This window comes from Diceros bicornis, unplaced genomic scaffold (genome assembly GCF_020826845.1).
Source record: "Diceros bicornis minor isolate mBicDic1 unplaced genomic scaffold, mDicBic1.mat.cur scaffold_108_ctg1, whole genome shotgun sequence".
Classification (NCBI taxonomy): Eukaryota; Metazoa; Chordata; class Mammalia; order Perissodactyla; family Rhinocerotidae; genus Diceros; species Diceros bicornis.
Window position 1 is genome coordinate 838,543 of NW_026691022.1, and position 72,089 is coordinate 910,631.

At 44.5% G+C, this 72,089-nt stretch overlaps 1 protein-coding gene and 1 long non-coding RNA gene across 2 annotated transcripts in view; both read right to left on the reverse strand.

The window, feature by feature from the left end:
• Positions 1-14,686: 14,686 nt before the first annotated feature.
• Positions 14,687-24,738, reverse strand: LOC131402470 (uncharacterized). Its single transcript, XR_009218691.1, has 3 exons — positions 24,721-24,738; positions 22,429-22,593; positions 14,687-14,958 (listed from the first exon to the last, which is right to left on the reverse strand). It is a non-coding gene; the product is annotated as an uncharacterized LOC131402470 (long non-coding RNA).
• A 40,184-nt stretch (positions 24,739-64,922) lies between these two features.
• Positions 64,923-72,089, reverse strand: part of LOC131402461 (insulin receptor-like) — a 12,274-nt gene continuing 5,107 nt past the window's right edge. Inside the window, 4 exon segments of the mRNA XM_058537203.1 lie at positions 64,923-65,053; positions 66,005-66,219; positions 68,976-69,120; positions 70,185-70,333. Coding sequence (XP_058393186.1) covers positions 64,923-65,053; positions 66,005-66,219; positions 68,976-69,120; positions 70,185-70,333 — 640 coding nt within the window.

Sequence of the window (72,089 nt, forward strand, 5' to 3'; positions counted from 1 at the left end):
CAAGAAATGTATTCCTTTCCCTTAAGTTGTCAAATTTATGCTAACAAGTTCTTCACAATATCCCATTATTAACCTTTTATTTTCTGTAGTAATGCCTCCTCTTCTGTTACTGATATTAGTAGTTTGCAATTTCTCTTTTGTCTTGGCCAGTTTTACTAGGAGTTTATTAATTTTTCATACTTTTTGATTTTCCTATTATTTATACATTTTCTATTCTATTGAGTTATTCTCTTTATTTTATAATTTGCTTTCTTTTAAATATTCTGAATTTAATTTGTTCTTTTTTTTCCTAGCTTCTTAAGTTGAAGCAAAAATCAATGATATTACAACTTTCTTTTTCCCTAATATAATTATTTAAACCTATAAATTTCCCTCTATGTACTGCATTTGGTACATCCCACAAATTTCAATATCCTATGTTTTCATTACATTTTAATTAAAAATATATTCTAATATCTATTTTATTTTCTTCCTTGCCCATTTTTATTCTGAATAATTTTGTTTAATTTCTAAATATTTGAGAAATTTTGAGATATCTTATTTTTATTATTTCCTAATTTAATTCTGTTGTAGACAATTTTTTTTCTTAATTGTTTCAGTCTTTCAAATTTACTGAGATTTATTTTATGGTTAAAAATATAATTTATCCTTGTAAATTTTCATGTGCACCTGGAAGAAATATATTTTCTGCATTCGAGTCTAGTGTTCTAGAAATATAAGTAGTTTAAGTTGGTTCATGCTGTTGTTCCAACCTTTTATATATTTTCTAATATTTGAATTTATTTAAAATAGTGTTCATTTCCTGATATAAATTGGACTTAAGTCTCATACTATGTAATTTTCTTTATTTTTTCAGTAAATTATTGTTATGTATGATAAAAAAATAGAAGCATACTATAAGTTGAACAGATGCCTTCTCTATATTATTTATCATTTATTACCACAATAGTAATATTTAAAGGACTTCACTTCTGCAAATGTCATATTTCTTATCTGCCTCATCATTTTCACATTTTCTACTTGATCAGTGCATAAACACGCTTTACTGTCCCCCATTTTAAAGAAAGCAAACAAACAAACAAAAAAACTTCCCAACCCTTGTCCCCTCCAACAAGAACCCGAATTTTCTTCTCTCCTTCTCAGCACTCTTCCTTCAAGGAAAGGACTAAACTTGCCATGTCCCATTCTCATCTTCCATTCTCCTTTCAATTCATTCCAATTTACTTTCTTTCCAATAACCCACTAAAGAGCCATTATGAAGGCCATGTATTTTTTTTTTCATCTTTTTAATACAACTTTTAATAATCTGATTGATTGTGAAATGCAGTGTTCAATTCTACAAATAGTAGAAGAAATAGCAAGATACATGAGACTGTTATACATAAAAAGTTTTCTTACAAAACATATGCAAACAGCTTTGAAAAAAAGACTGAAGGCATCATCCTTGATAATTTTCTTCTATATTAAAAAAATCTCATAACTAATGTTATTTTTAATTTTTCTTTTAAAAAATTAGATTTAGGTACAATTTGCTGATGTCTTTTCTATATACTTCTTTTACATGAACTTTTACTAGTATTTGATAATTTTGACCACTTGAAACATCTCTTCCTCTATGTTTTCAATATGCCACACTCTCCTAGTTTTTAACCTTCTCTTCTTAACTTCTAAATTTTTAGAATATAAAGTCTTGTCCTAGTTCCTTTTCGTTTTTACTAATTGATCCCAACTATTTCCATGGCTCTATATATCATCTCTATGCTTATAATTTTGGATTTGTATCTCCAGCCTGGCCTTTTCTCCTGAGCTTTAAAATGGAGTATCCAACTGCCTATTCCAAGAGTCCGTGTGTATCATAAGGGACAGCTCAACTTTAGCTAGGCCCAAACCAAAAATGTGATTCAACCTTTCTTAACACCTCATTCTTAAATCTACTCACTGTTCTTTCAAGCTTTCCTCACCTCAGTTACTTGGGACAAAAATTTGGAGCTCAATTTATTCCTTTTTTTCCTCATTTTCCTGCCGTCTGGTAGCCATACTGTCTTTCAAAATTACCAGTCTGATCATGTTACTCTCTGCTGAAAATTTTTTAGTGATTTCCCATTTCATGTGAGGTATAAACCATGTGTACCCTGGTCTCTAATGCTCTATGTGATGTGCTCTCCTTCTGCTCAGATTTCACCCCCTCCTCTCTTCCTCTTTATTCTCCAGGCTCCAGATGCACAGCCGTTCTTTATGTCCCCCAAATACTCTAAATGCAATCTCATCTCAGCACATTTGCAGGAGTTAATCTCTCTTCTTGGGATGATCTGCCTTCAGATCTTCTTAGAGCTGCCTCTTCATTGTTCGATTGTTTACACCAAAGTTACCTTCTCAGAGTCCCAGACTCACCCCATACCCCACCCTGGCTCTCTTCCACATCCCCTTTATTTATTTCCTTCATGGTACCTGAGTACCTGGCTTTACTGTCCATCTTCTTCCACTACAGTAAGTTGTTTCCTACTGATCACTCAGTTTAGATATGTCTCTGACACTTAGAAAATTCTCAGATGATATTTTATCAATAGAACTTCCGCCTTCACAAAATGGAGAGAAATGAGCATGGCTTTTAGGGTTAGATAGTCTACCCGGAGCTTGACCTTAACTTACTGTGACCTGAGTGAGTGACAGAACCTCTAAGGCTAAGATTCTTCGTCTAATATAAGAATAATAGCATCTACTCAATATGGTCATTCTGAGGTTTAATGAAATAAAATGTGTGTTTCACTAGCAGGTAGTAATTATCCAAAAAAGTTAGCCAGAGAAACTATTTTTGTTGTTCTTAGTAGTATTTACAACACTAGGTTCAATATGGACTTTACTCTTTGTTTTATAAATTCATTTGACTAACACATAAGAGAGTATCTACTAATTTATCAAACATTATTTGGGGACCAAGATGTATGAAGATAAAGGATCTCACAGTCTTCTAAGTAAGACATGGGTAATATGAGTCATATATAAATATTCTACTAATACACACTCTATGATACACATTTGTGCATATATTATATATCTAGCCATATATAGACTATTTAATAGATTACACATACAAAATGTAACTGCAATACTAAATGGCAAGTCCTGTATAAGCACAATAGTAGCACAAGGCGAAAGTGATGTATTTCACTTAATGTCTTCCAGTAGCATAACAAGTGTACTTTTGTCATTGTTTTAGTCATCTCCCTTTTTTTAAGGAATGTATTTAGAATCTGAGCTCGTCAAAAAGATTCTGTAGAAGTGACATCAGCGTCATGGCGGAGCGAGCTTTCCCGTAAACTCTTCCCCTGATAAGATACAACAAAAGGAACAGTCACAGACCAACAACGGAATGCTAGACAGTGAAAAGCAGGATCGGGAAGATCCACACTGCCGCACATCTGAGAGTGGAACGTGCTGGGCCCCTGGAGGAAGTGGGGAGAGGTAAGGAGAACTTTTCTCCCTCCCCATCAGACCAGCGATCCTGGTCTGCTCGGCTCCCAGAGAGGGGGGAGGGGCGGCCCTCTGCAGGGAAACCATAGCTCTTTGGGCTCTCTCAGCCAGTGGCAAACTCCCACACAGAGGACTCAGAATTGCTACAGGGTACCATCAATATCTGAGCACCCCAGAGAGCGGATAACGAGGGGCGAAAGAGAAGCCCCCAACGCCAGGGGCCCAGCGGGCAAAAGAGAGAGCACCCCCCTTCCCGCAAACCGGACCCTGCAGCTCAGCCGACCAAACCAGACCAAGTGACCTGTGGATCGAGGATGGCAGTGAACAGCCGGGGCAGAGGACAGGGGCCTCAGATTAAACAGCCCTTTACCCCCACACAGTGGCGGCGGGTGGAAATTACAACCAGAGATTTCCAGGATGAGGAAAAACAAAGCCAACGCAGGAACCGCAATGCAAAGATACATGAAATCCCCAGACCAGAAGGAAAATGACAAGCACCCAGAAACCAATCCTGAAGACAGAGAAATCCATAACCTAAATGACAGAGATTTCAAAATAGCTATCATAAAAACACTCAACAAAATACGAGACAACACAGACAAACAATTCAATGAGATTAGGAGTTTCTTCACAAAAGAGATTGAAATCATAAACAAAAACCAATCAGTGCTGATGGAGATGAAGAACACAATGGAGGAGATAAAGGAGAATCTGGAGTCTTTAAAGAACAGAGCTGACAATATGGAGGAAAGAATTAGCATTTTAGAGGATAGCAATACAGATATGCTCCAGATAGAAGAGGAGAGAGAACTAAGACTAAAAAGAAATGAAGAAAGTCTCCGAGAAATATCTGACTCTATTAGGAAATGTAACATAAGAATTATAGGTATTCCTGAGGGAGAAGAGAGGGAAAGAGGAAGAGAGAGCCTATTCAAGGAAATAATAGCTGAGAATTTCCCAAATCTGGGGAAGGAGCAGGAAATACCAGTAAGCAAAGCCAACAGGTCACCTAAACATGTCAACAGGCAAAGGCCCACACTATAACACCTAGTGGTAAGGCTAGCCAGAGTCAATGACAAAGAAACAATATTAAGGGCAGCTAGAGAAAAACAAAAAATAACGTACAAAGGAACTCCCATCAGGGTCTCAGCGGATTTCTCAACAGAAATTTTACAGGCTAGGAGAGACGGGAATGATATAGTCAAAATACTGAAAGACAAAAACTTTCAGCCAAGAATACTCTATCCAGCAAAAATATCCTTCAAATATGATGAAGAAGTAGTAACTCTCCCAGATAAACATAAACAAAAGCTAAGGTAGTTCATGGCCATGAGACCCCCACTACAAGAAATACTCAAGAAGGCCCTCCGGCCTGAAAAAAAGAAGAGAAAGGGAATACAAAGCTTGGAGCAAGGAGAAAAATAGGTAGATAAACTCAGAAAAATAGTAGATCTTTACCAGAATAGGTTAGCAACCACTTAAATACCAAAATCAATGATCAAAGGAAGTTATTCAACAAAAATAAATTTAACCTCATCACTGAAAATACATAGCCACAACACAAGATAGAATAAGGTATAACAAGAGCAACTTAGAAGGGGAAGAGGAAAGTGACTGAATTGACTTAGTATAAGGAAATAGGAGGCTATCAGATAATGGACTATCTCATACACAACATTTTTTACACAAACCTCAAGGTAACCACTAAACAATAATCAAAACAAAATCACATATGATAATCAAAGAGAAAACTAGAAGAGACATGAGACAGAACAACCAAACTGAATTGGCAGTCCAAAACAAATGGGACAAGAAACAAAGGAAATGCAAAAGAACCAGAAAATAAGTGACAAAACAGTAACATTAAGCTCTCATATATCAATAATTACCATAATGTAAAGGATTGAACTCTCCAATCAAAAGATACAGAGTGGCAGGATGGATTAAAAAGCAGGACCCAACAATATGCTGCCTCCAGGAAACACATCTCAGCTCTAAAGACAAGCACAGGCTCAGAGTGAAAGAATGGAAGACAATACTCCAAGCTAATGGCAAACAAAAGAAAGCAGGTGTTGCCATACTCATATCAGACAAAGTAGACTTCAAGATAAAACAGGTGAAGAAAGACAAACAGGGAAATATATAATGATAAAAGGGACACCCCACCAAGAAGACATATCACTTTTAAATATATATGCACCCAACATAGGAGCACCAATGTACATAAAGCAACTATTAACAAACCTAAAAGGAGACATTAATAACAACACAATAATAGTAGGGGATCTTAATACCCCACTTACATCAATGGATAGATCATCCAGACAAAAAGTCAATAAAGAAATAGTAGAATTAAATGAAAAACTGGACAAGATGGACCTAGTAGACATACAGAGCACTCCATCCAAGAACAGCTGACTACACATTCTTCTCAAGCGCACATCGAACATTCTCAAGGATAGACCATATGTTGGGAAACAAAGCAAGCCTCAATTAATTTAAGAAGATTGAAATCATAACAAACATCTTTTCAGACCATAATGCTATGAAACTGGAAATGAACCATGAAAAAAAAAACTGGGAAAGTGACAAAAATGTGGAGATTAAACAACATGCTACTGAACAACTAATGGATCATTGATGAAATTAAAGGAGAAATCAAAAACTATCTGGAAACAAACGAAAATGAAAATATGCCATACCAAACCATATGGGATGCAGCAAAAGCAGTCCTGAGAGGGAAACTCATAGCGATACAAGCCCACCTTAACAAACAAGAAAAAGCCCAAATAAGCAACCTTAAATTACACCTAACAGAACTAGAAAAAGAAGCCCAAAGTCAGCAGAATGAGAGAAATAATAAAAATCAGAGCAGAAATAAAGGAAATTGAGACCAAAAAACAGTAGAAAGGATTAATGAAACAAAGAGTTGGTTCTTTGAGAAGATAAACAAAATCGACAAACCCTTAGCCAGGCTTACTGAGAAAAAAGGAGAAAAGGCTCAAGTAAATAAAATTAGAAATGAAAGAGGAGAAATTACAACGGATACCACGGAAATACAGAGGATTATAAGAGAATACTATGAGAAATTATATGCCAACAAATTGGAAAATCTAGAAGAAATGGATAAATTCTTAGACTTATACAATCTCCCAAAACTGAACCAAGAAGAAATGGAGAATCTGAATAGACCAATCACAAGTAAAGAGATTGAAATAGTAATCAAAAACCTCCCAAAAAATAAAAGTCCAGGACCAGATGGCTTCTCCGGTGAAGTTTACCAAACATTCAAGGAAAATTTAATACCCATCCTTCTCAAACTATTCCAAAAAATAGAGGAAGGTGGAACACTTCCTAAATCATTCTATGAGGCCAACATCACCCTGATACCAAAGCCAGACAAAGACAATACAAAGAAAGAAAATTACAGGCCAATATCGCTGATGAACATAGATGCAAAAATCCTCAACAAAATATTGGCAAACCGAATACAGCAATACATTAAAAAGATCATGCACCATGATCAAGTGGGATTTATACCAGGGACGCAGGGATGGTTCAACATCCACAAATCAATCAACGTGATACATCACATCAACAAAACAAAGAATAAAAACCACATGGTCATCTAATAGACGCAGAGAAGGCATTTGACAAGACACAACATCCATTTGTGATAAAAACTCTCAACAAAATGGGAATAGAAGGAAAGTACCTCAACATAATAAAGGCTATTTATGACAAACCCACAGCCAACATCATGGTCAACGGGGAAAGACTGAAAGTCATTCCTCGGAGAACAAGAACGAGGCAGGGCTGCCCACTCTCACCACTCCTGTTCAACATAGTACTGGAGGTTTTGGCCAGAGCAATTAGGCAAGAAAAAGGAATTCAAACAGGTAATGAAGAAGTGAAATTCTTCACTATTTGCAGATGACATGATTTTATATATAGAAAACCCTAAAGAATCCATTGGAAAACTATTAGAAATAATCAACAACTACAGCAAAGTTGCAGGGTACAAAAATCAATCTACAAAAATCAGTTGCATTTCTGTATGCTAATAATGAACCAACAGAAAGAGAGCTCAAAAAGATAATACCATTTACAATTGCATCAAAAAGAATAAAATACTTAGGAATAAATCTTACCAAGGAGATGAATGACCTATACAATGAGAACTACAAGACATTATTGAGGGAAATCCACGATGACATAAAGAAACGGAAAGATATCTCATGCATGTGGATTAGAAGAATAAACATAATTAAAATATCTGTATTACCTAAAGCAATCTACAGATTCAATGCAATCCCAATCAGAATCCCAATGAGATTCTTCACAGAAATAGAAAAAAGAATACTAAAATTTATATGGGGCAACAAAAGACCCCGAATAGCTAAAGAAATCCTAAGAAAAAAGAACAAAGCAGGAGGCATCACAATCCCTGACTTCAAAACATACTACAGAGCAATAGTAATCAAAACAGCATGGTGCTGGTACAAAAACAGACACACAGATCAATGGAACAGAATTGAAAGCCCAGAAATAAAACCACACATATATGGACAGCTAATTTTTGACAAAGGAGCTAAGAACATACAATGGAGAAAGGAAAGTCTCTTCAATAAAAGGTGTTGGGAAAACTGGACAGCCACATGCAAAAGAATGAAAGTGGACCATCTGCTATCGCCATTCAAAAAATTAACTCAAAATGGATCAACGACCTGAAGGTGAGACCCGAAACTATAAAACTCATAGAAGAAAATATAGGCAACACACTATTTGACATTGGTCCTAAAGGAATCTTTTCGGATGACATGCCTACCCAGACTAGGGAAACTAAGGAAAAAATAAACAAGCGGGACTTTATCAGATTAAAGAGCTTCTACAAGATAAACGAAACCAGAATCAAGATGAACAGACAACCCACCAGCTGGGAGAGAATATTTGCAAAACATACATCTGACAAGGGGTTGATCTCCATAATATATAAAGAACTCACACAACTGAACAACAAAAAGGCAAACAACACGATCAAAGAACAGGCAGAGGAAATGAACAGACACTTCTCCAAAGAAGATATACATATGGTCAATAGGCACATGAAAAGATGTTCAACATCATTAATCATCAGGGAAATGCAAATCAAAACAACACTAAGATATCACCTCACGCCCGTTAGAATGGCTATAATCACCAAGACAAAAAACAACAAATGTTGGAGAGGATGTGGAGCAACAGGAACCCTCATACACAGCTGGTCGGAATGCAAACTGGTGCAGCCTCTATGGAAAACGGTATGCATATTCTTCAAAGAATTAAAAATAGAGATGCCCTATGACCCAGCCATCCCATTACTGGGAATCTATTCAACAAACCTGAAATCAACAATTCAAAGAGGCTTATGCACCCCTATGTTCATTGCAGCATTATTCACCATAGCCAAGAAGTGGAAGCAACCTAAGTGTCCCTCGACTGATGACTGGATCAAGAAGATGTGGTATACTACTCAGCCATAAAAAAAGACAAAATCGTCCCATTTGCAACAACATGGATGGGCCTGGAGAGTATTATGTTAAGTGAAGTAAGCCAGAAGGAGAAAGACAAACACCGTATGATCTCACTCATATGTGGAATATAAACCAACACATGGACAGAGAAAACTGTATTGTGGTTACCAGGGGCTATGGGGGTGGGGGGTGGGCACAAGGGGTGAAGGACAAACAAAAATGTACAACTCATTTCACAGTGTTAAAAACCATTAAAAAAAAAGATTCTGGAAAGCATACATGGCAAACCAAAACCTGTATAAGCCCTTCCTTTTGCATCCTCAGAAAGAAACCCGATTATATAAAATTACAAAGATGTGGCTAAATTAGTCAGATGTCTACTGTAGTAATCAATTTATTAATTTTGATGTACATACTAATTTAAAATAACACCTCATGAAAAATAATATATTTATTATTTAGAGATACCTTTTTTTACTCTTCCATTTCACAAAGTAAGTTTATTCAAACTTGTCACAGGTATTCTTCGAAATCAGTAACACTGTAATCATCAGAGCCACTTTCTTCCAGAGCATATTATCTTCTAAGTTGTTGGATCTGAAGCAATTGTTAAAAGCATGTAAGATGCCATCACTGGAAAATTTATGCCAAGTTGCAAGTACTATTTCCATAACATATAAGTAGCTTGTTTTTATTTTCCTTTTTTCTTTGTACTATATTTTCTTGAAATTCATAATATAACTCTTTCTAAATAGTTTTTTAGAGTGTTCTTTAAATGCATATGTACAACTGTATCCAATATTTGAGACCATAATCCCAGGAATAATTACTAAGTCTATGTTAAGATTCTTTGCATTTTTAAAAACTGATTTCATCAGTGACCTCTCTAAGCTTCCAAAATTAGCATCAGTTGACATCATTTCAGGTAAATATGTCTCTCTCAGACACTAGTTTGTCATCAAAATAATTAAGGAACACTGTAATAAAAATGGCTAATATTCATTGGGTGCTCACTAAATGCTAGACACTGTTCCATAGCCTTACATGCACTAACTCATCTAGTTCTCTCAGTGACCACATGGGGTGCTATTTTTCTCTTTATTTTTATGGATGAGAAAACTGAAGAATGGAGAGGTAAAGTAACTCACTAAGCTCGCACTGCTGGTCCAGACTGCAGCCAGATTCGGCAGGAGCAGCCAAGCTCTGAGTCTTACTCTGAACTACCATCCAACACATCCCCCCGGGTCATGAGGGCACAACACGAAATAGTGTAGAAGGATGCAAACCAAATTACCTGATGGATAACTTAGGGAGGAAACACATTCATCCCCTTATCTTCAAGTGTATATTGTAACTGATCTCATTGATGTAAAACTTCTTCCAGGTCTGTCCATAGGCACATCTGTAAACTTTGACCGTCTACCCTGGTGGCTCTACTGTCCCTCGCAGGCCCCCAGTTCTCTAGGTGTCTACCTTCCTTTGCACATCAGGTCCATACTTCTCTCTGAGAAGGGTTTCCTTCTTGACAGTTCTGCAACGGACTGAACGTTTGTGTCCCGCCAAAATTCATATGTTGAATCCTAACTTCCAATGTGCTGGTGTTAGAAAGTGATTAGGCCATGACAGTGGAGCCCTTGTGAATGGGACTAGTGCCCTTCTAGAAAGAGGTCAGAGATACTAGCTTGCTCTCTTTCAGCCACGTGAAGACACAGCAAGAAGATGTTCATCTGCAACATGGAAGTGGGCTCTCACCAGGACCAGACCACGCTGGCACCCTGATGTCCGACTTCCAGCCTGCAGAACTGTGAGAAATAAATGTCTGTTGTTTATAGGCCACCCAGTCTGTGGTATTGTGTCATAGCAGCCCAAACAGACTAGGACGAGTCCCTAGTTCAAATTCTAAATGATGGGAAATAAATGCCCAGTTCTTGTGTCCTTTGCATACTGCTGGTGTTGGAAGCTGGACGGCCTTGAAGGGGCTTCCTTTCTGGTGAGAACCTCAGGGTGATAGTCGAGTCCCCTAGCTAGAAGGGAGACGGGTGGAGCAGTTTCCTTTGGAGGAGGAAGTGGGGGAGCAGGCACCAGCTGTCACACCCAGTACCTTGCCCACTTGCCAGAACCAAGTAAAGCGAGGAAAAGTCCATGTGAAAGTAGTCACACTGCCAAGATGAGGTGTTACAAAAATCTCAAAAGCCAAAAGTGCTTTCAAGGTTTTCTTTGTGCCATTTTAAGGATTGCTCTGAACGACAGATAGCACTCTGCAGGGCATGCTGGTGAATTGCTCTCTTTTTGCTTGTATACATAGTTCTCAAACCACTGTCTGTGGACTACTTTTGGACTGCGTGTGTCCGAATACATAGACAGCTCCTTAAAAATTCAGATCCTGGGAATTTACCATGAGCAATTTTGCTTCAGCAAGTATAGACTTGGGCCTAAGAGTCTAGATTTTTAAAACCTCCTCTGGGGTAATTCTGACAAGCAATCAGGTTTAGAACCACTGATATGGTGCCAGATATAAGTATACATTATTTCTGTTCAGAACAATGAGTCTAATTCCATTCTCTTTTTCTTCTTGTTCTCTCAACTGCACTGCACTCTCTTTATTGGTAGAACTTGCTTCATACAACAGAGAACCTAACACAGTTGCTCAGCCTACTTCTCATGCTCAACTTTAGCTTTGTGGAACAAAAGCCTCGAGAGGGCTGTATTCAAAACACTCGGGAGAAACGCAAAAACCCAGTCTATGCGCTGGCTTCGCAGAAGACAGAGGGCTCGGCGCACCTTAAACCTCACCTTAAACTTTTTTGATCTTTCATCTTGTTTCAACCTCAAACTAACTCACATGAACTCAGGATTGCATCTCACAATCCATGCTTCTAATTCTAAAACTTAACCAAAAGGAATGAAACACTGGGTTTTCAGATAAAAAAAAAAAACAGCTTATGACAGGAAGGTGGCCCAGGAAGGTTAGCAAAACTTTAAAGGAACCACCACAGCATTGCTTAAATAAATAAATAGCATTGGCTTTTATGAAAAGAGAGAAAAAGAAATGTTTAACACTTAACAGCTTTTCTCCACCGCAAGGAGAACTCCTACAAGTGATATATGACAACCCTTCTGGAACTCTTTAAACCTCTCCAGCCTCAGTTTAAACTTGAAATATTTCTTTTCCAGTGTATACACGTTGACTTTTGAACCCTTGGGCCCAGCTGACTAATCTGAGCTTCAGAGAATGAAGCAGAAAAGGGGAACCTGAGACTGCCAGGCCTTCAGTGGGGGAGGATTATGGAGGAACCGAGAGGGTTGTGATGGCTACACAGAGTCAAGGGGAGGGATGTTCCAAAGTTTCCTAAGAAGGGAAACCTTGCACTGAAGTGGGAATTCGATTTTACATGATGGCAATGTCTGTGCTGGTTTCACCAATTCTGGTGTCCCTGAGGGATGAACTGGTGTGACACCACAGGACAGAAGTTGCAGTCACTTTCAGGACTTAAGAAAGTTGAAACCTTTCAGCTTAGTCCCCTGTGAGCCAGTCAGGGGCCAAGTCTAGAAAGGCTCGGAGCCTGTGTCCGTCCAATGTGGTTTCGTTCTGTTCCAGTCAAGCTTCTCCAGACCCCGTCTGGGAAAAGGGGACCTCAGATCTAGTCAGATCTAGTCATCGCAGCTTCCGTAGGTCGCCATGAGGCAGGTAATAGACCAGGCGTCGTCACTGGACCTCACAGTCGCCCTCCTTCTTCCGCCGGCAGACAAGTGACTTGTGAGGTGAGGAGAGCGCATCAGAATGGTCCAGTCAGCTGCCCAGTATGGGAGACTCCAGGGGAAGGAGATGCCAAAGCCACAGAGACCCGATGCCTCCTGTGTCTCCCTCTTCCTTTTGTCCACTTAATTTTCACCCTCAGTCCTTCTTTTCCTTGCCTTTTCCCTCTTTCGGCTCTCTCTCCCTCTCTTTCCCCTGCATGTTCTAGCTTAATTGAGGTATTAACGACATGCAGTAAACTGCATACATTTAAAGCGAATAATGTGATACCTTTTGATTATAACTTATTGAACCATCATCACAATCAAGAAAAGGAATGCCCATCCTCCCCAAATTTCCTCATGCTCATTTTAATTCCTCCTTCCCTGCCGTTTGCAAACACATTCTGATTCCCAGGCAACCAGTGTTCCGGTATATGTCCCTATAGATTTTCCTGTATTTTCCATGAATTTTTATAAATGGGATCATATACTACTCATTTTTTACTGTCTTCTTTCACTCAGCATAATTATTTTGAGATTTATGCTTGTCATTGGACGTACTATGAAGTCATTCCTATCCCCAACCCTTCCCTGGCAGCACTGTGCACACGCCCGAGCGCTTCCCAGGTTGGCGTGAGAGCCAATAGTACTGCTGCATCCCCAAAAGTAGGAATGCGCCTGGTGCAACTCTGGGAGGGGTTGTCGGCAGCCCTGGACCCGCACATGAATGCTTTCCTGGATGGCTGGAAAGCCCACCGTGCCACTGGAGTCCCAATGATCGGCCAATGCTCAGACCCATGAAGAAGCCCCACCCACCAAGCACAGAGGCTGCCATGAGCATGAGAAAAGGCAGCAGCAGATACACGCGCACATGCAGATGCTTTCCCAGATGCACACACACCCATAGTAGTGCTGCGGTCTCACAACTGGGTACTTGCCTCCGTGTGGCGGCAGCTCTGAGCCCAGTGTGAATGCTTTCCCAGCGGGTGAGAACACCCACTGTACCCACACAACTTCCAGCATATGGGGGGATCAGAAACACAGCTCATGCTTCCCCCACAGCAGTAGCAGGTGGAATCTGCGACCTGATACTACCACAAATACGCAGGCAAAAGATTAGTTCATCAAACACCATAAGAAACTACAGTAACAATTCAGAGCAGAAGGAAATGACAAATCTCCAGAAACCAACCTTGAAGTCAGAGAAATTTACAATCTAAATGACAGAGAATTCAAAATAACTGTCATAAAGAAACTCACCAAGTTACAAGGATGTTCAGACAGTTCAATGAACTCAGGAATAAAATTAATGAGGAAAAGGAATACTTCATCAAAGAGACTGAAACTATTAAAAAAAAAACAAGCAGAAGTTCTAGATATAAAGAACATAATTAATGAGCTAAAAAAGAATCTAGAATCCTTAAAAAATAGAGCTGATATCATGGTTGAAAGAATAAGTGATTTAGAGGATAGAAATACAGAAATGCTTCCAGTGGACGAGGAGGAAGGACTCAGATTTTTAGAAAATGAAGGAATTCTTGGAGAAATATATGACTCAATTATAAAAGCAACATAAGAATTATACGGCTGGGTAGACGTATGTAATTATTAAAGACACATCCAAGCTATTTTTCACCAGCACTCGATGAGAGTTTCAGTGAACTGACATCTTCAACAACACTTGCTATAGTCAGTCTTTTTAATTTTAGCCATTCTCAAGTGTGGTGGAATCTCATGATGACTGTCACTTTCATTTACCCAAGGACTCATGTTGTGAAGGAGAAGGTAAGCCACACACAGACTGGGAGAAAACATCTGCAAAACATATCCCTAGAAAAGGACGTGTATTTATAATATATAAAGAGCTCTTACAACCCAATAGTAAGAAGACAAGCAACACGTCATGGCTTACCAGGAGACAGCAGACCAGGCCTGTGATGAGCACCAGGATTCCTGTCAAGCAGATCAGGATGAGGGCCCAGACGGGGTGGTCTGGGGAGACAAGTGCTGGGGTGAGCCACCTCCTGTCATCACCCCAGGGCTCCTGCTGACCCCACTGTGCCTCAACCGTCCTTGACAAGGGTTGGCCAACTTTCCTCATCATCCAAGACCCTGTGCGCATGGTTCTCTTCAATGAGGCACAGCATCAAGATACTCGCCCCCTACCATGGGCTGGGGCTTCCTGCAGGTTTACCAGGCTTCTCAGTCAAGGTGTCATCTCTGTTGGCAGAATATTCTGGAAGTGAATGAAATGGAGAATGCATGTGAGTGTGTTTCACTCTTTTTAATAAAACTTTTTGCACATAGAAAAATAAAGGAAACAGTCTCATAAACATACATCATCTAATTTAACCATGTATATTCCATCCAATTAAAACAATATTTCATCCATGTATAAATTATTAACACTTGCCACCCTTGATTCATCCCATGTTTTCAATGAAATATTAAAGTCAAGTAGACATCATCATGTTTCACCCCATTTTAGTTTCCATCTCTAAAAAGTGAGCACACTTTGCTACAAAATCCAAGACCATTATCACAGAACAAAAGTTTAATAAATTAAACCAAATTCATACCTCTGGGCACAGAGGCCTGAATTTGGGCTGGACTTTCTTATGACGGCCGGGGGGAGAATGGGTCATCACAGTTGGCAAGCCTATGGGATCTCTCTAAATTTGTAAATTCCCACTCAAAAGTGTTCTTCCATGCCTAGAAACACATTCATCCCCTTCTCCCTTATCTATTTGCTTAATATTCATTTTCTAGGATTAACCTACAATGTAATATCCTACAGGAAGTCTTCTCTGATTTGCACCTGCAAGTATGAGTTTGTTCACATCAAATAATTGATAATTTTCAATTCTCTATTCTTGTTATTGCCAGCTACAACATAAACTCCAGGAGGGTAGGACACGCAGCACCCAATGGGCATGGGAGGAGGGGTGCAGGTCCCCCTACTTGTACCTCTAGCCAGACAACCTCTTAGAGGTGTGCTGTCTGATATGGAGCAGCAACAAGTCTCTTTTTGAATTAAAATTAATTTTAGTTAAGAGGAGTGACGTCAGCATCATGGCGGAGTGAGCTTTCCCGTGAATTCTTCCCCCACAAGATACAACAAAAGTAATAGCCACAGACCAACAACGGAATCCCAGACAGTGAAAACCTAGAGTGGAGGGATCCACACTGCCGCACATCTGAGAGCGGAACGTGCTGGGCCCCCGGAGGAAGTGGGGAGAGGTAAGGAGAACTCCGCTCCCTCCCCATCAGATCAGCGATCCCGGTCTGCGCGGCTCCCAGAGAGGGGGGAGGGGCGGCCCTCGGCAGGAAACTGTAGCTCTTCGGGCTCTCTCAGCCAGTGGGAAACTCCCGCACAGAGGGCTCAGAGGAGCCACAGGGCTACCATCAACATCTGAGCACCCCAGAGAGCGGATAAAGAGGGGCAAATGAGAAGCCTCCCACGTCAGGGACCCAGAGGGCAAAAGAGAGAGCTCCCCACTCCCCGCAACCCGGAGTCTGCAGCTCGACCAGACCTAGCGATCCGAGGCAGACCTGAACAAACTGGACTGGACCCGTGGATCGCAGTGGGGAAAAAAACAAAACAAAACAAAACTGCGGATCGCAGCAGAAAAACTGGGGCAGAGCGCAGGGGGCTTAGACTACACAGCCCTTTACCACCAGACAGTGGTGGCAGGTGGAAATTGCAACCAGAGACTTCCAGGATGAGGAAAATCAAAACCAACACAGGAACCACAATGCAAAAATATGTGAAATCACCAGACCAGAAACAAAATGACAAGCACCCAGAAATCAACCCCGAAGACACAGAAATCCATAAACTAAATGACAGAGATTTCAAAATAGCTATCATAAAAACACTCAACGAAATACGAGACAACACAGACAAACAATTAAATGAGATTAGGAGTTTCTTCACAAAAGAGATTGAAATCATAAAGAAAAACCAATCAGTGCTGATGGAGATGAAGAACACAATGGAGGAGATAAAGGAGAATCTGGAGTCTTTAAAGAACAGAGCTGACAATATGGAGGAAAGAATTAGGACTTTAGAGGATAGGAATACAGATATACTCCAGATGGAAGAAGAGAGAGAACTAAGACTAAAAAGAAATGAAGAAAGACTCCGAGAAATATCTGACTCTATTAGAAAATGTAACATAAGAATTATAGGTATTCCTGAGGGAGAGGAGAGGGAAAGAGGAACAGAGAGCCTATTCAAGGAAATAATAGCTGAAAATTTCCCAAATCTGGGGAAGGAGCAGGAAACCCCAGTAAGCGAAGCCAACAGGACGCCTATATATATTAACAGACAAAGGCCTTCACCACGACACCTAGTGGTAAAGGCTAGCCAGGGTCAACGACAAAGAAACAATATTAAGGGCAGCTAGACAAAAACAAAAAATAACGTACAAAGGAACTCCCAGCAGGCTCTCAGCGGATTTCTCAACAGAAACTTTTCAGGCTAGAAGAGACTGGAATGATATATTCAAAATACTAAAAGACAAAAACTTTCAGCCAAGAATACTCTATCCAGCAAAAATATCCTTCAAATATGATGGAGAAATAGTAACTCTCCCAGATAAACAAAAGCTAAGGGAGTTCATGGCCACGAGACCCCCCACTACAAGAAATACTCAAGAAGGCCCTCAGGCCTGAAAACAAGAAGAGAAAGGGAACACAAAGCTTGGAGTAAGGAGAAAAGTAGGTAGACAAAATCAGAGAAATAGTAGATCTTTACCGGAATAGGTTAGCAACCACTTAAATACTAAACTCAAAGATCAAAGGAAGAAATTCACCAAAAATAAATTTAACCTCATCACTGTAAACACACAGCCACAACACAAGATAGAATAAGGTATAACAAGAGCAACTTAGAAGGGGAAGAGGAAAGTGACTGAATTGACTTAGTATAAGGAAATAGGAGGCTATCAGATAATGGACTATCTCATACACAACATTTTTTGCCCAAACCTCAAGGTAACCACTAAACAAATAATCAAATTAAAACCACATATGATAAACAAAGAGAAAACTAGAAGAATCATAAGACAGAACAACCAAACTGAATTGGCAGTCCAAAACAAATGGGACAAGAAACAAAGGAAATGCAAAAGAACCAGAAAATAAGTGACAAAACAGCAACATTCAGCCCTCATATTTCAATAATTACCCTAAATGTAAATGGATTGAACTCTCCAATCAAAAGATACAGAGTGGCAGGATGGATTAAAAAGCAAGACCCAACAATATGCTGCCTTCAGGAAACACATCTTAGCACTAAAGACAAGCACAGGCTCAGAGTGAAAGGATGGAAGACAATACTCCAAGCTAATGGCAAACAAAAGAAAGCAGGTGTTGCCATACTCATATCAGACAAAGTAGACTTCAAGATAAAACAGGTTAAGAAAGACAAAGAAGGGAAATATATAATGATAAAAGGGACACTCCATCAAGAAGACATATCACTTATAAATATATATGCATCCAACATAGGAGCACCAATGTACATAAAACAACTATTAACAAACCTAAAAGGAGAAATCAACAACAACACAATAATAGTAGGGGATCTTAACACCCCACTTACAGCAATGGATAGATCATCCAGACAAAAAGTTAATAAAGAAATAGTAGACTTAAATGAAAAACTGGACGAGATGGACCTAGTAGACATATACAGAGCACTCCACCAAAAAACAGCTGACTACACATTCTTCTCAAGCGCGCATGGAACATTCTCTAGGATAGACCATATGTTGGGAAACAAAGCAAGCCTCAATAAATTTAAGAAGATTGAAATCATAACAAGCATCTTTTCAGACCATAAGGCTATGAAACTGGAAATGAACCAGGAAAAAAAAACTGGGAAAGTGACAAAAATGTGGAGATTAAACAACATGCTACTGAACAACCAATGGATCATTGATGAAATTAAAGGAGAAATCAAAAACTATCTGGAAACAAACGAAAATGATAACATGCCATATCAAACCATATGGGATGCAGCAAAAGCGGTCCTGAGAGGGAAACTCATAGCGATACAAGCCCACCTTAACAAACAAGAAAAAGCCCTAATAGGCAACCTTAAATTACACCTAACAGAACTAGAAAAAGAAGAACAAACAAAGCCCAAAGCCAGCAGAAGGAGAGAAATAATAAAAATCAGAGCAGAAATAAATGATATTGAGACCAAAAAAACAGTAGAAAGGATTAATGAAACAAAGAGTTGGTTCTTCGAGAAGATAAACAAAATAGACAAACCCTTAGCCAGGCTTACTAAGAAAAAAAGAGAAAAGGCTCAAGTAAATAAAATTAGAAATGAAAGAGGAGAAATTACAACGGATACCATGGAAATACAGAGGATTATAAGAGAATACTATGAGAAATTATATGCCAACAAATTGGAAAATCTAGAAGAAATGGATAAATTCTTAGACTTATACAACCTCCCAAAATTGAACCAAGAAGAAATGGAGAATCTGAATAGACCAATAACAAGTAAAGAGATTGAAATAGTAATCAAAAACCTCCCAAAAAATAAAAGTCCAGGACCAGATGGCTTCTCCAGTGAATTTTACCAAACATTCAAAGAAGATTTAATACCCATCCTTCTCAAACTATTCCAAAAAATAGAGGAAGATGGAACACTTCCTGAATCATTCTATGAGGCCAACATCACCCTGATACCAAAACCAGACAAAGACAATACAAAGAAAGAAAATTACAGGCCAATATCGCTGATGAACATTGATGCAAAAATCCTCAACAAAATATTGGCAAACCGAATACAACAATATATTAAAAAGATCATACACCATGATTAAGTGGGATTTATACCAGAGACGCAGGGATGGTTCAACATCCGCAAATCAATCAACGTGATACATCACATCAACAAAACAAAGAATAAAAACCACATGATCGTCTCAATAGACGCAGAGAAGGCATTTGACAAGATACATCATCCATTTATGATAAAAACTCTCAATAAAATGGGAATAGAATGAAAGTACCTCAACATAATAAAGGCCATATATGACAAACCCACAGCTAACATCATACTCAACGGGGAAAGACTGAAAGCCATTCCTCTGAGAACAGGAACGAGGCAAGGCTGCCCACTCTCACCACTCCTGTTCAACATAGTACTGGAGGTTTTGGCCAGAGCAATTAGGCAAGAAAAAGGAATAAAAGGAATCCAAATAGGTAACGAAGAAGTGAAACTCTCACTATTTGCAGATGACATGATTGTATATATAGAAAACCCTAAAGAATCTGTTGGAAAACTGTTAGAAACAATCAACAACTACAGCAAAGTTGCAGGGTACAAAATCAATCTACAAAAATCAGTTGCATTTCTATATGCTAATAATGAACTAACAGAAAGAGAGCTCAAAAAGATAATACCATTTACAATTGCATCAAAAAGAATAAAATACCTAGGAATAAATCTTACCAAGGAGGTGAAGGACCTATACAATGAGAACTACAAGACATTATTGAGGGAAATCCACGATGACATAAAGAAATGGAAAGATATCCCATGCACGTGGATTGGAAGAATAAACATAGTTAAAATGTCTATATTACCTAAAGCAATCTACAGATTCAATGCAATCCCAATCAGAACCCCCATGACATTCTTCACAGAAATAGAAAAAAGAATACTAAAATTTATATGGGGCAACAAAAGACCCCGAATAGCTAAAGAAATCCTAAAGAAAAAGAACAAACAGGAGGCATCACAATTCCTGACTTCAAAACATACTACAAAGCAATAGTAATCAAAACAGCATGGTACTGGTACAAAAACAGACACACAGATCAATGGAACAGAATTGAAAGCCCAGAAATAAAACCACACATATACGGACAGCTAATTTTCGACAAAGGTGCTAAGAACATGCAATTGAGAAAGGAAAGTCTCTTCAATAAATGGTGTTGGGAAAACTGGACAGCCACATGCAAAAGAATGAAAGTGGACCATGTGCTATCGCCATTCACAAAAATTAACTCAAAATGGATCAAAGACCTGAAGGTGAGACCTGAAACTATAAAACTCATAGAAGAAAATATAGGCAACACACTATTTGACATTGGGTTTAAAGGAATCTTTTCGGATGACATGCCTACCCAGACTAGGGAAACTAAAGAAAAAATAAACAAGTGGGACTTTATCAGATTAAAGAGCTTTTATAAGACAAATGAAACCAGAATCAAGATGAACAAACAACCAACCAGCTGGGAGAGAATATTTGCAAAACATACATCTGACAAGGGGTTGATCTCCATAATATATAAAGAACTCACACAATTGAACAACAAAAAAAAAACAACCCGATCAACAAATGGGCAGAGGAAATGAACAGACACTTCTCCAAGGAAGATATACAGATGGCCAATAGGCACATGAAAAGATGCTCAACATCACTAATCATCAGGGAAATGCAAATCAAAACAACACTAAGATACCACCTCACGCCTGTTAGAATGGCTATAATCACCAAGACAAAAAACAACAAATGTTGGAGAGGATGTGGAGAAACAGGAACCCTCACACACAGCTGGTGGGAATGCAAATTGGTGCAGCCTCTATGGAAAACGGTATGGAGATTCCTCAAAGAATTAAAAATAGAGATGCCCTATGATCCAGCCATCCCACTACTGGGAAGCTATCCAACGCACCTGAAATCAACAATCCAAAGAGGCTTATGCACCCCTATGTTCATTGCAGCATTATTCACCATAGCCAAGAAGTGGAAGCAACCTAAGTGTCCCTCGACTGACAATTGGATTAAGAAAATGTGGTATGTATATACAATGGAATACTACTCAGCCATAAAAAAAGACAAAATCGTCCCATTTGCAACAACATGGATGGGCCTGGAGCGTATTATGTTAAGTGAAATAAGCCAGAAAGAGAAAGACAAACACTGTATGATCTCACTCATATGTGGAATATAAACCAACACATGGACAGAGAAAACTGGACTGTGGTTACCCGGGCAGTGGGGGTGGGGGGTGGGCACAAGGGGTGAAGGGAGTCATATATGGGGTGATGGACAAACAAAAATGTACAACCCAAAATTTCACAATATTAGAAACCATTAAAACATCAATAAAAAAATAAAAAAAAATTAATTTTAGTTAAATAAAATAAAAATTCTAACCTCAGTAACATTAAAAATCAGTAACAATAAAGACCAGTCACAATACCATCTTTCAAGCACTCAACAGCCACATGCAGCTATGCACTGGACAGCACAGATATAGAACATTCCACCACTGCAGAAAGTTCTAGTGCATTGGTGCTCATCTAGAGCGGGACTTGGCAAACTATAGCCTGTGGATCAGAAACCACATCCACTCCCAAACCTGTAAGTCTGCTTCACACACAGCTGGAGGCCCTCATTGACCATCGGGCCCAGTGGCTCTCAGTGCAGAGATAAGGAAACAAAAGTCCAGAGAGGGGAGGTGACTAGCTTGAGGTCACAGAGCTGTCTAGGAGAAGGTGAGGGCCTCCCATACTACACTGGTGTCCTTTTCTCTCTCTCAATGGTGGCTAAAGACTGGGGGACTATGCCACATCCTGCAAGCCTGAGAAAGTTCAATGTTCTCTCAGCCCCAGGCCTCCAGAGTCCCCAGAAAGGCCTCACTTCCTTTCCCAATGACCAGGGAGCCTTACCATCCCCAAGGACATTCTTTCCGTCCAGGGTAAAGTTCTGCAGCTGGGTACCCTTCTGGTCAGCCGCAGGAATTCCTCATAGATGGCAACTCTGTCCAGTCTCTGTGCCAAGGCGGCTGGGTACACAGTGAATCCATTGCAGTGTGGTTACCATGGGGGACCAACCTGGAAGGACACAAGGGATGAACAAGGGTGTCTGGAATTCTACCCTGATTCTAGATTCCCTGCTTCTGGGTCCTGTCCAAGAGAACTTTCTGCAATAATGTCAACATTTGCCTGCACTACCAAATACACTCATTATTAGCCCCATGTTGTTATCAAGCACTTAAAATGTGGCTAGTGTGTGTGAGTGAGGAACTGAATTTCTCATGTAATTTCATTTCAAGTAATTAATTTATAAATAAATAACCACAGGGAGAACATTTTTGAAACTCTGGAGTAAGGACGCCTGCAAATGCATAAAAACAATGAGAACACTGGTAAAAATGGTCAAAATCAACTTTTCAGAAGTCTAGAAATTAATCAAAGGCTTGCAAGAATCTGAGGAGGGTTTAGTGAAGACACACGGTGGAATCTTGATAAAGGGAGCAAACTTCGTGGCACTATAACTTGCACTATTCCCATCCTGCTCTCACAACATCCTCCATAACTGTGAAAACCGTCAGTCTCAGAACCATGGTGGCTGAGACAACCAGCAGCACAGCAGCCATAATGGGTGTGGAGCTCTGAAAAGACCCCTCCCCACCCAACTGCAACTAGCTGACCTGCCTGGCAGCTCCCCAAAAACGCCCCATGTTCAGGGCTTGTCGTTACTAGACTCAGAGCTTGCCCAGGGAGGAAAGTCTGTCCCCAAGGCACTTGCTAAAAACAATCAGCGCTAATTGTTTTCTATTGTAGCTGCCTGAGGGAGTGATACCAGCTGAGGCAGGCAAGAGGTGAGCCAACAACTTAGAAGAAAAACTGGGGGAATGAGATGTCCACAGGGGGCTTTGAAAATCTCCAGGGTATTTGCGGGCATCTAGAAGGCCACAAGGGCTCAGGCCTGTGGCACGCCCAGGAAAGATTGAGAACATCTTAATCTCTCACCTCTAGTTGAAGAGTTGGGTTAATATCTGAAAACTTGATTATGTAATACACCATAGTAATAGAATAACGGCCAATACCACACAATCTCGACCACATATACAGAAAAGAATTTCACAAAATACAGCGCCCTTCATGTCTAAAACAGAAAACACTGAACAAATTAGGAATAGAAAAAACTTTCTCAACCTATAAACAGCATCGATGAAAAACCCATGGATAACACCATATTCAATGGTGAAAGACTGAAAATTTCCCCCTAAGACCAGGGACAAGACATTGATGTCTGCCCTCATCTCGCATGTTAATCACAGGCACCAGAGGCTCTGATAAGGGCAATTAGGCAAGAAAAAGGAATAAAAGAGACCCAGATTGGAAGGGAAGATGTAAAACTATTTGTTTGGCAGATGAGAAGATATTGTATCTAGAAAAACCTAAAAAATACACCCCACACACACACAATATGTGCATCGTATCCCAATAGGTGTATAAAAAATTTTAATTGCCCCATCTGGTTAGTGGCTCCAATATTGGAGAGCACAGGTAGACCACTAATATTTGTTGAACTTTTCCAGAAGAGGAGGAGGAGGAGGATGCTGGAGGTTGGTGGCCCCAAATGTTAATGCTTTTCTCAACCCCCGACAACCTATGGAAGGAGATGGTAGGATTAGCTGACAGGGATGTGGGGCAGAATGGGCACTATGTCAGTGACTTCCAGATCAAGGATGTGTCACGGGAGCTCAGAGCCATCAGCCACCAGCTCAACCAATGCTTCCAATCTCCTCAACCTACATCAGGTCGGTGACCAGACAGGAGTGGAATATGTCTCACAGCTGGCTGCCTCTGTAGAGCTTGGTGACCTAGAACAAACGCGAGGGAGAGTGGGTGAGATGGAGGTCTCCTGGAGACGCAGGGGGCCACTGGAGCCAGTGAAAGATCACAGACCTTGGGGCAAGGGAGACCTGACTTCAAATCCTGGCTCTGCCCCTAACTCACTGTGTGACCTTAGGCACAATAATCCCCTTTCTGAGCTTCAGTTTACCCATGTGAGAGATGGGGAAGGCAGCTAGGACATCACCTCTGGACACTGAGAGAACCCAGGCACGCAGGGAAAGTGAAGGGTTGAAACAATCACGTAACAGATGTAAGTCAGACAGAGGAATGACGGTGCCCTCAGGGCAAGGAGCGATGCGAGAGGGGAGACCCCACCTGGTCCTGGGTGTCCCTCAGCAAGACGGTGTATTCCCAGGATGTGGGCTCCGGGTTGCTGAGGTTCCAGCTGATGATGTGGAAATGTAGCTGGTGCTCTCTCTGGATGGATAAACTCTGGGATGCAGAGCCTGGAGCCACCGAGAGGAAGAGCAGACAGGTGGAGACTCTCCGCTCCCAGCACAGAGGCATGGTGGCCCACGGGGTCAGGATGGTGGGTGCAGACGGCGTCCACACTGCTGGCTTCCCCATCCTTTTCAGGCCTGGAGAGAGAGGGATGTGGGGACTCTAGAGAGAGGTCCTGAAACCTCTGGGGTGCAGGCCAGAACAGGAAGGAGGAAATGGGAGGACAGGGGGGAGACAGAGAGGGGTGGTGACAAAAGTGGTCATTAGGGGCAAATGCTCAGGGGAGGGTCTCACCTGAGGGAGACCAGTCTGCAACTCAAGGAGAAGAGGCCCAGGCTGCTCTTCTTGAACAAGGATCCAGCTGGGGAGGAAGGAGGAGGAGGATGAGAGGAGGGACAGGGAGTGGGGGAGGGGCTGGGTGGGATTTAACCCAACAGGAGCTGCTGGAACCAGGGTCTCCCCAGGCTCTGCAGGACCCTCTCAGTGGAGTTGAACATGGCTGAGCAGTTGCTCCTGTCTTATGAATACCGGAGGGTGGAGATGGGGAAGGGGACTGTGAGGGTCTTCAGGTTGTGCCCCAAAGCTGCAAGACGAGAGGGAGAGCGATGGCCATCACTGAGAGCTGGCCTGAGACCACACCAGAGTCCTGCACTCATTATCATCTGTCGTCTTCTCTCCCAGGGGCACCACCACCCACCCGTGTGGTCACCCAAGTCAGAACCAGCACATCTGCTCAGCTCCTCCTCCCTCCCAGTAACACCAATTCCAGTTGCACACTGGTCCTCACATACACTCCCTCTCTCCATCCCTGTCCCAGCTCAGGTCTTAACTTCCTTCACCTGGACCAACACCCCAGCAGGCTCACTGGATGCTCTGTCTAAAGGATGTTCTACATGGACCACTAGAAGGATCTTTCTGAAATGAATACCTCACTAGGGCCACCACTGCTCTAGTACCACCCATGGCTCCCTATGGCCTTCAGTGTTTAGTTCAACCTTCTTGACCTGGCACTCAAGGCTCTACTCAATCTGGCTCCTGCTGACCTTTCAGTCTCATTTTATCCATGTACTGCGGGTTAAACTTTATGCTTCACGCAACTCAAATTCGTTTCAATTCTCCCCATACAGCATGTTGTTTCTGGCCGGAGCCTTTCATCATGGAATCCTCTCTGCCAGGAAAACCCTTCATCCTCTAGTTTCCAGGGTCCCTCCTACTTATTCTCAAAGACTCCATTCTGGTGAAACTTTCTCTAGCAAGCTCTTCCCCTCCAAATCATGCCAGGCGCCTCTCCCCGAAACCTCCCACATTGTACTATAATGGTGTGTTAATTTCACAAGATTAGGGGCTCTCTGAGGGCTGGCCTTAGACTGAATCATCAGTATAATCTTTGTGATCAACATGATTGCCCTAAAACCAGAATCTCACACTGTGGCTTCCCAGCTCCTGGATCACAACTGGCTGGTGGAGGTGTGGGGCTGGAGAGCTTCTCTTGGGAAGGAAAAGGGGCCCCCAGACACCTGTGGTGGCTTCTGGTGGCACAGGTGATGATCAAGTATGCAGGGACGTGGTGGCCGGCTCGGGAGCTGTGGCGAGGGCTGTCATCAGGGAGGGACAGAGTGGGAGGAGCCCCCAGGCTCACCCGGGCTCCAGCAGTGGCTGTCCCAGGACCACCATTCACAGGTGAAGCATACATGAGAGTGAGGGGAGGGGTGACTGTGTGAGCAGAGGGATGAGCAAGCTTGTGGATGAGAGGAGCCCAAGAGAGAGAGATAGGTGAACAAGAGAGACTGAACACAGAGGAGAGACAGATGGACGGGAAGAAAACTGGACAGACGGATGGGATACCTGGAAAAGGAGGACCAAGGGCGGGTCTTCAGGAGAATTAAAGTGAAAACCACGTGGGGTCAGAATGTGGTGGAGAACACGTCTGTGTCTAAGGCTTTCTCACACTGGGCTGGGACTCTCCACCAGAACCCGGGAGGGAGAGAAGGGATGAATTAGGGCCCTTCCAGGTGCTTCCCTCACCAAGGACAGCGGGTGAAGGAGAACAAGTGCTCCCCAACCCCAAATGCGGACGGGACCCAGGACATCAGGGCCAGGAATACTCACCGGTGGTAGTCGGGGCTGCGGCTCCATAGGTGTAATCTGTGGAGAGAAGGCGAGAGGAGCTGAGCAAGAGTTGGGGTGAACATAAAGGATTAAGGGAGAGGGAGGGTGTAGGGAGCTTTGTGGGGAAAGCAGCGGGGAAGAGGGGAGTGGTGTTCAGGGGGGAGGCAACGAGATGGAAGGTGGTTGGACCCAGTGATCACACAGTGATGAGGAGACTGATCCCAGACCAGGAGCATAGAGAGATGGATCATAGCTCACTTTAGAGCAACGGAGGCAACACAGAACTCTGACTGGGAGAGAGAGTGTGGCTGTAGCACAGCCCCTCACCACTGACGTAGAGGCTGTCCCCGTCCAGGGTGAGGGAGCCCAGGTGGGTGACGCCCTGGGTCTCATGGCACGGCTCCCAGTAGAGTCACTCTCTGTCCAGCCCAGGACCAGCGGGGGTCAGAGTGGAAGGTGCAGATGATGTCCACCCCAGTGGCTGCCCCACCCTTCTCAAGCCTGGGGGAGGGAGAACCTGGGGACATGGAATACTGAGCAGGGGTTCTTCTGGGTGTGGAAAGCGAGAGAGGGGAAGGGAGGAGGCTGAGGGAGAGGCTGAAGGGGCTGCTCTGATGTCTGGAGAGGCTCTCCTCGGTGTCTCCCATGTGAGACAACCCCCTCACAAGTAAGGCCTGACTTCCTTTAGGATGTGGAGGGGGGCCTGTGAGTGACAAAGAGGGGTGAACACACAGACCTGGGTGAGGGGGCGCCTGCAGGTCTGCACGGACAGCAGCGAGGAGAACAGTCAGTGCCCTGTGCCATTTGACACATGCAGGCAAGAAAGTACCGTTACCTTCTCGCGGTTCTACACTCCAAGGTCTTTTCTTTCTACTTCTTTCCTGCTCCACAGCCATCACCCAGGCCTAGGGAACAGTCACTTTATTCCTCATCTTATTCGCAGCACCTCCCATCTTGCCTCTTCAGTCTACATTCTTAACCATGAAGTCCATCTGAACCCACGTGCTTAGACCAAACGCTAATCACATCATCCTTCTACTCGCATCTCTCCAGAGTCTTTCCACTGGTCTTGGAACAGAGTCCCAAGTCACCCCTGATCTGGTCCTGCCTGTCCCCCCTCGCCGGCGTGGCTCACACCCCTCCCCCTGTGTTGACTCGGCTCAGCCATCCCTCTTCTCAGTTCACGGACACACCAGGCTCTCTGCTTCAGGGGTGTCCTCATGCGGGTCCCTCTGTCTGAAACGCTCTCTTGAACACACTCCCACACCCTCACTCCAGTCTAACCCTCCAACTAGCTAAATCCAGTCCCAACTCTAGCTCTCAAACTAAATATCAGTCCTTCTCAAGAGGGCTTCCCTGCCCCCTCAGGTTGAGTCACCTTGTGCCAAACTCCCACATCACTCTCATCAGGAACTGTCTAAAATCCAAATTCCCAAATACAAGATAAATTCCACGGAGGTGGGACAAGGTCTCTCTGGTTCTCCAGGTCCCCATGCATGTGGCCCAGGGCCTGGCTCGTCAGATGAGGAACCATCCCGGTTTGTCTAGGACTGCCCTGGTTTGAACACTAAACGTCCTGTGTCCTGGAAATCCCCTCTGTCCTGAATAAACGAGGATGGTGGGTCACCATAAATTATAAACTCAAAGACTATCTATTACATGACAAGCACACATTCCCCTCAAGAACATCACAGGAAAGCTAGAATGAAAAAGCCACACACACATACACACACAATTAGTAGAGGCCAACAACTAAATACAAAATTACTTAACAAGATTCTCTGCAACGTGAATCACCAGACTGGTATTTCAGAAAAGTTTCAAGAAACAAAGTTAATTCCCTTTAGAAGGCAAAGTGGTGAGGACAGTCTTTTTAGAGACTAGTGCCCTGCCCTGTAATCTACAGTGTTGCTTAGTACTCCTCCCAATGATTTGAAATGGCATAAAGAAAAAAATGCTCAAAATAAATCTGGCTACTGGCAAATTCAATGTTAAATTTGTTATTAATACAAAGAAGTTCCAATCATCTTTTTCCCTAAATGCTCCTATATTTCAAATTTTTGTGGAGGATTTATAAGACTTTAGAAGTCAAGTTGAATGGGTCTAAGGAATGTTGCTGAGTATCCCTGCTAATATTTAATGGGACGTCTTCTAATACTACATACACACGCAAAACATTTCTGTATTTATATTACATATAAATCCTGATTTTTGAGTATTATGCAATGCCAGTAAATCTATATTTTCTACTATAATACACATTTGCAGTTATTTACACTTGTTTTATATGTTCTTATTTGCATATAACTGTACTTACTGAAATATTTACCACATAGAACCACACACAGCTTACCGTCTTTCCCTTGAATATAATCCATCCAAGATCGATAATTTTTCTCAAGATACCCTCACTCTCAGTGTCCATGTGGTGACAACCTGAGCCCAGGAAAGCCCACTAGCAGGTCTTCTGCACAGTGGAGGCTGCCGGAACCTGCTGGTACCAGGTCCACAGGGTACTCACCTGGTCACACAGAAATCCATGGATCAGTGAGGACAGGTGGACCCTGAGGCTGGTTTCACCTCAAACTTGAGCTCCACGGATGTTTTCGTGTCTGAGGGGGAGAAACAAAAGCGCAAACAAGCTTTTGAGGCCTTTTCTAGGGTGTTGGATGGAAAGTTCACCCCATTCACTTTTCTTTTTTGTATTTACTGATTTAACTGTAACTGTTGGCTGTGACTGGATTTTCCCGATTCCTATCCAGTCACCTGCTCCCCAAGATGGGAGGAAGCAGCTTCGTGCTGTGTGCACTTGTGTCGCTCAACTCACTTGGCTGGACAGAGACTTTTTGGTGACTCTGGACCCTTTAAACAAGCTTGTCATTTATGGCCCCTGTAAGTAGCTCGCTGACTTGTAAACATTTCCCACACTTCATACAGGGCTGGGGAGATTTTCAGGCCCTGGAGCAGGTTTCCCAACCTCGGCACCACTGACATTTGGGGCCGGATGATTCTCTGTCGGGCCGTCCTGGGCCCCGGAGGACGCTGAGCAGCATCCCTGCCTCCCCCCCTAGATGCCTGGAGCGCCCCCATTAGTAACAACCCAAACACCGCCTCCAGACGCGGATAAGCCCCCTGGGGACAAAATCACACGGAGGACGGTGACGGGGACTCTGAGGAGGGGCCGGCGGCGCCCGGAGCCGGGAGGAACAGCAGCCTCGGGCGCCCTGACGAACAGCCCGGGGAAACGGGGCTCCGGGGGGACGGAGGGACGCCGGGCCCTGACAGGGCTGCCCGCGGCCCAGGCCCCTCCGTCGACCGCGACCGGAGACGGGACCGCCCGCCACTCACCGCGCGTCGCCCCTTCGGCCGAAGGTCCACGGGAATCCCGTCCGCGCCGAGAAGACTGGACACACCGCCGCAGACCTCCCGCTCCATCCAGGGCGCCGCCCGCGCTTCCGCTTCCGGTCTCGGGCGGGCGTTCTGGGAGGACGCAGGTTCGGGGAGGACGGACCTTTGGGGGCTGTGGGTTGAGGCCGCGGGGGGGACGGGGCGGGGCGGGGCGGGGCCTCTCACCCCAGCCTCGGGGGAGGTGTCTAGTTTCTAGAGTTAATGTGAGACCGGTCCGCGGGCTGGGTCAGCACCAGGGACAGGGACCAGGTCTAGGGGCGGGGCTGTGGGTGGAAACCAGGTCTAGAGGCGGGGCTGTGGGCGGGGACAAGGGTGCGGGCGGGGCAAGGGGCGGGACCAGGCTGTGGGCGGAGCCAGGCCCGAGTGCTGTGCAGAGACCAGTTCCAGGGGCGGGAAGAGGCGGGGGTGGGGCTGGAATAAGTCTGGCCAACTTCACAGTGGGAGGAAATCAGCTCCAGGGGCGGGGCTGGAGGCGGGGCTTTACGTGAACCCCTAGACTGTACAGGTAGCTGGATGTTGAACAGCTTTTCTTCATTCCTTTCCTCACGTTTATACAGCCTCATAGAATGATGTGCCCATATTTAGAATTATAAACTTTTTGTGCGTGTTTGCTGTTCTTAATTTCATTAAAAAATTGGATCATATATTCACATTTCTCTACAACTTACTGTCCCAAGCAGTATATAACGCTACTTTAATTTTAATTTAAAAATCTGGGGGGAGGGAGGCCACTACGTCGTAGATGCACGTATAGGAAAACTTTAAAGAGTGGTGCAAAGTCAGTAAAATATTCTCACTCTACCACTGTCTCCCAGTCCTTTTGCACAGAGATAAACATCCTTTTCTCCTCTATCCTTCCAGACATACTGTGTATATGTGGGCCTGTGTATATGTTCAAGCCCAAGAGGGAGGTCCCCAAGCAAAACCTGAAGCCCATGAATTGTCTCATGCGTCAGAAGTTACTGAAAAGAGATTTAAATTTCTGGTGGAAGGAGATGAACTAGTGATGAATCCATAGGAAGACAAGAAAGAAATAAGGGAATTTTACCATTTAAAAGGTCAAAGGAAAAAGTGAGAAAGAAAATGTGTTCATAATATCTGATGTAGCACATCTCTGGATAAGATTCATATGCTATAAAATGGTAAACACTTATGTCATAAAACAGTAGACATTGAATTTTGATTTATCCTAATTCATTAAATAGTTATATTGGGCAAGGGGAATTATGTTTTTAATGTATGTAAGAACTCTTCATGCTGATTTTTTCAGAGAAGAAAGAAACTATAAATAGTCAAAAGATGAAAAATGAAAAAGTGTATGAGTAGCTAATATAGAAATACAGATTTTCAACCAGATAATTAAAGAACTTGTTTTTGGAATGAGAGTCAAGAGTGGGGAAGGTAGATTTCATTAAAAGGCTTGAAGTATTATTTGAGAGATGTGCGTATAGACACAAACACACGCACACACGGGAGCCTGAATTTCCATTCCAAAGGGATCATCGAACTCTACAAATAATTTGTAAAAAGGATTCACTTTACAACAGTAGAACATATTTTGAAAACTACAGACTTCAAGCATAAAAAAAGCTCTCATCATCCCAGTAGAAAAATGAATGGGGCATCACTTTCCAACCGACATGGTGATAAGCATTTGACATACATTACTCTTGAGTATTTTCACAGCAACCCATAGGAAGATGGTATTATCTATCTCCATTTTGCAGATGAGGAAATTGGTGACAGCATATTGCTAAAATTTTCATATAATTTCTCAATAGATGTTGTTTTATGTTAAAATTGTTTATTGAATTTTCTTTTCATTAATAAAACAATATATGCCATTCTTACAAATAAGCAAAGAGTGTGTAAAAACAATTTAGCAAAACGACAGTTTTCTTTTGATATAATTAAATATAACAATCACTTTATTATTTTTCTGCTCTCTGCCTCACATCTAGGAATATATTTCCTATCCTAAAGGCTTACTAGAAAACTCTACTAAAAATCAAGTATCAGGGAATACCCATATTATGCAAGGTTCCTGAATACATGCAAAAAAAGCCATTATAACAAGTTTTTGTACAAAAATCTTCGATCATTCATGAACTGATAACAACACAAATCATGATTAGGCAAGGTATTTCTGTAGAATGACAAATATTTAAACTTTATACATTTAGAAAGTAGTTCATTACAGTAACTAATGTGTAGAAGGAGAATTTTTTCAAACTCACTAAGTGCCAGGAAAATGTCTGACAAAATGCACCGCAATATTATTCACAATAGCCAAGAGATGGAAACTACCTAATTGTGCATCTGTGGGTGAAAGGATGAAGAAAATCTGGGGCATCTGTACAATGGAATATTATTCAGCCTTAAAAAGGAAAGAAATCCTGTATTCAGAATTGCTTGCGCGGATCATTTCAGTAGTCATGTGCTTTCTTGCTTAGTCCCCTCTGGTCCATTCGCCAACCAGAAACCAGGGTGATCCTTTTACAATGTGAGTGCCACAACCTCTAATGGATCCCTAAAAGAGGCTTTGGAGGTAGGCTGCCTGGGTACCAGATGTGTGACCTTGGACGTTTATATAACCTCTAATGTTCCTCATCCATACAATAGGGGTTACTAGTATTGTCTCCATAACATTGTTGTGAGGATTAAATGAGTGAATACATGTCAGATGCCTAGAATGTGCCTGGCACATGGTAAGGCAACATGAAAAATTTCACTGTAATTATAACCAAATTAAATATTGTGATGGCCTATTAATTAAGTTGAACCATATGAAATTTCTAATATTCACCCATTTTGACCCATTATTATGGTTGAATAAATGATAAAACTCAGTCTAGGCAGGTTGTGTAGAGTCAAAAAGGATTGGATAAATGAAAATATTATTAGAAAAAATAAGCTGAAAAAGATGGCTTTGCAATTTACAAAGCAGTTTCTCATACTTTGTTTCATTTAATCTCTATAGAATGCTTTTCAGGGTATTATTACCACTGACCCTGAAGGAGTAACTGACTTGCTCCAAATCACACCACATTAAATAACACAATTAGAGTGGAAACATCATTTCGAGTATAAATCCCATATGATATTTTGTTTTCCCTTCATAATATCATCCATCCTCTCAAGAAAGTGATGAAATAATGCTGATTCATAGGAACTTAGTCTTAAAGAGACATACTCTCAGATGATAAACACTATGTCTTTGAAACAGGGGTGTTGCGAGAAGAAACATGGGACCCATGCTTTCTGGGTTTTCAAGTCCATGCTTAGAGTTCTGGGAAAGAGTAAAAGAAGGGAAAGGGTGAAAAACAGTCCAGAATGAAAAATGTTTGATGTATATGTAACTTTATTGATCACCTCAAGATTCTCTTTTTGTTTATGGTCTGTGTCACCCTACTAGAATATAAATGTTCTTAGGGTAGATCACTGCTATCTTGCAGCAAGTGGTAGGCTCTGAGTAAATATTTATTAAAGGAATGAAAGTGGCCTTGAATACATCTGCTCTTGACTCACCAGAGAACAGCCCCATACTAGGCAAATGGCATCATTAGTAAAATTTTAAAAATCATATCCTTATTAACTCGTAACCATGGATTCAAGGCTCCCATTTACTTCATACTTTCGAAGTACAGAAGAATTCTGGTGTATTAGGGAATGTTTCCACAGCCTTGCTGTAAAATAAAGCAAGACTTTGTGGCCCATTGATTGCTGGTTCCAGCAGGGCCCATCTCTATACTTACCTCTAAATAATTAACTATAGATTTGTTATCCCAGTGAACAGCGATTTGGTATGGAACCTGTTTTATCAGTGTCATGCAAAAGTAGACATTTGGTATGTCTTGAAGTGGTGATATGGATAATAATGTTGATGCAGAAGAAGACAACTAAAAATTCTCTCTGATCTTTGTTAAGTGTATCTGGGTGAAGGGTATCTTGGAATCACTGGATTTCAGAACTCAAAAAGACTCATCCAACTCTTCATGTTACAGGTGAAGAAAATGAGGTCTAAAGAGGTTGAGAGATTTGACCAGGACTAATTCCTGGGACTAGAGAGAGATCCTCTGATTCTCAGCTGACCACATTGTCATAGCATCTCCAGCTCCAAACAGCCAAGAGAAGCAAGTCTGTTGACTTCCAGGTAGAAGTGATTCCCCTGCACGTTTTTACTTTCTCTTAGATGCCTGCTCTGCCCTGACAAGGAATTTATCTGGTGTTTACGCTACACTTAAGAAGAGGAAAATGCTCCTGGCAAACATTATTGTGATTCAGTGTGGCACTGGAGAGCACAGTCATGAAAAAATGAGAATCAAAAGAATAAGAGGTAATTAATATTAGAGAAGAAGAAAATCTATTATTTGAGTGGGACATAACTTATAAAGTTTACAACTGGTAAGTAAGTTGAGTAATGTGAAAGGAAGCTAGATTCCTATATGAAACATCAAAAATACTGTTATATGAGCCAGAATTAGTTTAAACAAAAAGGAAAAGACAGGGTGAGTCCACTCTCTCCTCTTGACCTGGGACGCCCAATGTTCCCTGCCCTTGGACAATAGAGGTGCTGGTTCTCAGGCCTTCAGACTTCAGCTGAGTTATACCACCAGCTTTTCTGGTTCTCCAGCTTGCAGATGGCAGATTGTGGGACTTCTCTGCCTCCATAACCTCGTGAACCAATTCCTGTAATACATCTCCACATCTCTATGTTTATATATATTCTATTTCTGTTTCTCTAGACAACCGTGACTAATACACGTGGATGACAAAGTCCATAGTAGGTGCACAGAGAGGAACTTTCGCAAAGCAAAGGAGGCTCCCCCACCCCACAGGAGAAAGCAACTCATCCTATCCTGGCAGCATGCATCAGCACATGCACGCGCGCACACACACACACACAAACACAGCTAACTTTAGAAATGTACTCAAGCTCAAACTCTCTCTCTCTGCCCTATAGGTCATCGCAGTGGTTATTTCCACATGGCATGTTATAAATTCTTTGCAGTTTATTATGTCTTTCCTCGCGTTAAGACTAGGTCAAACAGGGGCGGTGAGTCTGTTTAGCTTTTTTGTAGATCACAGGTTTTACACCAGAGTTTTGCATGTAGTAGGTGCTCTATAAATAGAACGACCAAATAGTTTTCTCTCCAAACTGGAACATATTGAGGAATGAAAAGGGTAGTATTAATAATTATGATAGGACAACAGGAAAAATATCTGCTGAAGACAGAAATTGAGGATTTAAAAGGTAAGGTGAACTGATCAGTTTTACATTTTAAACAGATCACTGTAAGTAGAATCTCGTAGGCTGATTACAGGGAGAGAGGATTTGGAAATCTTAAGCTGTAATTGCCAATTTATTGCAGTATACCAGAAAAACTTGATATCTTTGCATAAATGTAGTTAAGTGGATGGGTTTAAAATATTTCAGGAAGTGAACTTTTAGTATTTGAATTAGATAGGTAGGTAGGTAGTTAGGTAGGTAGGTAGGTAGATAGACACATATAATATACGAGCTCTTTTTGTGTGCCAAGCCATATGAGAACACTGTTGAGGGAAACATCTAGAAAATCTACATTAGTCATGTCTATATGGAGTATCCCATTTAGTGAGAACTGAATATTGAAAGAAAGAGATGATGCACATATAAGTAAAATAGAACAAAATATCAACAAAGAGGAAAAATGGAGTTTTGTAATTTAGGTTGCTAGAGCAGGAGAGTTCACTGTGTGGGAATGGTATTTTGTGTCATTTCTGAAAGGTGATTAGAAATGATTCAAAAGTGAAGAATCTGTAGGAGGATTCAGGAGGGTGGATGGATGGGTCATTGATATGAATGTGGGGTGGCAGAGTGTCCAGAATGACACTCAGGGACAGACAGGATATTAGCACAAACAAGTGAATTTGGGAACACTGAGAGAGAAGTGAATTATTTGGGAAAGTGTTTTTTTCAATTTGGAACCTGGACACTGTGAGTCGAGTCATCACTGATGGGCTGAGTGGGCAGGTACATATTTGGGCCTGGGGGGCAGAGTCAGATCTGTGCTGATTCTTTGAACATTTTTAGCTCATTAGTGGTATTTGAAGCCAGGGAAATGGATATGATTGCCTAGTAGGAGGGTGCAGGTGGACAGCAGATGTCAGAGCAGGGCTGACTTCTGGGAAGCATCAGGCATTGTGGGTTGGTTATAAAGAGAAGCCAACAAGTGACTCAGGAAGTTTGGAGCAGGAGAAGGACAGTGTAGCACTGGTGGATCCCAAGGACAAATGAGCTTTCTAAAGGAACTTGAAGGCCACAAAGTCACATGCTACTGCAGGACATGTCAGACAAATAATGAAAAGGCCACATTGGAATAGTAAGACCCCTGACCTGTGAGCTTAGCAAGAGAAGCATCCACAGAATGGGGACATGGGATCAGTTGCCAGTGTGGAAACAGGCATTGGGATGTAAGTGAACTTTTCACAATGAGTCCCTGGCAGGAGGAGGAGAGGGAGGACATCGAGGGTGAGGGGCATTAGGAACAATGGATGAGGGATTGGTTTGTAGATGGTAGAGATTTGTGCATATTTGAAACATGAGGCATGATCCCAGTAGGGAGGTGATTGAAAGTACTGCGAATATTGAAAGCATAAGGTCATTGAAATGGAAAGATGAGATGAAAATCAGAATGGTTTTAGCTAAGAAAGAAATATATCTGTATAAAACAACAGAAATGGTGTGATAAATGAATTGCTTATGCGGAAAATTTCTAGATCTGATGACTAGAGTGTGAAATAGTTCTTGTGTGGTGGTTAACAATTTGTCTGTGAGATATGAAGTAGGTCAAGAGAAAATAGTTTTATGGAACTCAAGAAATGGAAAGAAATTAACAGAGCATTCAGGAAGCGTTAGAGAATGCATGGAGGCCCATTGGTTGCTGTTGATTCTCTGTTGGGACCCCCAGGCTCCTCGTGTGCTCTCTCTTCAGCGGCGATCCTCAGTGCAGGTGTCAACATGGCCTGGCAGGTATTTGGAATCATCCAAAGTCAGAGGCTTGCAGGGCAGATATGAGGAGAGTAAAGAATTAGGGAGCGTGGTCAGTGGGTTATTGAAATGATGGACCACAGAATCCAAGATTAATAGGGAGGAGTAGGAAGAGAGCCTTGTTAAGATACTCTAACTGGAGTAATCTATTTTCTTAAAGAATGGTTGTATACAGTAGAGTTCTTTGTGTAAAAACTAGAAATGTGGAAATGTGTGGTGGGAATGTGGTGTTTCTGAGTTACTGATTTGCAAGCAGGAGAATTTTGGGTGAAAACAGGCTCTGGGTGTGGAAGTGAGTATCTAAGGGTGGAAGAGTGCGTGATTTCATTAGAGATGGGACACTCAAAGGAGTTATGGAGTCCTTGGATCTCTGTGTCCCAATAACGTAGGTTACAGGGTACCAGCATGTGTATAGTTGACAATGATAGAGAAGGGAAGAGAATAACACCCTTAAGCAAGATGGAGGAGGCAAGTTGTTCTGGATTTGCACTGATAGTGACACATCAGCTTGATAGTGTCCCAGAATCCCAATCTCAACGTGTGATGCCTATATCAGCAGCATCAACATCAGCTGGGAACGTCTTAGAAATGAAAATTCTCCGTTGCCTCCCCAGACCTACTTGGGTTGAGTTCCAGCAATCTGAGTTATAAAAACTCTGCAATGATTGTAATGGACAGTATGATTTGAGACACGTTTCTCCAGGGAGAGAAAGAGGGTGCAATATCCAAATGAGCTGCGAACATTCTCCATGGATGGTAGTCTTCATCCTCCTCTTTGTTCAAATTTTGCATTTTATTCTGTTTTTAAAGAGAAAGCTCAAAAAATATGTCCTAACTTCATAGTAGAAACAATGAGACCATGAAACTAAAACCAAGTAGAAAACTGAAGTTCTATACAGTCTGAAGGCTGAGCAGCTGTATATTCCAGAGGTCAGTTACTAGAATCACTTCCCATCCTGGCAGTGAGGTCATGTGCAGTCAATGGGAGGAGACCTTGGAGAATCCCCAGCAAGTCTGTGGATACAGGAGACTGTAGGGACTCCAGGCCTGCAGCAGTGAAGGAGAACTCTTAAGTCCTTTGGATTCACAAATACCTTAAAAACAGTTGCACTGGGGGGTCCAGGTGAATCCCTGGGCCGTGGCTGGAGCTGAGGGGTCTGCACACCAGCCCTGAGCCCACCCCTAGCCAGTGTCCATATTGGGCAGAGATGAGTCCTGTTTTGGGTCTGGGTCTCTCATAGCCCCTCTGCAGGCAACGAGCATCTTTTGGAGATATCAGGAGACAGACACAGAAAGTGAAGAAAAGCATGGGAGGGAGTGACTGTGGCCTCGAGGACAGACGAGATTGCCCGGGAGGCAGAGAGAGCAAGGAGCCAAGAAAGGCATCCTGAAAACACAGTGAGGAAAGCAACATCGGTGCTGAAGAAAAAGAGAGTGATGTGGTTGAGAAATTCCCCATGAGACAGGCTTGACTCTCACAGCATCTCTTTGTCACGTCCATCGTGATCTTTACCTTTCATGATAACATCAATTTTTATTTACGATGATTTTTCTTCCTTTTTATATTAAAATTGATAGGATAATCGATGCTGAGGAATTAGTGTTTTGAACTTATATCTGTTTTTTCATTGAGTGTTAACTCAATGAAGAGATGATACCTACTTGAATGAGATTTATCTTTTAATATATATTAAATCTGATTCCATAAATTATTCTCATTTTGCATGTAATTTTTTTTTTTTTTAGCTGAGGGAGATTCACCCTGAGCTAACGTTTGTTGCCAATCCTCCTCTACTTAGTATGTGGGTCACCGCCACAGCATAGCTGCTGAGTGTTGTAGGTCCACACCTGTGAACAGAACGTGGGCTGCCAAAGCAGAGCTTGCCAAACTTAACCACTAGGCCAGGGGCCAGAACTATGATTTTGCATCTAATTTTAACATAAAATCCATCAATCTTTCTCTTCTTTGTCACATGTTAATTCAGACATAGGTCATTTCTGTATCATGAATTAAGTATCTCTTGTTTGTTACCTGGCAAACCTGTGTAGCTTTGATTTTGGAATCTTAAAAATGAGCATACCCCCTGGAGGCATTATTTTCCCCGTAGAGAACCTTGGCAGCAGACTCATTGCCTTCCTTCCCACACGAGATCCAGAGTCGTGGAAATGTGTTCACCTTGCACACAGCACAGAGCACATAGGAATTACTCCACAAACATGTGGTAAGTGAACAGTTGGTGGCATCATCAGGTCATTCACAGAACGAGACTGAGAGAGAGCTTCCTTAGGTCAGGAAGGAGAAGCACTCCTTTATATTTTCAATCAATGTTTTAATTTGTAACATTGTAACGTGAACACCGAGTATACTATTTGTATCAAAATTGTGTTCTGAAAGTTTTCAAAAATCTCTAAATCTCAGAGTAGAGGAAAATCAACCTCTGTGAACCTGTCACTTGCTTCAAAAATTATCAACTCGTATACCATCTGGCTTCGTTTATCCTCACACCCACCCCGCTAGAGTTAACCAGCTGAGATGACTGAGAGCACATCATTTCAGCTGTAAATATTTTCAGTTTCTCTTACAGATGAGGGATTTTTTGAACACAAACACACTAATGTTATCACACACAAAAATAAAAGTGTCATTCCTATAATCAACTATCTGGTCAGTATCCAAAGTCCCCCAGTTTTCTCAAGGTGATTTCCTGGTTTTGCATTTTATTGGAGTCAGGATCTTTAAAAAACCCTTTTTTTGCAATTGGTTGATGTGTTTCTGAAGCGCCTTTTACTCTCTTACTAGTTCATGCATCTTGATGCTTGGGTGGGATATGCCTGTGTGTGTTTACATGTCTACACCGAGGTGTGAATTCTTTCTTTCCTGGATGGCAGTGCCCTGGCAGGAAGGGCCTGGGCTGTGGGAACCAGGATTTCTACTCTGCATCTGGCTGAACTGAAAAGGCGTCCCTGGGTGACACTTGCAGCCTTCAGAAAGGAGAGGGAAGAAGTACCAAGGAATTCAAGACAATGGCCCTTGTCTTACAGGGTGTTTCCAGGGCATGATGTTCAAAATGGCGGGTGGTAACCCTTTAGCTCCTAGTCGTAGGGTGGGTTCTTGGGGTGAGCTCAGAGTAGTGTCTGTTTACTACCCATGTGGGAAGCGTTTCAGTATTTTAATTGGTAAGATTGTGTCTGTTGTGTCTGTGTTGTCTAAGATGGGTTGCATTCCCCTGCTGGACCCACTCCTATACCTGCCGCTCTCGTGCCTCATCTTTCAAAACACCCAACAGGCAAGATTCACAGCCCTGTAACACACATCCACATAACCACAGCACAGACTGGGGAAAAGAACACAGTCATCCCAGGGGCTACGTGCTCTATGCGCTCAGGCCCAGCTGCCCCTTTGGGACAAGTCAGTAACAACACGACTGAGTGTGTAAACTAGTGATTGTCTGAGACCATGGACCTCAGAACACCAGGGTCCCAGATGTCACCCTAGGCAGCAATGGACAGTGTGGGTCATTCAGTGGCCAGGATTAAGGTCTGTTATCTTGGCAAACCAGAGCTCACCCCTGATCCATCAGGCACAGCCAGGGAGGAATGGCCACGATGTACCTGACAGAGAGGCTGGGGGCCTTCTAGGGAATTTCTGCCCAAAAAGAATCATATAAGGAAGTGCGGGGATGCTGGAAATCCTAGTTCACGGGAAGTGGTGAGGTTTATGGAAGAAAGTCCTGTTGTAGGTTTAAAAGCTGCATCATGAATCTTTTCCTCTGGATATGAAACAAGTGGGAAAAGGACTTCCATGGCATGGGCCAGGATCCCAGGAGGATTCCAGTCTAGGCGAAGGGTGAACAGGGAGCCCTAGAGGCGTCCTGATGGGGATATCCTGTCGGCCCTTATTCCATCAGCACATGGTCTTCCTCTGACCTTGTCCTTTCCACATGCAAACTTTTATCTTTTTACATTTTTTCCTCATTTAGTGTTGATGCAAATCCAGAGACTGATTAGAAAACGGTAACTTCCAATATTTGATCAAAAGAAACCTCAATGGGAGAAGCAGAAAACATTCCTTCTTCCTGGAAAGCTGTAGAAAGACAGCTGCTGTCCTGGGGACGGACATGGTCCTGGCAAGTGGTATTTGAAAGACACCCACATTTCAGTGGTTGTTGCTCTGCCTGGGAAAGTCGCTCCAACCTCTACATCCAGGGAGATCTGAGGGGCTGTCTCTGCTCCTGGCCCAGGTGAACCACACTGAAATGCACCTGTCCTCTGAGGAAGGGGGACTTGAGAGTGTCATTCAGTAGCCAGGGAGGGGACTGGCCGTCCTCCCTTCTCCCACATACCATAAGCTCTGACCATACATGAGTTCTTAATTCAAGGCAGAATGTGAGATTCTGTGTCTCATTTACATGAGCATGAGAAGTGAAAGAACCACACCACAACACCCAGGCTGTGACAGAAACAAAACTTACTGCAACATTCAAATCTGATATTTACTCTTAAACATATACTAATGCTCTTCCTCAATGGATAAACAGTCCCTGGGGTGGAGATGTCAGGGATTTGGAGGGGGGTCGTGCCCTCCATCTGGGGCTTTAGTGGAAACCAGGGAAAGTCTTCAGATGTCCTCCTTTACTTGGGATGGGGGGGGAAGAGCTGACCTGGTGCACCCCGAGGGTCCCAGTGGCCCTGCTGCTCAGGAGGAGCTGAACTTGTGGTCTCCAGAGGGTTATGGCTCATCGCCAAGGGCACGGTGGCTGAAAAGAAGAAACAGACTATTTTGGGGTGCCTCTCTGAGATTCACGGCACACCTCCCTGCCCCCCTTCACTCTTATCCAAACCCTGTGCCGAGTGCTCAGTCCATCAACAGCACCCTGTTTGTCCCTGATGCAGGAGGCATCATTTAGCATCACCCATTTCAGAGGAGGCAACCGAGTCCCAGAGAGAAGAGGGGAGCGGCCTGTCCCAGGCCTGGTCAGCACTGGAGCTGGGATCTAGGCCCATGCTTAGCCCGAAGCTGTACTGAGCCCCTGGATTCAGTCGCTGCTGCTCCTGACACTCACTCGGCCCTAAACTGGAGGATGTCTGGTTCCTCTTTCTCCTGAAGAGCCGCATTTTGCTCGCCTTCTGGTGTGCGGGCTCCAGCCGGCAGGAGACCCAGTAGCTACAGGACAGAGTGGACCTGTGAGCTACCAGGAGCCACACCTCAGGTGCCCCTCCCCGAGTCTGCCAGCAGCTGAGTCCTGGTGCCCCATGAGTCACCACGCTACGAGTTCTGAGGCTGATCAGCGATCCAGGCCACAGGCTCTGGAGCTGGTCATCAGAGAGAGTCTGCCCTGCCCTCACCCAACTCCTGTCCCCCTCACCTCTCATGGACACTGATGGGCTCCATGGCCTGGAACCAGGCCCCAAATCGCTCATCGGGCTCCAGGTCATATGAACTTGCAGCCTGCTGGAGCAGCTGGATCCTATGGATGACTTTGAATTTCTGGGAGGAAGGACACGATGCAGACAGGGCTTGGGTGGGGAACGCTGCCAGGAACTTGTGCGGAGTGAGGATCTGGTCTGGGGTCTGTGCTCACTCGGGAACCCTCCTTCCTTCCCACTCCATTCAGGACTTGCCTGTCCTCACAGTTGGCTTGAATTAGTTCCTCATCCAGGAAGGTGTCCTTGATGCCAGCCCCTCCCGCACCCGCCAACGTGATGGGATGCCCAGCTTTGTGGATCTGACTCTCCCAATAAATGTAAGACCCAAGGGATGAGGCCAGAGAAAGTCTTGCCAGGGGAGGTCTCTGATTTCCACATCCCCACCCTCCCCATAACTGCTCACGTCACACCATTTCTGGAAGTTGACCCAATTTCCCTGGAAGGGAGACAGCCAATGTCCATCAGAAACAGCCCCCTAAGCCCATAACCAACCCCCATCCCACCCCTTCTCAGGCTGCAGGAATGTCAGGGCCCAGCAGAGGGCAGACCTTCCACAAAGAGAACTTGACACTGGGCCAGGCTCTGGGCTCCAGGGCAGGAGGGACAGGGGAGCTGAGGCCAGAGACCTTATGTAGCACACCCTCTCTGATGACAGACGGGGAGACTGAGGCCTCAGGGAGGAAGGGACAGCTGGAACACAGAAGTGCTTCCTCACTTGCAGGGGCTGATGGCACTCCCCCAGGGGCAGGACCCGAGGGGGAGGCTGAATCCATCTCAGACACAGCCTCCTGCAGCTCTGCAGGCAGGCAGCTATGAGCTTCACCAGCCCAGGTAGACTGGTGGGGGGCTTATGCGGAGCATCTATTCACGCATTGCTAAGATGGGCCTGACTCCCCAGCTCCCAGGGGTGGCTATGGGGCTCTCATGAGAGGAGGTTTGCCAGATACTGAGAGCTCAGGTCCCAGTGCAAGGCTCTCGCCTCCCAAACCTCAGGATCCTGCTCCCTGGCCCCACCTCCAGGCTCACTCACTTCCAGATCATCCTCCATCCCAATGTCCAGCAGCTTCAGGTGATTGAGGAACGTGCCCAGGAAGGGGACGACACCCTGTGAAATCAGGGTGGGAGTGGTGAGATGAGTCCCACCTCTCAGGTGCCCCCATGGACCCTCCCCCAAATCCCTTCACCCCAGCCTCCTGCCCACCACAGACTCCCACAGAGAACAGCCTAGGACCCTCAGCGGCCTCCCCCCAGTTGCCCCCTCCAGGACCACCCAACTTCCCCAGTCACCTCCCAGGGGCGGCTTTTGGCAAATCCCAGGGTATGTGGTACCTGCCCCTCCCCTCCCTAACCCATCCTGGGCCCAGCCCTTCCAGGCCTCCTCCTGGTCACTTCCAGGGCAGGCATTTCAGGCTCTTGGGCTCCTGGAGCTGGGCTGGAGGAGGAGGGACCCCTCTCTTAGGGAGGCCTCCAGCCGTGAGGAGAGTGACCCCTCCTCTGACACCTGGACCCTCCCCCTCAGGCCACCTCACCTGCTGCTGCTGCCTCTCCTGGGCTCCCTGCGGATCCATCTCATGGGTGGCCCTCACAGATGACACCTCCTGCAGGGTCAAGGACAGGCTCAGGGAGGCCATGTTCCCTTCCCCGTGTCTCCCAGGGCCCTGATCTTGGACCCTGGCCATCTGGTGTCTATGGCTGCTCCCATCCCAGGGTGCCCTGATGCTAGATCACTCCCAGCTCCAACACTCCCTCCTCTGTGCCCTTAGGCCTGCCCAGGCCCCTAAGCCTCTCTCCTCATCAGGAAAGTGTGACAAGGACTCCCCATGCCTCCCAGGGTCCCCTGAGGACTCAGTGTCATCTGACTGTCACCAGTGCTGTCCCCTCCCCCATGGAGGAGGAGGAGCACAAAGCTGCTGCACATTCCTCTCCCCCTTGTACCTCATCACCCCTGTGAGGCCTGCACCACAGATCATCTCCCTCCATTTCCCAGATGAGGAGACCGAGGCCCACAGAGGGGCAGTGAATTGCTAAGGGGCCCACAGAGGAGACCGCTGCCCCTCGCAGCCAGAGGCCCTGGCCCCCGGCCTTCACTCCTCCTCCAGACACACCTCTGACCAATGTCCTGTCCTCTGGACTCTCGGGGTGTGTTGAGGCCCTCAGTCAACCTGAGCCATGGATGGAGAGGCACAAGGTTTCTCGGTGTCCCATGCAAGTGGCTTCTGTGTTTTCCAGCCCCCAGGGATTTTCTGACACCAGGCTGGACCTGAGGCCATGCCAAAGGCCTCAGCTCCCTAGAATCCCCTCAGGATGGTCCCTGCACAGAACTCCTCCTTCATTCACTCAGGAAGGGGACCCCATTGTGCCACATCTGAGTGACAGTGTAGGGGGTGACCACGGCACTGTGTAATGGTGACATTTGCATCCTTTTTCACTTGGAAACTTCTAATGTCCCTTCTCCTTTCTCAGCTCTCATGTTTGAAGTCTGTGGTCTGAGCCTTTGCACAATCCTTAGGCCCCTCCTGCCAGGGCCTCGATGGAAGCCATTAAGAATCTGTCAGGAAGGTCCATTAAGAATCTGTAGGTTCCCTGATAATTCTCATTGCCATCTGGGGCGTATCCTTGACGACAACGCCCTGGGGGAGACTCACTGGTTTGTCAGCAGTGACCACTATCGGGCTAGAGTGCACAGTCCCAGAGAGCACACAGTTCTGTCCCAGATCCACCATTTGGCCCAAGGCTGTGCAGCCCCTATGTTCACAAGGCCTGTGTGACCTCACAGTGCCCATCCCTGGGACAGGCAGAGTGCCCTCCCCTGTGAGGTGCAGTGAAGACAGAAGGAGCAGCAGGGGCCTGGCTTCCTGAGGACAGACTGGGCTGCTTTAGGAAGAAAGGAACCCCCACTCATTCCATCCACCCGCCAGCCTGGAGGATGATGAGGGCCAGCTGATGGGTTCCCATGGAAGCCAGACACCTGCTCATTCTGCCAGCTCCTCACCTCTTGGAACAGTCCAGGCGACACCACTGTATCCCGTGACCAAGGCCTCCTGCCCCAAACAGTCCCCACCTGCCCCTGCAGCTCACACCCCCGCTTCCTGTCCAGCTGGACAAGACAGACCATTATTTCTCGGGGAACCTTAAGTGAAAAACTTACCAAAGCACATCCTGCCTGGTCCCTCCCCACCTCACCTCCCGTCCTTCCAGATTTCCAGCCTCCACTCACCTCCTTGAGAAGCTTCCTGCTCTCCCGGTGGCATGTTTGGAAGATCTTCTCAACTATTTTACAGTTCTTCCTGAGGAGGGAAAAAACGAAAGAAACACTGTGGAGTGGTTTTAGGGTAAATCCCTTTTATTTGAAAACCCAGAAGATCCAGAAAGCCTGGATGAGCATTTTCACTGTGTCCTCTGAGCCCTGAGGTGTCTGGGACTGGGGAGGGGCTCTCCTATTGTCACCTGGGGCCTCCATTCTCTTATTTTCTCAGCAGATGTGTTTTAAACAGTCGTAATTTCACGTGGACAGAGAGTTCTGTTGCTGCAAACACTTGAAAATCTTCAATTTGGTTCAAGCCATGATCTGTCACTTAGGGAAACTGATTCCTGAAGCAGAACCACTGGCCTAAGTTTTCAGAAAGACTTGAAGCCTGCCAACCAGGTCAGACCCTAACCCCAGGGTTTGCTGTCTCCCAGGAGGTCCCAACTGACTGAAGGGCAATGCCAGCCCTGTGGGGGGTGTCTGGTCCACCCAGGTGGTGCTCGCATGGAGAGAGGCCTACCCACCTGGACACCTGTCTCCACGACTCTTTTAAACGTTGAATGGAGGGGCCCTCCAGAGCCCAGAAGATTGCATGGAGAGAGGAAAGGTTCCTCAGTCCGTGGCATTCCTGGGGAAGGGAAGAGAATGAGCTGTGAGGGGGAGCTGGAGCCCTGCTTCTTCTGGCTTCTGTCCCCTCATTGACGTCTCCTGTCCTGGATGAGACAGCGGCTCAGGGAACCCGGAAAAGGCACAGCTGGAACCAGATGAGGAATACTTCCAGGGAGGATGATTTTAGCTCAAGCCAAGAAAGGAGCCCAGGAAGGGGTGAGCTTCCCACCACTGGGACCAGGAGTCAGGTCATCGAGGCCTGGCAGGAGGGGCCTAAGGTTTGTGCAAAGGCTCAGACCACAGACTTCAAACATGAGAGCTGAGAAAGGAGAAGGGGCAGTTCCCCCGACTCCAGAGAGGGGCTCCCAGGGCTCCCACATCTTACCTTGGCCACCTGGATCCAGAGCTCCACCACCCTGGCCCTGTCCTGGGCCGTCATGCTCGGGTCCCCAATGCAGGTGGTGATGATACATTCGACCACTCTGTTAAAGTGGGTCATGGTGGCATGGATGGTCGGTGCCAGGTGCTCAATGCCCCTGTTGTCACCCTGGGACCAGATGGAGTCCAGGAATTCGTGGGGCCTCACTGTCTTGAACAGCTCCTGGGGAAGACAGGGAGTGTCACCCAGCCCTGCCACAGCCCAGCTCAGTGTCCACAGCCCCCAGTCCCAGGCTGGGTCAGTGGTGAGAGCTGGAGCTCAGGAAGCTGAGAATGTGGCCTGAGGCTTGTGGGAGTCCCTGGGTGTTGCCTGTGTTCCCTGAGGGCACCCAGCACAGGATGACCCAGGAACCGATACTGTGGCGCGGGATAGTGACATTTGCTCCCAGCCCAGTCTCACTTCCTCCAAACACCAGAACTCGGCTCCTGCATGACCATCTCTAGGGGCATCTTCCACCCATTCTGACCATCCTAGGGTCTGACTCCTCTTTCAGATGCACATTCCCCCAAGGCAGCAACAACAAGGGGCTTTGTTTGTCTGCCTTGTAGTCATGTACACATTAAGTGCCTAATTAGTGTTGAGGCTGTTGAGGCCTCCTGGGCAAATGAGTGAAGTACCCAAGGACAAGACAGCACTTCAGTGTGCTCCCCTCCCCCACCAAAGCGCAGACTCTGCCCAACTTCCTCTCTGCTCCACCTCATCCATCTGCACAGCCACTCTGCATGGCAGCTGCTCTCAGTGTCAATCTCTCCTGTCCACATGAGGACAGCAAAGGCTCGAGAGTTAAGAGGGCTGCTCAGGTCACATGAGGGTATGTGGGGAAGCAAGAGGTTGGACCGAGATCATGGGATTCTGGATCAGGAAATGGCAGGTCTGGGGCAGCTGATGGCACAGGGAAGGCCTGCCCCACCTGCCCTGAGAGCCCCGCTGCTCACCACATCCATCAGTGTCAACTGCTCTGCCACCAGCCAGGGAGGGAACTCCAAGAAGTCAGGCTTCTCCTCCCTCAGCAGCTTCTTGGTGGTCACGTCCCAGGGGCAGGCGGGCTCTGGGACTGGATCTGGCTCTGCTGTTATCTCTCCAGGTGGAGGGAGGATTCTCCCTGGAGCCAATGGTGGAGCTGGCTCCAGCTCAGGAGCTGGCACTGGGGCTGGAGCTGATGGTGTTGGTGGCTCTGGCCCTGGAGGGACTAATGGAGGTGACACTGGCTCCAGCTCTAGCACAGGTGGTGGAACTAGAGCTGGAGCTGGATCTAGCCGTGGAGCTGGCCCTTGCTCTGGCGCTGGAGCTGGAGGGAGCTCTGGAGATGGTACTGCAGGAGGAGAAAGAAACAGTGTCACTCAAGTAGCTGACTTCCCCTGTGCCTGTCAAAGCCAGGAAAGACCCCACTGCCTTGAAGTGAACCAAGCCTCTGAACATTCTACAAATTGTCATCCGAGACTGCAGTCGCCTCACCTTCCAGCTCTGCCTCAATGGGCCGTGGATGCTCCAGCTGGACCTGGAGAAGGTAGGCGTGGCCCTGCAGCCCCGAGTAAGGCAAGCTGAGATGCAGAGAGGCCAGCTTCATGCTGAAGCAGAGATAGTGCAGGAGCTCGCAGAAATCCTGCCCTGGGTTCGGGCAGGTTCCCACCAGAGAAGAGATGGCACTGGGGGAGGCAATTGGGCAACAGAGTCAGAGGCCTGGCCTTTCCCTCCACGCTTCTCACCCAAGGCACCCTGGCTTGTGACTGGACCCTATGCCTGCCCCTCTCCATCCAGGTGAGAGCCACATGGCAGCCCTGACCCCTGTGAGGCTGTCCTGGCAGTGGCAGGCCTGCTTATCCAGCAGGTTGACACAGAGTCTGTTGTGACTCTCTTCCCACTGACACTCTTCTCCTGAAGGTCTGGGACACAGCCCACCCCAGCCCTCCATGCACTTGTGCAACTGGATTGAGCACTGAGACAGATGTGTGACCAGGTTGCTCACACACCTCCTGTTCTGGGCCTGGAGGCGGTGGTCAGAAGAGGTAGATGTGGAGAAGGGGAGGCAGATGAAAATGGGTCTGTGGTGGGAATGGGTTTCTAGAGGAGAACTCAGCCCAGCCACCCCTCTGGTTCCCAGGGGTCCTGGCACCCATCCATAGCTCTTTGACTCCTGTCCTCCTGGAGTGGAAGCCACCGGGCCTCTGCCTTCCCATGAGAATCAAAAGATGCGTGAGATGCGGCTTCTGACAGGCTCCCCTCAGCCACAGCCTCCATCTCTCCCCCGACAGCTTGTTCTTTAGAGACAGGAGGCCGTCCTTCTGCACCCAAAGACCACTCACTTTTTTAGGTGGTCCTGCGCTCTGCCCTCCTGGCTGGAATAAGGGGAGATGCCTTCAGAGGTAAAGGAGGCTATGAGGGCATCCCTTGGGATGGACGGTGGATGACAAGACCTGCGAATGATGTCGAATGTCAATGTCTGACTCTCAGACGGAAATTGAGGCCACACATTGTGTCTCCTTCATTCACTGGGTTTACTGTCTCCAAATGTCCTGCATGCAGTAGGTGCTTAATCTACATGGTTCAATGAATGTAATCCACCCAGAACCATCCCAGACACCTGAGTGGGCCTAGGGCCTCTCTGCTGCCCCAGAGATCCTTGACTGGCTACCCCAAGGAAAAGGACCAGGACCAGCTGGATGGAATCTCCAACTCCTTGACAGGGTGGTTTCCATGTGCTTTTCCAAACTCAGAAAGGCCGCATCTCAGACATGGGTGAGGCAGACTACTTTTCACGGGGAAGAGAGAAATAAACACCATGAACAACCACAGCACGTCCACAGCCCTCTCTGCAGAGCCAGGCACCAGGTAAGCACCCACCATGGCTGATCCCATTAGTTCCTGCAAGATCCCCATGAAATTTATCCTCTCCCAACCTACTTTTCAGAGGAGCAAACTGAGGCTCAGAGAGATTTGGTGACACTCCCAGGACATACAGCTGGCAGGGGGCACAGTCACCACTGTGTTGAGGAGGGAGTGGGCACTCACCTAGTAAACAGCTGGTCCAGGACCTGGTGGGATGTGTCTAAGGCCGAGTAGTTGACCATGAAGGTGGTGAAGCTAGAGATGTTCCTCCTCAGGAAAGCTGGTGCGATGGACTCTGTCAGCTTCTCCATCACTCCTGTCTGGAGGGCCCGCATCCTGCAGGCCTCATTGAAATTCACGGTGGACTCATCCTCACACTGAGGGAGAGGAGGAGGTACATACACTCAATGACATCATGGTGAACCAGCGGGAGGATTGAGGTGACTTTCTACCCTCCTGTGTATCTGGTGGGAAGGAGTGGAGGTCCAGATTCCTTTGGGAGTGGGGCTGTGGAGCACTCTAATGAGAAAATCCTGGGGGGTTCCAGGGGAGACTCAGATTTGAGTCTGCATTCTAGTAGTGCCTTGGTCATCTCAGAGTCCTGGGTATGAAGACCCCTCTGCACCCACACTCACCTCAAACCAGCCCTCTTCATTGATGGACTGGTGCACCTGTGTCCTCTCCAGGGAGATGGCAAACTGGAAACCATCTACCAGCTCCTCAACCATCACTTGGGTGCAGCTCTGCAGTGACAGTGCCCAGAAGTCAGGCCAGGAGGCATCAGGGACCTGCCTGGACTTTGCCACAGAGGGAAACCCCACCAGAGTTCAGGCACAGAGGGGCATCTGCATAGTCTCCATCAGGGAAGGAATGTGATGACACCTGGACGGCCTGGGATTCACATGTGGGTAGAAGAGCTTGGTCCCCAGCACTCACCATCCTCTCCTGCAGCCAAGATCTTCAGTATGAACATGACACACCACCAGATCTCCACCATTTAGCTACCTGCTCCTGCTCAGGGTGGTTCCTCCTCATACTACCTTCTCTAACTCCACCTCCCACGTACACACACACACACACACTGAGGGTCAAGGGGTGTGGGGCTGTCCATTTGGGATCACAGTTGTGGCCTGACCTAGAGTGGCCTGCCCTGGGCTACGCTGTTACCTGATGGTTCCTCCTGCCAAAAGGCCACAGACATTCGAGGTGAGGGCTGAGCCAATGTCTAAAGCGACTTAACATGCTCTCATTCTTGGCTTTCCGGGAGCCAGAGCCTCGGAAAGTCACAGGACAACACGAGAACATCCTGCTGTGTCGAGTGTCTCCACTCAAATGAACTGGACAGGAGGCTGTGGTTACAATGTGGGTGCCTGGTAACCAGAGTTCTAAGTTCTGTTGGGGGCTGTCACCAAGGAAGTGAGGTCACTTCTTCAAGGTTCTATTACTTGGCCCCTTCCTTCAATCAGACCCACCTAAAGCCCCCGCTAGGCTGTTGGCTGCTCTCCCTCCTTGCCCATGTCATCTCCATCACTGTACACAAATATCCATCACCACCCTCCCCACAGCTCCTTGGGAGTGGAACCAGTGGCCAGCTTTGAGGAGACAGAGCTGAAGTCACACCTCTTTTATCCTACCAGTTCTGTGTCCTGGAAAAGCCACTGTGCCTCTCAAGATCTCCCCAGTCTCCCAACCTGCACAATGGGGATGGTGCTAAAAACAGCTTTCTAGGAACATCGTCAGGTGTATATGAGATAATACCTACGACACCTGTGGATTGGTGTCACATGTGTCTAATGCTGAACCTCCCATCTATGTCAGTTCCATCTGTGCAGCCTCCACAAACCCCCACTCCATACTTCTTGTCACACATCATTGGCCTGAATTTGGTCTGGTCACTCTTATCTGCAAGAAGGGTTAGGAATTTTATCTTTTAGTTTGTTGAATTGCCACCCAAAATAAAACTGATTCTCTGTTCTGAATATTAAGGGAGAAGGTGAACAGTGGAAACTACCCGTGCTCTCGCCCTACACTAACCTTCAAGTTGAAGGGGAGGAGATGAGCTTTTCAGATAAATCAATCATGTATTTACCTACCACAGGCTCTCTTTTCTTGTTGTTTATTCATCCACAGAGAACAAGTAGTCTTGCTTCCAAGCCAGAATGTATGAGACGTCCACTGCCCTCTGTTCCCAGCAGAGTAACCAGAACCAATTTGTTGGCTTTTATTTGCCTGGCAAACACTCATACATATATATAATGCATGTATCTATGTATATCATATACATGTATGTATACATGACAGAATACTCACATACACATGTGTATATCTCTACAATTTCACCTTCAATAAGCTAAATTTCCGGTTTGTATTGACTCTAAATAACTCTGCATTTTAACTTGTTAGGTCCGTTTTGGTTTGTTTTCCCCAAACTTTCTGGTTAGTCCTCTGGGCACTTCTCAATTGGATAACTGTTATGGTTTTCATTCATTGTTGTGCTTTCATTTTCTCTTTTTAATAAACATATTTGTTGAAATATGACATACAATCAGAATAGAGCACAAATCCAAGTGTAAAGATTGATAAGTTATCAAAAAGGGTACACATATGTTAACACCACCCAGGCCAACAAACAGAACATGACCAGTTCTATTTATAGTAGATTATACATGATATATAGAATAGATAATAACCGCAGTTACCCAGATTATTATTTCTCCTTTTTCAGGAAGTAGCACACTGAATGGCAATGCATAAAGCAAATTTGGTCATGATGTGGCCTCCTTCAAAAATATAGCTGGATTTGCAAGGTTAATTTTTTTTAGGAATACATGAGTTTAGTTCCAGAAAAAAAGAGGCTTGTAAATTTCCTTTCCTCTAATGACCTTGTAAGATTTTTGTAGCAAAGTTAAGCTATTCTTATAAAATGAATCAAAAAGTTTTTCCCATTTTTCCTGTTCTCTGGGAGAGCTAGAGTCAATGTGTATTATTTCTCTCCTGAATGTTTGCTGGAATTTGCCAGCAGAGGTGTTAGCCACAATGAAATGTGGGAATGTTTTAAACTATGGATTCAGTTTCTTCTTCAGACATGGGACTATTCAGATTTCTCATTTCTTCTTGAGACAGTTTTGGTAACTTTCATTTTCCTGGCAATTTGTGAATTTCATCTAAATGTTCAAATGTATTGACATGTTATTTATAATGACACGTGTGTTGTCAGGGAAGGTCTGGGGTGAATATCTTGGGGGCGGAAGTCAAGCTCAGCTCATGTGTCCCCGCAACTTCAGGCACCTGGATGCTGGAGGGAGAGCTTGTGCTCATGGCAGGACGAGAGGCTGAATGCTTTTCTTTTTTTCCTCTGCTCTCCATTCACACCAGCTCAGGAGACCTTGTTCCTGGCCAAGTTGGCGTGCAGGCAACGCCCCATGTAAATTCTTCCAGGCCTGGTGGATATTTGGAATTTTTTTTCTCACATGTTCTCTTGAAACCACATGGCCACATTTGTATAATATTCTCTCTTTATTTTCTATTTGAATCAGTTTTGGTAATCACATTTTCAATTTTTAAACTTTACAAGGCTGTGTCTCTTAGACTCCTAAGTGTTTTCAGTTTTAACTCCTTCAAACTTCTCCCGGATGTTTCTGCCTTATGGTGATTCCTTCTTCATCGGAGCTCTGAAGCTCATCCTAGCTGCCTGGTTGTTGATGGTGGCAGATACATGAGTTTCATGGGGCAGGAGTTTAGGCAGTTTGATTGCCAGCCTTCTGCTGCACCATTCTCAACCCACAGACACCGTGCTTCTCTGCTTGTCCCAGAGGCTTCAGTTGTAATTACTCTTCCTCCCCAGGGCTATCTCCAATCTCATGTTGATATTATTGCTGTTCTTTGAAGCATTTGATGATGTGTTCAAATGAACAAGCATTTTGGATCCTGAACCAAAGAACCATTTACAAAACGCACTCTGAATGTGATCTGCTTTTCCATTCATTAAACTTTTCTCATAAACTTCATCACTTTTCTCCATGTGTGTGGAATTCAGTAAGGACATTCCAGAGCCCAGGTGATGTTACTTGATTTAGCTATAAATTCTAAGGCTTCAGGAGAGCTGTTGCCACAGATGGAATGAGTTGGCTGGGCATTCTTCCTTCATTAAGTGGTTGCATTGGATTTGAAGATAATTGTGGTTTGAGTCTTTTCCCTAAGGAGCCCCATCCCTCTCAGCAGGTTTCAGTACAAGAACTATCAGTATGTTCTGGCCTTGGTTTTTGCCGTTGAGGAAATCAACAGAAACTCCCATCTTTTACCCAACATATCTTTGGGAGTTGATCTCTATAATGTCCTGCACAGTGAACAGAAGGCACTGGAGAGTTCCCTCATTTGGGTCTCAGGGCTGGGCAAAGACAACCCAAATTACACCTGTAGGAGAGAGAGCAAGTCTCTAGCAGTCCTTACTGAAACAACATGTGCAATTTCTGCCCAGATCGGAACACTGCTGGAACTGTACAAATTTCCGCAGGTAAGGCTGTGTGGTATGGGGAGACATAAAATCATGTCTACTTTGATGCCATTCTCAGGTGCCTGAAAAGGAAGAAAGGAGGAGACTGTGTTTATGCATCTCTCACAGGATGTAATCTCCAAGGATGAGTGTATAGAGTCTTAGTGAGGTATGCACATTTCCTTTATTTGGCAGCCCTAAGCACTATGATTTCATCCATGTCCATTGATAACAAGGTTCCAGGGACCATCTGCTCTTGGCCAGATTGGGTCCCAAGCCTGAGTCAACAAGTCACTTGCATGAACATCATTTGCAGTGATGCAAATGAACTGCATCAGAGGAGGCAATGTCAGGTGTAAGGTGCAAGTGTCAGAAAGGGCCCATGTCACTAAGGGCTCAGACAAGAACGTTCCAGCATCACAGCCTTCAAAGTGCAAGATAGGGAGGGACAGCCTCACACACCCAGGGCCCAGGGCAGCCACAGGACATTCTGTGTGTGACCCATGCAGGGCTGTACACCAATCATGAGTGCAGAAACACCTCAAGCCCATGAGGCCCTGCCTGGGGAAGCAAAAGTCATGCTGAATTTATAAGATTCCAAATCAGTAACTCAAGATCAATGCAGAAATAAAGTTGCATTTTTGATTTTCTAAAAATTGACCTCCTTTCCTTTTCCTCAGTTCTTTTAACCATGCTCATTCCGGGATCAATATGTTCTGATGATCCACTTCTGCACCCTCAACATTGGTTTCCTCCATTATTAATGCTGTTGTGAGAAATTCCTCCCTTTCCTCACCCTAAAGCAGAGGATACTAGCTGGAAGGAACCCCTGTATTCGCCATCACCCCAAACATCTATGACTATGACAAAGGTCACACACACCTCTATGGCCCTGGAGCAAAGGGGATTTCAAGGCAGTGAAACCATAGTTCTATATGATTCTGTAATGGCGGATACATATTACTATGCATTTGTCAAAACCCATAGAATGTACAACACAAAGAGTGACCCTAATTCGAACTATGGACTTTCATTAATTATAACGTATCTGGACTGGTTCAGGAATTATAACAAATGTACCACAGTCAAGTTAATAATTTGTAGTTAATAATGTTACAGTAATAATGTTATATAAGTTATATAGATTACTAATGAGATGTTAATAATAGGAAAACTATGCTGGGAGGGATGAGGGGATATATAGGAACTCTCTATAATTTCCACTTAATTTTTCTGTAAACCTATAAATGTAAACCGTTATAAGAAATAAAATCTATTTTTTTAAACCATGTTTTCCTGTCTGGTAGCTTCTAGCTACATGTCACCATTGAGAATTTGAAATGTGGCTAGTCTAAATTGAGATGTGCTGTAAATGTAAAATACACTATGCGTTTCAAGGATTTTATATAAAAATATGAATGTATAATACCTCAATAATAATTATATATTGACTACATGTTGAGATAATTCTTTGGAGATGTTGGGTTAAATAAAATATATTAAGATAAAAAAATGAAAGGCTTACATGGCTACTGACTTGGGAATTGCAAGATGCACCACCACACACACACACGAGACTCTGGTTGAGGCAGGGGGTTCTAGATTTTGCAACCACCTCATAAATTTATGGCCTCCCACACTCAAACCCTCCTATCCTGACTTGGGGCAAGGCTATTGCTAGGGGTTGAATTGTGTCTCCCAAAAGATATGTTGATGTTCGAAACCCTGGAACCTATGAATGTGACCTTATTTGGAAATAGGGTCTTTGCAGATGTGATCAAGTTAAGATGAGGTCCTTAGTGTGGACTCTAAGCCAATATGACTGGTTGGAGAGGAAACAGCATTTGATGACAGAGGCAGAGATTGGACTGATTCAGCTGCAGCCAATGAACACTGATGATTAGCGGCCACCACCGCAAGCTGGGGGAGTCAAGGAAGGGCCTGCTGATACTTTGATAACAGATTTCTAGGCTTCAGAACTGGAAGAGAATGAATTTCCTTTGTTTTAAGTCACCCACTTTGTGGTATTTTGTTACAGCAGCCCTGGAAAGTCATACAACTATAAATGGCAGAGCTCATGTAACACACGAAACATAAAACAGAGGCAGACAAAAGGGGCTTTATTCTCTTCCTTCCAGGTTGGAGTGATTTCTAGACAAATTGGTTGCTGTAGCAGAGGTCCCTGGTGTCACTGTGGTTTTTCTGGGGCCACAGGAGCTGGTGAAGATGTTGGGCTGTTTGAGGAGACAGAGATAATAGTATGCAGAGCCCTAACTATTATGCTGGAAATTACGGAGATATTTGTGATTCAAGAGTCCTTAACTGGGGAAAAGGCCATCACAAGGTGATTGGAATCAGGTCCGACTTGTCCTTCCCCACTGATGTCTGAGAACAATGGGACCTTGTCCAATTCATGATGAACCAAAGAAGACCTTCCATGTAACCTTATTTATAATATTGAAAATTTTCCAAACTCTTAAGTGTCTATTGATAGGATGCTGGTTAAAGCTATTATAATAAATTTCAATTAAGTAATCTAGTCATTAAAAATCAAATCGGAGTCTATTTTTGAGCAAAAACTAAGTTTAGCTATTATAGGATACCAACGTTGTGAAATGAAATTTTTATGTTTATATACATAAGAGGAAAATTGGCTGGAAGACAAAGCACCAAAATATTAATAGGGAATATCTTTGAAAGATGAACTTACAGTTGACTCAGTTTTCATTTTTGTCTCTCTTTGCTGACCTGATTTTCTACTAAAATGATCATGCAATTTTGGTAATAAGGAAAATTGTGTATTGTTTTACATGACTAGACCATAATCGCTGAAGTTTCTAATGAAACAGGTGGGAGAAATAAGGGATCAGGTGTGTCTCTGACTTTTGTCAGGAAACAGCTCCCAAATCTCTGGCTACAAGAGGAGTGCTGCTTTTCTGGGGTAAGGGCTTAAACAGCTTATTCCCTCTCCAAGGAGTAAATTATCTAACGTGTAGTTCAAGCCTGCAGATAAACTGCTGAACCTAAAAGACAGTTGTCTTCAGATCACTGCTATAATCTCCATCTTCTTTTAGTCTCCTAAGCTGCAGCATCGCTTTATCCATCCTATGTCATCCATGCACCCTTGTTGTTGATGTTAATGGTGGTGGTTGTGTGTGTGTGTATGTGTTTGTGTCGAGGTAAAGGTGAGGGGAGGGAAAAGGTCAAGGAAATAATAATGGCAAAGATTGCATCATAAAATTGAGACTTCACAAGTACTAGCCACCAGTCTTAATCTTACATGCACCTTAAAATCCTATGTCATTAAAATGTGACATTGGTGACAATCCCAACTAAATAAGAATACACTTCTAATTGTTGACTCTGTTTCTCTCTTGAGTTTCTGTCCAACTTTCGTGTTTTCCTTTTTTTTTATTTTGGCAATACTTTAGTTTCTAAAGAATGAAACTCCTAGGAAACAGTCCCTTAATAAACATCGAATCTGATTCCCAAGGGCCAATTATCCAGTCTTATAATGGTCTCTCCACCATCAAAAATGTGAAAGGCCGTTGGCTAGAGTGTAAATCTTGGACGTATGCCAGTGGCACACTGTATTTCCCTAATTGAACTTCTGCACCTGGTTTGGCGGAAACTAAGAGACAGTACTGAACTCTGCAATGTGCAGGATGGCAAAAAAAGGCCAGCCCCAGGCCAACTCCAAGACCCAGAAGGCATTTGTGGATGCCAGCTATTAACCTAAATTATCTTTGTTCCCTCTCAGGACTCTACTGCTTTCTTGCTTTCATTGAGATTCAAAAGTGTTCAACCCAAGGTTTGTTGATGGTGAAGGAAGTGGTTACTACCTCTTGCATTTCTACAGCACTGGGGTTTCAACACAGTCCCTGTGTGTGATTTTGTGTTATCCTACAACCATTTGGAGGTAAGAAAGACAAACATTGTCCTCAACCTGTTTCCGATGAAGAAAGTGTGGCATAGAGATGGTAAGTGAACTTCTTAAGTAATGAAGAGAATATCACACAGAGAATGGAGGCCAATGCTATTTGATCTACAGTTAGACAAATGTATTTGAACCTCTGCTCCCATAGATCCCAACAGATGACCTTGGCGGAGTATGGAACCTCTCTAGGTTGCTTCTTCCTCAACTTGAAATGGGAATGATAATCTGTACAGGATACGACTATTTTGAGGAAATGCAATAAAATAAATAGAACATCTGCACAACATTTCATGGGATGCCTTATGTGTGATAAATGCTTAGTAATGATAGACGTTATTTTAATCAAAGCTACATTTAACTAGATTCTTAATTGCAAAATGAGATAAGGCAAAATGATTCACTCCCTTGTTAATAAATAACTTTATTAGAAAATAATACAAAATGACATTTTGTCAATTGTTTCCATTATGTAAAAATAATGACCCTTCAAATGTTTCTGATACTCATTCTTTATAACCATAAGAGAGTAATCTCATTGTTTCTTCACTTCCTGTGGCCATAGAGGGGCATCTACACTAGGGAAAATTTTTCCAATATTTTTCAGAATATATATGGCTCTTTTGTCTACTTGAATATACTTCTTTTTTTCCCTAAAAATAACACCTTAATCAAATGAGCATGTATAGGTTTTCATTGGAATGTAAATCTACGATATTTGCATTTGAGTATTACATTACTCGCTAAAATGGAAGCTGGTTTAGATTTAGAAAGGATATGGATTTATTGCTGTTAAGGAAGATAAGAGGGTGCAAAATATTTGTACATAATTTGAAAATTACATGGACTCTAAAGACCAGAATTATCCATCAGTAGTTTCTCCTGGGAAAACCTAAAACGAGACCCCATTACAACTGCTGTTGTGTGTCCACAATGATGTGCGTGCACATTGAAACAGTGTGCTGTAATAGCCCCTGTGAATATTTTTCCCTAGTATTCCAGACTCTATCCGTCCTGCAATCTACTAGCTGACAGACCATGGGCAAGTGACTTCTCTTCTTTGAATCTCACTTTCCTGGTCAGTAAAATGGCCTTAAGAGTTACTGTATGAGGGCTGGCCCTGTGGCTTAGCCGTTGAGTGTGTGCGCTCCACTACTGGCGGCCCGGGTTCGGATCCCGGCGCGCTCCAACGCACTGCTTGTCCGGCCATGCTGAGGCCGTGCCCCACATACAGCAACTAGAAGGATGTGCTACTATGACATACAACTATCTACTGGGTCTTTGGGGGAAAAAAAGGAGGAAGGATTGGAAATAGATGTTAGCTAAGAGCTGGTCTTCCTCAGCAAAAAGAGGACGATTAGCATGGATATTAGCTCAGGGCTGATCTTCCTCAAAAAAAAAAAAAAAAGAGTTACTGTACGAAGAGGCCTGCTTCAATGATTAAGTAAGATAACTCCAGTGAACTGCCTATTTCAGTACTCATCAGAATAAGTGCACAATAACTGTTCTTCCTATTTCCTCCAACTCAAACACTGATCATAATGCTGGAAATCAGATGACTTCTCTATTGCACACCAGCAATGAAGAACACTTCTTCAGAGGCCTGCAGAAGCAATGCTGGCTAACTGTTAGAGGGGATACTGATGGCATTATGGATGGAAGAAAAACTATGATTTCCTTAGTAAGGGGGGCTCCTGACAATTTTCTAGAGACGAAGGGACTTTTGCTCAGGTACAGACATAGTTCCTGACCCCTGTTACCTTTCTAGCATCCACTGTGTGACACTTGGTGTCCCATGTATTTCTGTGACTATATAGTAAAGCATAATGAGGTACCTAAGACAGTCACATCCATAGAGACAGAAAGTAGGATGGTGGGGGCCAGGGGCTGGGGGAGGGGGATGGGGAGTCAGTGTTTAATGGGGACAGAGTTTCAGTTTAAGAAGATGAAGTGTTCTGGAGATGGATCATGGGGATGGTTGCACAACATGTGAATGTACTTAATGCCCTGAACTGGACGCTCAAAAATGGTTAAAATGGTCAATATTATGTTATGTATATTTTACCACAATAAAAAAAGCCATATAGGTGATAGACTGTGTTGTATAATTGAAATATATACAATTGAAATGTTGTATAATTGAAATTTTGTATAATTGAAATGTTGTATAATTGAAATATATATAATTGAAATTATATATAATTGAAATATAATTGAAACATTAAGGAGAACTTAAATGTTCTCACCAAAAAAAAAAAAAAAGATAAGTAAGGTGATGGATATGTTAATTAACTATATAGGAGGAATACATGTATCAAATACATGTATCAAATCATCACAATATATACTCTAAATATCTTACAATTTTCCTTGTCAATTATACCTCAATAAAGCTGAAAAAAAAGGCACTAGTCATACGAAAGGAAGCTACTACTGGTCACGGTTAGTCAATTTATTGTGTGTGTGTGTGTGTGTGTGTGTGTGTATTTTAATTGTGGTAAAATACACACAACATAAAATTTGCCATCTTAACCATTTTTATGTGCCCAGTTCAGAGGCATTAAGTGCATTCATATTATCGTGCAACCATCCCTGGAACTTTCTCATCTTCCCAAACTGAAACTGTGTCCCCATAAACACTCCCTATCCCTCTCCCCCAGCCCCTGGCCCCCACCATCTACTTTCTGTCTCTGTGGATGTGACTCCTCTAGGGACCTCCTGTGAGTAGATCACACGACATCTGTCCTTAGTAAGTTTATTTTTAATTCCATAACCTTTGTGATCATTACAAATAAAACCATGTTTAAATAGTCACGTTGTAATGATTGATTTAGACTTCCAGAATAAAAGTTATTGCTCTTTAAGTTAAAAAAAAAAAAAGAGTCAGGCATTGACTGTCCTGCTGCTGGTGGCGGTTCTAGCTGGTGGTTTCGGTGACTCGAAGGCAGGGCCAACAGCTCCAGGCTGAGCCGATGACTGCGCTTGCTCTGGAGTTATATAAAGCATCCGAGGAGATAAATCACGTTTGCAACCCTCGGCTCAGGCAGGGGATGAGGTCACAGCATACATATAGCACATGATCCTAGAGCTGGGACAGCTCCCAGAGATCATCTGGCCTCCTGCCCCTTCTTCCGAAAAGGAGGCGGCTGAGGACAACCCCGGTGACTTGCCCAAAGCCCTACAGCAGGTCAGAGGTCCAGCCAAGAGGGGATCTCAGGCTTCTGGCCTCATGGACGCCTTGCCAGCGGCCCCAAGACCAGAGGCTGAGGTTATCACTAACTCAAAAAATCTAAAGAAAAACAAATACAGACAAACAAAGAAAACAACTAAAGAAAAAAATGACTTCTGTTTCTCTGGTTTGATAGGGCTTTTTAAAACCCAGTTTTTAAATAATTTTAAACTAATTTATACAAGCTAGTTCGAGGCTGCAAATATTTTTCCATTTTCCTGCAGACGGATGGAAGCCCATAAAACAAACAAGACTAAAGACTGAAGAAAAGCATGGTCATTAGTATAAATTTTTAATGAGAAGCACAGGAGGGAATAGATGATCGCTCCTTGCTGTCTCCGATCCTTAAAATTTAAGGGTCTAAATTTAGGGGCTAAAATTCTTCTCTGACTTTGTCAAACCTCTGAACAGGCTCGTTTGTGTTTCTAGTCGAGCACAGAAGCCTTGAATGGGTTAATACAGCTCATCCCCACCAGGGGGAGGGAAGAGGAGGAGGAGGAGAAAATTCCAGAGGAAAATGGTGCCAAGATATGAGAAGTATCTGGTTTTGACACGTGTCTTCAGACTTGAACTCATGTGATGCTTAGAAACGTGTGTGTTTTCATATGAGATGGAACGGAGTGTGTGTGCGTGCGTGCGTACACACACTGGGAAATGGGAGGGGAGAGATGTTTCCTGGGAGTGGAACAAAGTGGATCAGATGTGCTCGTAAAACCGGCGGCTCCCACACATCTGTCTGCACTCACCTTTGAGGCAATAATCCAACTCATATAGCTCACTGTCTTCCTCCTGCCTCTCCCAGAAAACCAGGTAGTGGGTGATGTTGCCATTGGGATCAGAGGGAGGCTTCCACTTCAGAATAATCTGGGATGAGGAGTTAGAAACAGAGATGGGATCCAGGGGGACAGAAGGGTCTGCAAAGGAGAAAGGAAACAGGTCCACTTTGAGGAGGATGGTGCAAGCTGTTAGGTGGGCATAAGAGGGGACACACCAGTTAGAGAAATCATGAGGATGTTCGCTGCAGTGTTATTTTACCTCGGAGAAAACTGGAGACACATGAAACGCTCACCCAGGAAAGGCATGAGTTACAAAATTACAGTCCATTCCTACCACAGATTATGCAGCCATTCATTCATCCATTTATGCAACAATCATTTATGGAGCTCCAACTATGTGTCAAGCTCTCTCTGTCCTGGGCCCTGGAAAGACACTGGGGAAAGGGAGGATGGTGAAAGAGACAAATAAACTCATGTTTTCCAGTTAACATTTGCCCCAAATTGAGCCCAGTCACTGGGCACATTTCAGCAATTGGATGCCACTCAATCATATCACTGAGATGGCAGCTCATCTAAAAACCCCCAGAACACATCAACTTTGGGCTCCACAAAACCTTCCCCTCAAGAATGGAGGTGGCTGAGGGAGTTGGTGAGGCGTGAGGTTGGGGGCCTCAAGGCAGAGGACACAGTGTGTACAAAAGCCCAGGTGCTGGAAGTTTCTGGAAACTATAAGTCCTTTGGTATTGTTGGAAGATACAAAACGAGAGGGCACTAGCCAAAAAAGCTAGGCTGGCTCATAAAGTTTGGACCCTATCCTCTAGGACAGAGTATCTCACCCCCGGCACTACTGACACTTGGGGCCGGATAATTCTCTGTCGTGGGGGCCGTCCTGGGGCTTGTAGGACCCTGGCCTCCACCCTCCAGATGCCAGGAGCCCCACCTCCTCAGTCAACCAAAACGTCTCCAGACATCTTCAAATGTCGCCTGGGAGCAGCATCACCCCCAGTTGAGAACTATTGTTATAGGAGAAGGACTTAGACTTCAGAAAAATATAATTCAATTGCTATGAAATACTCCAGCTCCCCGTGCCGGAAAAAAAAAAAAAAACGGGGAAGGAGAGAAGGGACACAGAGGTGAAACAAAAATGGCAAAATATTGATCAGCGTTGAAGCTGGGAAATGGTTCACGGGACTCATTTTTTCTTTTGACTTCTGTGAATATTTGAAAATTTTCCATAATGGGGAGAGGAAATATCTAGTCCCCTCAGGTGTCTTATCGTTACTGCCTCATCTTCTGAGATTATAAACCTCAACACTTGGCTCTTTGAGAAGCCAATGATTATGCAAAAGAGAATTTCACACAACATCACCACGTCAGCCTGTTAAAGGCAGGACATCCCATTCATGCACAAACTCATATCCACAAGAAACGCTTACTCGTGGCATTTGTCTGGACATAGATGATGTCGCTCTTTGCCCCGTATGTCCGGCGTTCATCAGAAAAGGTGACCAAGGTCTTGACAAAGATGGCGTACTGGGTCCAGGGCTTGAGATCCTGCATCAGCCACCCGGGGTGGTTCTGTGACTTGGGGTCGTTGGGCCTCAGAGGCGGGTCAATGTCCACCACCGTCCAGCTGTTGGAGCCACACGAGTCCTGCCCATCAAACTCCGTCACGTTCTGATAAGGGCTTTCAAGAGGAAATAGGAGAAGGTGGTTACCATTTTGTGACTATCGCTCTGAAGATGGCAGAGATGCGGCCGGGGGAAGTCACATCCTATGGGGTTGTATCCTTTTCGCCAACCATCTTACGCCACAAGGAAAAATGACACAGGAACAGCCAAAGAGAAAGAGACTGCTTCCCTTACATCTCAATTGCCCAGTAATAATAATAGTGATGATGATGAGAATGATGATGACAGCAACTACCCAAGAGTTATTGATAAGATTACGTGGTGGAATGAATGCGACTTCTTGGCACACAGTCTGAACATAATAAATCTCGAGAGATGGAACTATTACTGACATTAATACTATCACCCCTTCCATTATCTTCCTTGCAAATTTCAGGAGAGCCGTATACTCAAAATGACTAAGTGTTGTTTAATGGGGATAGAGTTTCAGTTTGGGACGAAGAAAAAGTTCTGGAGATGGATGATGGTTATGGTTGCACAACATCGTGAAGGTACTTAATGCCACTGAACTGGACACCTATGCCTAATTAAAACAGTCAGTTTTATGTTATGTATGTTTTACCACCATTTTTCCAATGTCGGAAAAAATACAAAATAGAAAAAAATAAATTTTACAAAATCTACTAGGTAGAGTGAATGGCTTTTTCTTGAGGATGTCTGGTGAGATACACACAGAAGCAACAAAATGGGATACTGCTATAGGAAATTGACTTCATACCCCATCAACTGGTGAGATCGTAAAAGGAGCCTACATTTATTCCACGAGTAGGAGGGACAGGGAGAATTACCCCAGCGGGGAAGATCTGAGCACTCACACCGCAAGCATGAAGCTTGCAGCACCATTTCTCTACCTTTCTACTTACGCCTCTTTATAGAAGAGCGTGAACCCCAAGAGGTCTCGGAAGTCAGGGGGCCAATACGGCTCCCATTTCAGCAAGATCTTATCAGAAGATGTCCGAATGTGAGAAAATGTAAGTAATTCATTTTCACCTAGGAAAGTTAAAAAAAAATCAGTATCAGTATTAAATAATTTGTTTCAGCCCAAAGCAGGTGATCTGACATTTCCAAGAGCGTCCATGAGAAGGGAGATATCAATCTGCTGTTCCCTTGACAGGTCTTGTACCCATGTGCCTCTCCCGCTGTTGGAAGGCAAGAACTGGTCATGCAAACGGGCCCCTACTGCAGGTCAATTACTTGGCCAGACGCTCAAGTGAATAATAGCAGTTGGTGCCCACGTGAGAAGCATGACTGGCCAGCAGTTATTGGGAAAAGAGACTTTCAAGAGTAATCTTTGTCCTGACACAATTTTGCCTTGCATATGGACTTTCAAGCCTGACACGTCAGAAGACGTAACTCCAGTGGAAACGAACACATGCCAAGTGAGTTTGGAGGGCATGCAGATTATTATACCTTGGAGAGACAACACCTTGGAGAGAGCAATTCCCTCTGCCTGGAATGCAAGTTGGCCCCTAAGCTACCCCCCGACCTTGAATTGCCACAGCTTGAACCACATTCCACCATAAGAAACCAACTCCCCATGAGGGTATTATGGAAGCTCTGGCACCTCAATGCTCGGATATCCCTTCAAGAGAGAATCTGTCAGAGGAATGCAGTCAGCTGACAGTCCACAGCTATAGCAAGTGCAGGATGTGCCTTAGCATTTGAGGCAAAGCCATATACAAGGAGGTGTTATTCATTCATTCATTCATTCAATGCTTATGTGGCATCTTCCAGTATCAAGCACTGTATTTGGTGCAGTAAGCACAGAGATGATAAGTACAACACCTATCCTCAGTATTTCAGAAAACTTATCACACACTTAGTTGTTTAGCTCACTGGGGGGCAGTGACGACCCCCTGGGGGCCAGTGTGGTGGGGCTAGGGTGAGGGCAGCCATGTTATCTGGTCCACAGGCTGGAAGGACCAGGGCATTGCCACTTACAGGACGCCTGGTCCCCGTTGGTCTTCAGGGCGATGTCGTTCCTCTCCTGGCGCCCCTTGGTTCCCGAAACCTCCTCCATCTTGTGAATTTCAGACAAGCAGAGTTTGGGATTATAGTGGAAGAAGAGCTCCCCCTGAGTGATGGTGAGGTTGTGTTTGCTCCAGTCCCATAGCTGCCTTAGGTTCTGGTTGTCCAAGGCATAGAAAGAGTAGTTTCTAGGGAAACACACATACACACCTAGTCATTCAACGGTTTGTGTCTCCAACTCCAAGATGGCGGGGCTGGAGTTCCTCCTGTTCAGCACTACATCCCCCATCCTAACCACGTGCTTGGCACATACTCAATAAGTGTTGAATGGAAGGTGGGAGGGACAGGGGAAGTTGAGGAAGTCTTCCTGGCCAGGAAGGTGTCTGAGCTCAGTCTTGTGAGGAAGGGAAGACTGTGATGGATTGAGATACGGGTTTCAGAGAGGGAAAAGACTGAAGACACAGAGGCACTGAGCTGAGCCCAGGGAAGAGCAAAGCAGCCTGCTCTGGCCACCAGGTGACAGGGAACAAGACTGGAGAGCTGCAATGGGCCAAATCCTCTAGTATACTGCATGCCAGACCAACACCAAGAACATGGGACTTTCCTTGAAAGGCAGAGGGGAGCCACTGAAGGTTTTATAACAGCTCAGTAACTTGATTAGATCTGTGCCTTAGAACTATTAGTGGACCACTGGCACATGACAGATGGGAGAAGAAGCATCTAGATCTGTGTTGTCCAATAGAGAAACCACTAGCCACCTCTGGCTATTGAGCACCTGAAATGGGGCCGTTCTGGACTGTATTGGAAGCAAACAGTACAGATTTCGAAGACTTAGCACACAAAAAAAGGATGCAAAAGATCTTCTTTATAGTTTTTTATATTGATATCATGCTGAAATAACATTTTAGATGTAATGGGTTAAGTAAAATGCATTATTAAAATTCATTTCACCTATTTCTCTTAAAGTTTTTTAAAATGTGGCTACTAGAACATTTAAAGTCACATATGTGATTTGTAGTATATTTCTGTTGGACGGTACTGGTCTAGTTCCAGGACAGTTAGCTAGGAGATCACTGCAACAATTTGAACGAAAGGTCTGAGCTTCAGCAAAAGGCAGTTTCACGGCAGAAAAATCAACATGAGCTGGTGAGGGATTCAAGAAGGTAGTCTAAACAATTCTGTGTATTTGCTTCTCAAAAGCCATTCACAGCCTCCCTTTTCCCTTGCCTTCCTCTACTGTATAGACTGGAAAAGGTAAATAATCACACTCCCAGCCTCCCGTGCAGCTAGAGGCAGCCACGTGACCCAGTTCTGACCAAGGAGATATACGCAGAAATCAACATTGATGGTGAGAGTGTGGGAGGTTCCAGGCAAGTTTTTTTAAAGAGACAGTCTCAACTGGCATGTACCTTTGTCCCTTTTTCCTGTCAGTTGTACAGACGTGAGTTTCGGTATGAAGCAGCCGTCTTGTGGCCACGAGGAGCACAAAGATGGAAAGAACTTTGATCTTTGATGGCACTACTGGATGGCCTTCTTCAGACTTCCTTCCTATGACTCCATCTCTATCTGTGTGAAATACACAGTCCAGCCAAGGAAAGTGGTACCTGGATATCTGTTGTTTTACTAACTGAAATAGGGTTGGCAGGATCTCAAGGGGAGGAGATCCAAGAAATGAGGATGGAAAACTGAGGCAGGGAGGTGAGTTCCATTTTGTACATGTTGCATTTGAGTTTCCCAGGGGTCATCCGGCTGGAGACAGGCTCAAGGGTAAGGAGAGAAGCCAGGGCTGGAGGTCTTAGCACAGGTAGGAGGAGATCACTAGAGGGAAGGCAGAGGCTGGTAGCCCAGGATGCCAACTCTCAAAGGCACATGGAGGAAGCAGGAAAGAAATCCAGGGCAGCTGGGAGATATGTTGAAGAGCTAGAATCCTATGGACCAGAGGACATGAGAATCTCAGATACAGTCAATTTCTAGAGGACCAAGATGTGAGAAGGTGCCAGATGCAGCAATTATGGAGTCCTGGTCAGGCCTGCACTCCAACTCACAATGATGAACAGATAGCCAGATGCCCTATTCCATTCCAGCCAGCGCCTTTGGAGGGCACAAAGTTTGGTCTGTATCCCCTGAGATTTCCAAGAGTAACTATAAAACGGGTACCATTTACCTTGGCTGGACTTTGGACACATTCTAACATGAGTTCCTTCCTCCTGTCAAGGATTCTCCAGGCATTTTCTCCAAACGGATTTTTTTGGCTTGAAAAATCCCTACGTTTTCCTTCCCTCCCCCAAGTTTAACTAACATATAATTGGCATATAACATTGTATGAGTTTAAGGGGTATAACATCATGATTTGATATATGTATATATTGCAAAACAATTACCACACTGAGTTTAGTTAACATCCATCACCTCACATGGTTAAATTTTTTTTTTCTTGTGATGAGAACTTTTAAGATCTACTCTCTTAGCAACTTTCAAATACATAATATTCTTAACTATAGCCACCATGCTGTATTTACATCCTCAGAACTTATTTATCTTATAACTGGAAGTTTGTACCTTTTGACCCCCTTCACCCATTTCCCCCACCCCGTATTCCCCACCTCTGGAAACCACCAATCTGTTCTCTGTGTCTATAAGTTTGGGGTTTTTTAGATTCCACATATAAGTGAGATCATACAGTATTAGTCTTTCACTGTCTGACTTGTTTTACTTAGCATAATGCCCTCAAGGTCCATCCATGTTGTCCCAAATAGTAGGACCTTCTCCTTTTTTATGGCTGTATAATATTCCATTGTGTATATATACCATACTTTCTTTATCCATTAATCATCAATGGACACTCAGGTTGTTTCCATGTCTTGGCAAAAACCCCTGAGTTCTTCTAACGCACAGACTTCCTAGTGAGCATTCAGGCCACAGGCACAGAATCAGGCCCACCTACCCAATTTCCAAGGTCTCTCCCCGAATCAGACGTAACTTCTGGAAGAAGGAAAGTGACACAAGAGCATAGGACCGGCGGATTTTCAGATATCCTGAAATTTCTTCAATGAGTCCAAGGTTGGCCTCTAGCTCAGCTGCCAGGTTGTCTAAGGAAAGGAGAGAATATCCAGTGAGTTCCTACAGAAATATTTTAATCTTCCCATAATGTCCCATGAGGAGGAGTTAACCTACAGGTTGAAAACGACTTTGACATACCCTGCTCAAAATGCATCATAGAGAGGACACAATCCAGTGTCCCTACCACAGGGTCTGCAAGTCCCTAAATAAGTGACCACTGCTTTTTTCTCATCTTTTCCTTGGTCGCCCTACTTCAGACACATGGGCCTCCTCATAGTCCCTTAAACAGACCAGACATACTAACTGCCTCAGGACATTTGCACTGGCTGCCTCCTTTGCCCAGAATATTATTCTTCCATCTATCTGCTTGGTTTGCTCCATGACCAATTCAGAGCATCTTTTCTCAAATCGGAAACTCTTCTAAAATAGCAACTCCCTTTATTCTCTATTTCATAGGTTGGCACACTACAGCCCATTGGCCAAATCCAGCCGGCTTTGTAAATAAAGTTTTATCGGCACAGAGCCACACCCATTAGTTCACACTTTCTCTAGGGCTGCTTTCACTCTATACTGGCAGAGCTGAGTAGTTCTGGCAAAGACCCTCTGTCTGCCCAGCTGAGGAGATTTATTACACGGCCCTTTATAGGAAAAGTTTGCCGACCCTTGCTCCCTGCGTTACTCTGCTTTGCTTCCCTTCACAGCGTGGATCACCACCTAAGTTTACATGATACGTTGATTTGTTTATTTGTAAGATCCATCATGCATGGACTTTGCCTTGTTCCCTGTGAGTATTCAAATAAATGTTTGCTGAATAAATAAACAAAGGCTGCTTTTCGCCTGGAATGGTGTTTCTGGAAACACGGTCCCAGACCTGCAATGCGGCATGTTGCCTGCTTGTTAAAAATGTAAATTCCTGACTCCCAACTTGGAAAGTCAGAATCTCGCTGGAGCAGGGCCAGGACCGAGCTGTGAATTTGGGGTTTGGCAGCAAACTTGAGTGACTCCACTGATGGGCGTTGCTGCTGTTTTCCTTCTGTGCTCACAGGGAAGGTGGATCCCAGCAGACCGCCCCCTCCCCCCCCCGAGCACTCACTGCCCCCTCGAATGTTGATGATCAGGCTCCCGTTGATGACCGTGCAGCCTCGGAGCTCCTGGGCGGATGTCACCGAGTCAATGGTCTTCTCACCTTCCAGGAGGTGGCAGACCTTGGGACAGGGGCTCAGGCATGGAGTACACATCAAGCTGAGGCAAGAGCGGAGAGAGAGGGGTCAGGACACACAGGACACCACACACATGGCAGACAGCACGCTGGACAGGGTCCCTCGTGATGAGACTTCCCCCGAGACCGTCAGGCAGGGTGCTTCAACTGCAGCCCTGTTGACATTTGGGGCTGGAGAATTCTCCGTTGTGGGTGGCTCCACCCACCCCTGGGGGGAAGAGGGCAAATCGCCCCCACAAAAGAACCACTGCCCAAAGTGATAGGCTTGTGCCGTTATTCTGTGATGGGGGGATCCTACAGCATTACCGTGAAATCAGGGGGCTCATGCTCTCACTCCAAAATGACAGGGCTCCTGCCATACCCCAGAGCGATAAGATTCACACTGAACCCCATGGAGACAGGATCACATCTATCCCGTGAAGACAGGACCCACGTCATTATACCAAAGTGATGGGACTCATGGCGTTGCCATGGTGATGGGAATCACACCAAGAGGATGGGCCTGATGTGGGACTCACTTTGCCCTGATGCCAAAGTGGCAGAACTGATGCTGTCACCCCCACGTGGCTACTCCAAAGAGATTTAGGATGTTTGCTGTTCTGTGTGGGGTTTGATGTCACCACAGCTATGACACGACCTCACGTTGGATAAAGGGTGACTAAGCGCAGACTTTGGCTTTGCCTGGCTGCAGCCTGATGTCCTCAAATTTACAGGCCCCAGGAGTCCTTTGGGAATCAGCTCTCCCCAACACAGGGTCTCTGAGGTCAGTTCTTGGCTGGCACAGCCCTCCAGGTCCAGGCAGGACACAGGAGCCAGGCCAGTCTGGGCACCATCTTCCATCCCCCTGGGGGTTCAGAGGTGGCCACATATCCAAGTTCATCCAGTGAGGGTTTTGCCAGAACTTTCTGGGAGGAGAAATTGTCTTCCTTCCAGAGTATCTAAGAGGGTATTGCTATATTGCTAGCATGGGGCAAGGGAGCAGGTAAAAGAACAAAACCAATGGAAAGAGAAAGAAAGACAAGGATGGAAAGAAACTGATGGTGTACATCACTTGAGCTCCTGGATACAGCTGTACCTAAACCAATTCCCTGAACTTCTTGGTGACAGGCACCAATAAACTCCAACCTTGCTACGCCAGTTTGAATTGGGTTTCTGTTGCACAAAACCTCAAGATTCCCAACTATTACATTCTCCAAGTCTCCGCATCCTCATCTGTGAAATGGAAATAATAACAGTACCTACTCCCACAGTCAGCATGAAGACCAAATGATATAGACCACCTAAAGCACTTAGCATACAGAAAAGAAAAATTGTTAGTCATCACTATGATGATCACGTTTCATTAGTGGTATCCTCGTGGCTACTGTCATTTCCACACCTCTGTGTATGCACTTCTTCAGAATGATCTTGTTGATGGTGGTATAATAAAGAACATATCTGGTCTGTGTCCCCATTCCTGGTGAGCTTCAAAAGCCCTTGGAATTTCCTGAGTGATAGGAGCATCTTTGTTATGCTAATGAGGTGATCGGTGGTGGTCCGACATAGCTTCAGGATGGGGGGCTAGTCACCAGAAAGAACACATGTGTGATGAGAGGGTTGGGTCTTTCAGCCGCCTGACCTTCAGAGAGGGGAGGGAGGCTGGAGATGGAGTTAGATCACGTGGCTAATGATTCAATAGATCTCGCCTGCGTAACGAATCCCCAATAAAAATTCTGGACACTAACTCACTGGAGTTTCCTGGCTGGAAAACACGTGGATGTGCTGGGAGGGTGACATCCC